Source organism: Nicotiana tabacum, chromosome 22, assembly GCF_000715075.1.
Source record: "Nicotiana tabacum cultivar K326 chromosome 22, ASM71507v2, whole genome shotgun sequence".
Taxonomy (NCBI): Eukaryota; Viridiplantae; Streptophyta; class Magnoliopsida; order Solanales; family Solanaceae; genus Nicotiana; species Nicotiana tabacum.
The window spans coordinates 176,449,794-176,521,882 of NC_134101.1; the positions used below are offsets into that span (position 1 = coordinate 176,449,794).

At 36.9% G+C, this 72,089-nt stretch overlaps 1 protein-coding gene and 1 long non-coding RNA gene across 2 annotated transcripts; one reads left to right on the plus strand and one right to left on the minus strand.

Annotated features, from left to right (window-relative positions):
• Window positions 1–15,235: 15,235 nt before the first annotated feature.
• Window positions 15,236–15,944, plus strand: LOC142176167 (uncharacterized). Its single transcript, XM_075243251.1, has 2 exons — window positions 15,236–15,428; window positions 15,529–15,944. Exons 1-2 carry the CDS (start codon window positions 15,236–15,238, stop codon window positions 15,942–15,944), a joined length of 609 nt encoding a protein of 202 aa, XP_075099352.1.
• Window positions 15,945–36,606: 20,662 nt separating this feature from the next.
• Window positions 36,607–38,005, minus strand: LOC142176532 (uncharacterized). The gene is made up of 2 exons (XR_012705192.1): window positions 37,042–38,005; window positions 36,607–36,817 (listed from the first exon to the last, which is right to left on the minus strand). It is a non-coding gene; the product is annotated as an uncharacterized LOC142176532 (long non-coding RNA).
• Window positions 38,006–72,089: the final 34,084 nt, after the last annotated feature.

Below are 72,089 nucleotides of genomic sequence, written 5' to 3' on the forward strand. Positions count from 1 at the left end.
GGGTAAAGGTATAGGGCATCCCATAAAGAAATTACACATTAGACTACACAACAAACAAACAAACAAATAAAAGAAAACATCAGACTACACTATTTTATCATGCATAAGTTATAATTAAATTTTGTGGAAATACAAATTAGCTAAATGACAAAAGTGTATATAAAAGACACACGTTTGTCATATATTTATTAATTTGATATAAATATATATTCTCTTCGTTCATTTTTAGTTGTCCACTTTTGATTTTGCTCTTTCTTTAAAAAACAATAAATGAAGTATGTATTTTATAATTTTACTCATAATAATGATAGCATTTCCAAAAGAGTTGGAAAATGATTTGGGGAATGCGTAGTTAATGATAAGGATAAAATAGGAAAAAAAAGATTGTCTTTCTCTTAATATAGTATAGCGGATAAGTGAAAATGAATAAATATATTTTTAGTATAGTCAATAAATAAAAGTGAACGAATGAATAAATTTTTCCTTCATCAATATTCTGCGTTTGTAGTCATTATTCAGGTAGATACTAAAAAGACCTTGGAGAAGATTACAAGGGCAATGAATCTACTTGTAACTCTCCCCACTCTCCAAAAGGTTGTATAAATATAACTAAAACCAAATGTAACTAAATAAAGGAATAGAGAAAAGGGTTTTGAATAGGATGGACAAAAGGAAGAAACCTAAATAAAATATGCTTGGGGTAGCGATACATTCTTGATGACAACAACCGATTTCTTGAGGAATATATGCTTTTTTCCCTGTCTTTAGAAAAAGGGATTTAAATTTCTATTTGGAATAAAAGTTAAGAAGATAAAAGTGGCATCATGCATTAAAGAAGGAATTGTTTGACCATTTAAATAGATATTAGAAATTCATGATTCTCTTATTTTACCTTCTCAATATTCTTAGTAAAATGATATTCGGGGTTTGTTGTCACACGTCAAGAAAATCTCGTCGACCATTACTTATGAGCTTTACATCCCGTTATTTCTTGTCTCCACCGCCCCTCCCCTCTAAGAAAATAAAGAAAAAGAAAATTAATGAATGCCGTTGAGGAATATGCATATTTCCTATAGACATGAAAATAAAATTAAAAAAAAAAACCAAGATTTTTTTTGTCAAGTAGCAAGGTAGATACCACCACTAAAATTATTTGTTGAAGTCAAAAACCAGTTAAATCAACTATTCATATATATTGTACATAATAAACTAATTAAACAAATATATATGATAGAACTCCGTTAAAATTGACTTTGAAAAATCATGTAACACACTTCACCGCAATCCATGCATGACCTTGAACCCAACCGCAAGCTTGGCCTTTGAATTCTACTAACGCGGGAAGTAGTGAAATGGTTGGAATTCCTTTGCTGTTAATTAGAAATAATGAAGAATCTTTTGAGAATTTTCTGACAAAGAATATTTAGCAATTGAAATTGAAGAAGATGACAAGCCTGGCTTCGAGCGCAATGTCTTGGAGGACAGAAATGAAAGCAATGTAAAAGAGTTAATGAAATTGCTTAATTGAGCGTGAAAATGAAATATAACATAAGTTTTGCCAAGAATTTCGTGTATTACAATGGTTGTTGAGCCTACTATTTATAACTATACCTAGGGAAACAAGATCTTAGGATCAAGCCTTACTTAAATGACAGTAAAAGGGTCATTGATGAAAATGTAATGGCATGCTATGAATGCAAATATTCTCTGCAACGGTTGCACATTTAATAAGAAAGAATATTCTCTCATTGAATGTTATCCGATGACAAATACTTGATCTACTCCCGTTGAATACACTTTCTTCGGGATTTACCTGATGTCAATTGCAGTTATTGTTCCCGATAATGGCTGTTACTGGACTCGCCCTTCACATATCTTTGATTATATGTGTCATGCCATCATTCGATCATTTATTATAAATCAAATTTACCCATGTAATACTAATCAAATGAAAGACATCGGTGGGGGAAGGGGGGCATGGGGATCATGATATTCAAATAATGCCAGTAAGATACAGGCTCAATTGCTTATCTAAGGTTGTTGACATTTTAGGACACAACAGTTGTGGCCTTTGGGACTTGCTACTGATGCCATATAGTAGCACAGCTTATGTATGTAGAAGGGGAGAATTAGGCACAGATACGGATGAGGGAAGATGGGGCTGTCTTTTCTTGGAAAAGTTGAAAATGATGCATGGCTTTTTTCACAAATAATCATATAATAGTATTTTAAATAATCTTGTCAATGGTTCATTCTATTGACTTTCAGCCCTCTTTGTTATGGTAATTAGGGCAAACCGTCACATGTTGATGGGTTTGGTTGGTTTCTCTCTTGTACTCTGTTTTTGAGACTCATCATTTGTCTAGGTGTTTGCTTTGCTTCTTCAATTCTTTTTTCTTTTGTTTCACATATCCACTTCTTAATTCCCTTCAAATTATTAATGTGTCATGCTGACGAAAGTTCATTTATTTTATTTTCCATCCAAAATGATGGATTAATATTATTCAACCATCAGTTCATGAAAAAATCTTTTTCATTTTCTTTTGAAGTTTTCTTGAAAGTGAGTGAGGCTAATAACTTCTCAAAAAGAGGGAAGGAAAATAAAAAGGAAATATGTGATAAGAATTCAATGACAAAATTAGGATTTAAATTTGACGAGCTTGATATTAAAGGTCTTAAAGAGCATGAGCTAGCTCTCTGCTAGCTTTTCATAGTTTAGGTGGAGGGTTCAAACCCCATCAGTAACATAAGTAAATATTCGTTTTCTCCCTCCTCCGTTGATGTAATAAAAGAACATTAAAAAAATTGAACTTATTTTACTTTTAATTATGAGATCAAATTTAATATTTATTAAAATTTTAGTAGTTTTCATAAGAACCTATTCCCGAAGAGCTACATCCGTCACTCAATATAACCAAAGGTGCGCTAATGATTTGATGGTGCCAAGAGCACATGAACGAATTGCTTAATCAGTGCAACCATCAGACATTAATCTTAAGGGTTTTAGGCACTTATGTTAATTTGAACATACATTCAGAATTTTTATTAAGATTAACAAGGTCCAATTACCCTTCTTCTCTATGTATAGATCCGCCTCTAAATATAATATAAATTCTAAGTGTAGGATTGAGGGTTTCACCAAAAATTTATCAAACTCATGGACCAAAGTGATGCAAGACGGAGGGTTATATAACATACAATAACATACCCAATATTATTTCACACAGTGGAGGATTATAACATAAATTTTATCAAATTCGCGGACAAAATTAAATGATCTCGCGAATGAGTCAATGACAAAAATAACCTTAACGTACTAATTAAAGATCTTGTAGTAGGATGCAAATTGATTATTGAGGCGGGCCAAAGTAAATTATTTGATAATAGATGGGGGACCCATGCATGGGAACATCAGGGAGACAAGACGAAGCGCCTATTCAATCGTTTTGGGCTGCCTTTTCTCAGATAGCACTTAGCAGTGCGTTGGATGGAATACGATGCTTTGCTTTCTTTATGCTCTTTTCTTGTTTATACATTTCATACCCCGAGTTTAAGTTTTATAAACTACTAGGGATTGTTTGGTATGATGTATATGAATAAAATTGAATAAGGTATATTCTTAATATTGGGATTAATAATTAATTATATTGAGATTAGTTATATTAAAATTATTTCTTATCGATTGTTTAGTTTGGTGTATTAAAGTAAAATTAACATACCTTGCATAATTTCTTTAAAAAAATTATCTGTTTACAAAAATATCCTCAACATTCTTTGTAAAGGATTTGAAATAGATTTTTAAAGGATAGTTTTATCTTTATACATATTTATCTATGTATTAAAAATTATGGTATTGCTACTGACATGATTTGCTATGTATATGAATAGTATTGAATAAGATATATAATTAATATAGGTATTAATTATACATAGGTTGAAACATACTACTAAACAAGGAATTATTTTTCCTAATACATTTTACCAAATGACACCTTAGCGTATAAATTTTTACCTCTGAATATCTCTACTACAGACCCGATACAAAGTTGATCACGATAAAGAAATGACAACAAACAGAAAGTAAATTACGAAAAGAAAAGCAAAGAGACTAAATATGTAAACAGACAGTAAACTAGTACTAAATACTAACATTCCTTAGAGTTATTCTCCGAATTAATTACGTATATACAACTAATTTCTATTTAAAACACATTGTAAATATGATATTTTCAAAAACAAAATATATGAATTTTGTAAATCCCAGTAGATTCTTGTGTTTAGAGTTTATATGAACAAAGTTTCACATTAACAACATGGATGCTTTAATAAATACTGAGCCCTAAGGAGAACTAAAACCAATAAATGATAAAATAATTTGTAATTATGGCTGGGCATTTTAAGTTTTTAACTCAACAAGTTCTGCCGAAGAAAAAAACACTCCCTTTTGTTTCGAACAGTTATGAGAATGTCAATACATTTTGATTAGTTGTCGTGTGACCTGGAGGTCACGGGTTCAAGCTGTGGAAACAGCCTCTGCAAAAATACAGGGTAAGGCTGCGTACAACAGACCCTTGTAATCTGGCTCTTTCCTGGATCCCGCGCATAGCGGGAGCCTAGTGCACCGTGCTATTTTTTTATTAAAGGAGACGTCCGTGTTAATATCTGTGTAAACTTTCCTAATTACGCTAAACTAATACAGTATTAGTTAAGATTATGCTTCTACTTTAAAGAAGGTACGTACATTAGATGATTAGAATATTATTAGAAAGACCCCACCATTTTGATAGTATTAGTTAAATAGCACCTTTTACCTGAATTATTGCTACTTTGACAAGGATATAGGCTATAATTTTGGTCAAAGAAGTTTATAAAGGGTGACGGAATTTTATCTTTAACCTAGACTCCTAGAGTTTTAAAATGAAAAGTTTTTGTAAATTGAATTTTAATCTTCTTTACAAAGACAATGTAAATATATTTATATGTTAACCTAAAAGAAATTATAAATAATCATTCATTGAAGGTGAGATTAGCAATATGAAAAATAAGACACATTACTTATAACATGTTAAATCATATTTATAGTGAACATCTTTTTTATTACGATATTAATATATTCACACTCTCTTTTTATGTTTATGTGACTCTGTTTCTTTTTTAGTTTAGTCCCATACGAATGATTTCTTTCTTAATTTGGCAATAATTTAATTTAAGCTTCGCATTCTACTCTCGGTAATAAGTTTTTATTGTCACAGAAATGTTATAATATGTTTAAGACTAAGTTTTAAAAGTTTTGCAATCACACAAATATTATGATATTTTAAAATAACCTCAAATTTCAATATTTTTTTTTGGTTTCTTAAACTTCGTGTCTAATCTAATTAAATGATTATCACTTAAAATAAAACCGAGGGGTCAAGTTAAATCTGAATTGAGTTTAAATAATGCACGTACTTTTGAATTCCCAAGCTTGAGGCAAGGAGTCAAAAGGGAACATAAATTGATAAAGAAAAGTAAAGCAAAGGAGAAGAAACATTAGCTTTTTCCAAACTTGGGGCTAGCCTAAGTCAAACAAAGATTTCTTGAGCAACCTGCCAAAGCCTCAAGGGGAAAAAATAAAAAAGCCATAATTATTTTCTTCTCTATCTTTTTGTTTTTCTTTTCCTTTTTCCTGGTGCAAAATGGGTTCTCTTTCTTTACAAGATTCTTCCTTGGCCCGACAAGGTAACCAAATCAAGTTACTAATTGGGTTTGAGGAAATTACCATAATGCCATCTACAAGAATTGCAAGTGTAGTGGCTCTAATTAGTACTCCCTCCGGTCCGGAATGTGACCAATTTGCTTTGGGCACACCCATTAAAGAAATACTAAATTCTAAATAAAAATAGTTAGTGTGACTAAATTAACCTTAATTAAATATTGCAGTACAGTTATAGTAGCACTTACTTCTCTTCTCAAATATGAGGAGTAAATGATTTTTTAGGTTTACGTATATAAGGGTAATTTTGAAAAACAAATTGAATTTTTTCTTGATTATATAAATAGACATTTATTTTGAACCAAAATAAAAAAGCAAATTGGTCAGTATATACATATAAACAATAATGTTACTGAACAAGAAATTAGATTCTAAATGCAAATAAATTTTTTATGTATGGTTAGTCAGAGTTTAAAATATTGTAATTGATCCTACACTACATGGTTTCTGGTGATTAAGATTAAGTATCTGTGTTGTAGTGCTGAACTTATTGTGGAAATTTAAGCACTAGAAAATTCATGTACAAGAAAACATGTCATGAGTTGGTGAAAGAGGGATTATTGAGACACGACATTTTTGTCCATTTGGATCTTGTCAATATCTGTTTTCCGATTGTAGATATAGCCAACTCATAGAGCCCGTTTGGCTTAACTGATTTAGAGTAGCTGATAAGTATTAGGTGTTGAAAAGTATTTTTAAGTGTTGAAGCTGATTTAAAAATAAGCAGTTATGTGTTTGGATAAAAGTGCTGAAATTAATAATAAGCAGTTAAAGAATTGGGTATATGAAGAGTTTTGTTTTAAAAAGAAGTATTTTAGGGATATCAAAATACTTTCAAACCTAAAGTGCTTATAACCTGAAATTAATAAGTTGGAGAAGACCAACTTATGATTTTTGGCTTATTTTTAGCTTATAAACACTTTTGATTTTACCAAATACGTAGATAAGCCAAAAAGTACTTATAAGCCAGTTTGACCAGCTTATAAGCTTAGCCAAACACCCTCGTAACGTTGAAAATAAATTATGGATTACACCGCAGCTTTACATAGCACAACAGTACTATTTTAGAAGTTTATCTCAGCAGTTTAACATGCTTAATTCCGTCTCTTTTAAGTGATAAAAACCCATAACTTGTACATATATAAAGCCAGTAGCCGGTGACCGAAATTCTTTTACTATTGTTAACCAGTTTTATAGCCCGTTTGGCCAAGCCGCAAAAATCAGCTTATTTTGATAAGTGCTTTTTTTCAAAAGTGTTTTTCTCAAAAGTACTTTTGGTGAGAAGCAGTTTGTGTTTAGCTAATTAGTTTGAAAAGCACTTCTGAGCAACAATTAGTGTTTGGCCAAGCTTTAAAAAACTACTTCTAAGTGTATTTTTCTCAAAAATGCTTCTCAGAAAAGTGCTTTTGGAGAGAAGCTACTTTTTTCTGCTTCTCCAAAACTGCTTCTGCTTCTCCTCAAAATCACTTTTTTTTTCTTCCAAAAGCTTGACCAAACACCTCAATTTTTAGCCAACAGTGCTTTTGGCAAATAAAAAAATATTTTTGGCCAAAAAGAAGCTTGGTCAAACAGGCTACTAATCTCTATCCTCCTAAGAATTAGTGATTTTACTTTTTACTAAGGGTGTTTATCGGGCGGACTGGGACGGGCTGAACGGGAAAAACCCCAGTCCATTCGGTTAGCAGGCGGGCTATTAGAGGGCGGGCTGTTAGCGGGCTGGGGATAACGGGTTGTTATAGGGCTGGGATTTTTTGGGTTTTCGTGGGCCTGTATGGGTTAGGGCTCACACGGGCTCGGGCGGGCCCAATTTTTTTTTTTTTTTTAATTTTATTTTTCTTATTCAATGTTATTGATAGTTAAGTATTTGCAAACTTTTAAGGGTTAGAATTAAACTTTGATGTTTAAAGTTTAAAGTTTTAAATTTGAAATTTGTATTTTATAATTATAAAATTGAAATTAGAAAGTAAGTGGCTACAAAAAATTATTTAATAAAAGTATAAGACCAATAGGCAAATGTAAGGAACAACTCCGAAGGCTTTCATTTATATTTTTAATATTCTAAATTAATTTGCAAGTTCTTTCTTGATTTTTTTATTATTTTTGAACTTGCAAATTAAAATTTAAAAGTTTACAATAATTATAAAAAATAAGAATAGTACATCACATGCTTTGCATCATTTTTGTAAGTTCTTCCATGTCAACATGAGGTTCTTGATTTCCGGGATTTGTTGAATCGGAACCATAAACCATTATATCTCCAATTTCTTGGTCCTCCTCTTCGTCTACCTCGTCACGCCCTTGATTTCGCCGTTCTGATCTTATCCAATCTCTGAAGCACACTAGAATTTCCAAAGCGTTGTTGCCCAATGAATGACGGGTATCTCCTAGCTGCTGCCTTGCTTGGCTAAATGCGCTCTCTGATGCGACTGTTGAAATCGGCACATTTAGCATGTCTCGAGCCATGGCCGAAAGAACATGAGATTGATTTGAGTTGCTCCTCCACCAACTCAGCGGTAGAAAATTCTTTGTGAGGGGCTCTGGTGACTTTTGCAAGTAGAATTGTAGTTCATCAATATTCCTGCTACTGATTTGTTGATGCTCTCCTAGTGTAGACCAAATCTGATAATCTTGAACACAATCATCATCATCCATAGTTGTTCTAGATGTTGAAGGATTAGTTGAAGGAATATTTGCATCTACAACTGAAGAAGCATCAATAATGTTAGCATAATAATTATATAAAGTCTGTAAATGTGGGTGTAGCTCAGAAATACAAGTGTCAATATCAGGAGTTTCAGTTGGGCTAATATCCATATAAGTAGATAAAGCTCTAATTAATTGGAGACACTTTATCATTTTGACAGTAGGGTTTAAAATACCACCAATTAGGTAAATATAGGGAATTAAGTAGAAATATTTTTTAAACTTATCTAGCATAGATTCAACAATAGTAGCATATCCTTCTTTCTACTTCAAATTATGTAGTAAAAGAGAAATTTCAGCAATATGAACTAAACCATTTGAAATGGTAGGATAATAAGCTCCAGAAAACTCAAGTGTAGCCACATAAAATTTTTGTAAAAATTGTATAACATCATGAATGACTTCCCAAGTTCTAGATGTTAACAAACGGTTAGGATCAGTACAATGAGAATTAGCAACTTCAGTTATAGGTATTCTATATTTATAACAACATCTTAAAAACAAATAAGTATAATTCCACCTAGTAACTATTTCTTCAGGCATGAGTCTTGGTTTTAGTCCATAGTGTACACATTTTTCCTTAAATACATTTAATCTAGCACTTTTATTATTTCCTTGAATTACACCAATAGCTCTCCTAATTAAAGTAATTTCACCTCTAAATAATTCAAGGTCACTCTTCACAATCAAGTTATAAATATGACATGCACATCTAACATGAAATATTTCAGGAATTGGTGGGTGTAGATGCAATTTTAATATTGTAATAGCAGCAGTGTTGTTAGAAGCATTATCAAATGACATACACAAAACTTTTTCTGCAAGATTATAAAATATAGCAACTTCATGTATAGTATTACTTATAAATGCACCAGTATGACTTTGATCTTCATCATATTTAAAAGCAATAATACGTTTTTGCATACAAAAATTATCATCTATCCAATGGCATGTAACAGTCAAATAATCATTTCCATTCACAACACGACCAATATCAGAAGTAAGAGAAACTTTACAAGGAAGACTTGCGAACAAATAACGTATATATGTCTGATATTGTCCAAAAAGCCTAAAGATATCAGGTCTACAAGTACTTCTAGGAATACCTTTAAACATATTATATATTCTTTGAATATAAGTAACAAGATACGGTGAAGAAGCAAAACTAAAAGGTAAATAACCTAAAACAATCATTTTAGCTAATTCTTCCCGATCTTTCTTAATATCGTATTTCCCAAATAACCCACCAGTACTCGGGTTAAGTCTTTGTTGCCCAGATAACTCATCTACTCCCCAACCAAGAGGGTGTTTCTCTTCCATATGCCTACGAAGTTAACCCGTTCCCCATCCTTTACCGGGCTCTTGTTTATAATGTTCACTACAAATTTTACATTTTACATAAAAAATTTCAACTTCTAGTCTTTCAAAAAACATCCAACACTTATTTCTTAATCGTCGATTCTTCTTAATAGGGAGAGGAGGCCTACTTGTTGCACCCCTAACATTTTGAGTTTGACTAGCATTACCAGGTATAGGTGGTGGTGTGTCAAGATTATCGGGTGATTGAATATCATCTAACAAAGCATCTAAATCATCATCTACACCATAATTTTCTTGCATTCGCTCATAATCTACATTTAAATTTTCAGGTGAACTTTCAGAAATATGTGTAAAGCTACTAGAAGAACCAACACCACCTCTTGTTTTTTTTGAAGTTTTCTTACTACCACCTCTAGTGCACGCTTTTAAGGCCGCTCTAAGTAAATCCATTATAAAAATTAAAGTAAGAAATTAAATTAAGAAATTCAAGTAAGAAATTAAATTAAGAAACTAAATTAAGAAACTAATTAATAAAATAAGTGTACAACAAATAAGAGAAAGAGATGGAACGAGTGTACTGGGATTCCTTATGCCGTACTAATTTTGAATTTTTGATATCAAAATTCAAACTTCAATTAATAGACCGAAACTTGATAGTTGATAATACTTGAATACTTGATAAATGATACCACACTTCACTTGAATAATTGATATTTGATAATAATAATTTTGTAATGGCGAAACTAAATAATTGATGAAACTTGAAATAATAAATAATTGAGAATTTGAAATTTGAGAATTTAAGAACTATAATCTCAAGAGAGAATTGAGAGTTTGATACTTGAGAGAGAATTAGAGTAGTAAGAGAGTGAATTTGTGAGAAAAAATGAAGAAGAAGGAGGGCTATTTATAGATTTTGGGGTGGGAGGACTATATTATTAATGGGGGGGCCGAAATTGGCCATTTCTGCAATTTCTGGCCGTTCCCCAACGGTCATTTCTGAATTTGACCGTTGGGAACGGTCCAATTTAATTTTGAAAAAAAAAATTCAAATGGAAACCGGGCTGCTAACGGGCTGCAGCCTGTGTTCAGCCCGTTAAAGGAATTCGGGTTTAACGTGTTCGGGGCACCGTTAGTCTAAACGTGAACGTACACAACCCGCCCCCCGTCCCAACGTAAACAGTAGCGGGCTGAACCGGGTTGAAGCGGGCTAAAAACGGGTCAGCCCGGTCCGATTAACACCCATACTTTTTACATCGCCAAACAAAATAAAAATAAATTTAAAAAATCAAGATACTCCCTTTAGCGTGAAGTTGTAAATGTGTTAAAAGAAAGACTAGCTTGCGTCCACATTTAAACCGAAGAAGGGACTAAGTGAGAAAGATCCAAATTGTAACTCATGTACTATAATCTCTTTAGTCCACAATAAGTGACCGTTTATTTTTGGCACGTCTATTAAGAAAATACTAAATTCTATTCAAAAATACCTAGTATGACTAATCTACACTTAATTAAATATTTAATGTGAGGAATAAGAAAACTTTTTAGGAATATGTACATAAGGGTAATTTTGTAAAAACAAATTGAATTCTTTCTTGATTATATAAATGGACACTTATTTTGGACCAAAATAAAAAAATAAATTGCTCACTTATTATGGACAGGAGGGAGCACATTTTTAGTTGGGAAGAAAAGAGTCTAGTGATATAAATGAGGTAATGAAGTTTGCATTTAACATATATGCCAACAATTATAAGTACATCTCTTATGTACATAAATTTTTACTCCGTTAGTACATTAATTTCAAACCTGTTTAAGAGAATATAAGTACATCTCTTATGTTTCAGACTATTAATTCCGTTTTTTGTATAGACAACAATTATCGTTATTTTTTAGGTGAACCGACTATATATGCTAAAAATTAAATTCATAAAGTATTGTCGGTAGATTTGGGTAATCTATTTGGTTAAAAAAGGTATAAATGCGGATTAAAAAGGAAGGACACCAAAGTCAATATAACTTGGGCCATGTTTGGAAGCACCTTTCATATATATTTCCATGATAAGTAGGTTCTTTTGTTCTCTGAACAAAATGTGTATCGAATTTTAATAAAAGTATATATATATACCCTCTTCTTTATTTCCTCCAAGCTGAAACTTTAATTCTCCTCCCTTTTCTCTCTCTTCTTTCTTGTTTTCCTTTTAGCCACATATTTTGGTGGGTGTTTGAGTGGTTCATGGATATTGATCTCTGGTGGACTCTTGGGGGGTGGTTATTTTTTCAATCAGATCATTTTTGCATGGCTACGTCGAAAAATTCAGAATTCTCCACATTTAAATCTCAATCTTTTCTTTACTTCATTACCCTTTTCTTCATTTTTCTCATTCTTGTTCATTCTTCTTCTGATCCCAGCTTCAAGAATTCAGATCATAATCCTTCATCTTCTACAACTATGAAGTTGCACCCAAGAAAAATCCCAAGAAATCATCACAAACCTAGTAGAGAATTTGAAGCTGGTGCTCATGAAGTTCCTAGCGGTCCAAATCCTATATCAAACCGGTAAATAAATATGGATCATTTCTCGATTTGTGCATGTCATGCTCGTGGAGGAGCCATATATAAATATATGGAAAAGAGAATATTAGAAGAAAGGATATAGCTAGCGCCGCTGCAACGGCGAAAACGGGTATTCGCCATTAATACTACTTGTCTTCTTCAGTGAGAAGTTTGTTACAGTATCTTTGTTGTTATCGTCACCATAGTTAGCTATCCTTTGCCCTTGTTTATTTTTTTCTCCACCGGTTTTTCTGTTTTGGACTTGTATAGCAAGAGACAATTTTAATATTTCATATTATATATATAGAATTAATATATGTATATCTGTGTACCAAATCTTTATTGTGTCTTGAACATATATTGGTGCTTTTTATTAATCCATTAGTGAATTGCCCTTTTCCTTGATCATTAATTAAAAGACAAAATATATAGGTGGCGTTTGTTTGAATTTTTTTTTCTTCAAAAAACTGAGTTTGCAAAAAAAAATTGATTTTTTGTTAAAAGTTGGTTTACTTCTATATGTATATATGGATTCATTTTTTTCATCTCTATAAATCATCTTCAAGATCAAGATAATTTTTGTCATATGAAGCTTTTAGCTAGCTAGATCTCTCTTGGTAGTAATATCTTTTTTTCTTTTTCGCTAAAAGTTTTATAAAGAAAATGAATTAGTAAATGGAAATTGTTATTCTTGACTGCATCAAGTTAATGGTATATTATGACTAGGGTTTTTTAATCAGTAGAGAAGGAAAGAAGGCAGATCTTCAAAGGTTAGGTAGGTGAATAGGAGTAGAGGAACCTTTTTTATTTTGCCATTATTTGATTTGAATTGAATTGAATTGCTTTGGACAATTTGCTTTTTGTCTTCTCAGTGCACAAACTTCAAGAAAGCTGATGCCTGAGGAGCATATTATGAGGCCATGATTTGATAATCATCATATTTCATTAATTATTTATTTCCATTTCATCCTCATGATATTGTACAGAAAATCTAGGTGTTAACTAAAAGGAAAATAAAGAATATATTCTTACATATATACATCTCACCTTTTCCTTTGAGGAAATCTCCAGTCTATCGATATTGGTACTGTGGAATTCTCTTTATTCTTTGTCGTCCTTTATATATATTTGTTTATTTTAAAAAAATGCCTTTGCCAGCTGATGGTAAAAAGCACTAAAAATAGAGCATCCAACGTAAATTGCTGCATACATTTTTGGGTATAGTGCAAACATATGTATATTCTTCTGTAAATGTACATTGGCATTCCTCCATCTTCATTAATTTCTACAGTTCCCTTGGAAATTTCCACGACTTTTCCTACTAAACAGAAACAGTACCATCTAAATAGATAAACAGTAAAGTTACACGCGATTTAATTGGTGAACAATTCTCATTCTGGAAGTAAATGAAATTAAATTGCCAAACCGGGACATATCTTTGTTGGTTTATCAACTTGAGAATAAAATTGGTCTGAACAAGCATATATAAGTTGCATTTTGTATGATATCTGTGAGTTTAATTATTTGTACTGATCTTGTTTCCAAGGCGGATTTAGAGTGCCATCTACGGTTCACGCGAATCCAATAGGTTTTATTCAAACTCTCTCTATATATATATATATATATTAAGAAATCAATTAAATGTCTATAAATATTTTATTATAAATTCAATTATTATTATATATTAACTTGAGGTCGTTGTAGAGCCCATAAATTTTAAATCTTGGATCCATGTTCCGTTTGTTTAAAGCAACCAAGCAAAAACTTCTTTTTAACTTTATAAATATGTACTCATCCTTTCGCTTCATAATTAATGTACTGAAAAAGCTCAACAATTAGACTCTTACCTGACAATAGTGCTGTTCAAAACTGAACAGTAACTGTTAATCGAACCGAACCGATCGCTTATTGGCTTATTAGTATCGGGTTATCGGGGTAATGGATGATAAATGAATTGAGATTAATTAACGGCTTAACAGTTTGGAGGCGCATTATTCAATTTTCTTATCAGATAAACCGTTAAGAATTATTATATTTACACTTTTACCTCCTTATGCATGACAATATGTGTATCTTCGTTACATAGTTGATTTCTTCTAGAGAAATTTATGACCTCTATGACAAGTCTTTATTGCGTATTCAAAAAATTTGTTCTAGAGATTGTTTTGTGTACTCCATGACAAGTCTTCATTGAGTAATGTACTGAGAATTATGAATGGTAAGTTGAAATGATTGTAAGATAGTTTGTTATTGGCAAGTTGGAAGTGGGACGTTTCTTTCTCGTACCGTGCCTGTTAGTCTCGGAATTGATCATTATGAAATAGCGCATAACAGGTACGAGATTGACTCAACAGGCACGAGATTGACTCAATAGGCACGAGACTGACTCAACAGGCACGAAATTGACTCAACAGGCACGAGATCCTATAGTTAATTATTTTTTAACAGAAAAATCAAATTTATTTGAATTTTAAATTCAAAATTCGAATAAATAGTCGTGTCTGTTTGTGAAACAAGACATCTTTTCTGAAAGGGTCTGTTGGTTGCCTATAAATACACAAGAATTCCAACGAAATGGTATAGAAAATCACAAGTGTTATTGCAGGCTTTGTTGTATCCTGAAGAGAATCGTTTTGTATTTTCCCTAAATTAGTATACAGGCGATAACTCTTTAAGGACAGTCGATTTTCACGCCTCAAAGCCAATTTTGTTTATTATTTTCTAACAATCTTAAAGAGTTATTCTGCTATGGAGAAATTGATGTTTGTTGTTGAGAATCCGAAGGAGTTCATCAAACTTGATCGCTTTGATGGAACGAACTTTACCCGTTGGAGAGACAAGATGATATTCTTGTTGTCCGCTCTCAATATCTACTATGTTCTTGATTCTGCCTTGCCTCCGATGCCTGAGCCCACAACAGAAGATTCTGACGTAGTCAAGGAAGAAAGGAATAAACGAGAACATGATGAACTGTTGTGTCGCGGCCATATTCTGAATACTTTGACAGATCGACTCTATGATCTTTACTGCAATCTGAATTCGCCAAGAGAGATTTGGACTGCTCTACAAACTGCATACCAGAATGAAAAACGAGGTATTGACAAATTCCTGGCTCTGCAGTACTTTGAATTTAAAATATTTTGATACTAGGCCTATAATGGATCAGATTCAGATTCATGAACTGCAAATCTTAGTATCAAAACTAAGTGATCTTGAAGTTAAAATTCCTGATGCACTTCAAATAGGTGCTATTCTTTCGAAATTGCCTTCCTCTTGGAATGACTATGGAAAGAAAATCCTACATTCTATGGATAAAATGACTGTGGAACAATTTCGTACTCACATTCAAATTGAAAGTGAGACTCATGCTCGTGATGCTATTAGTCAGCCTTCGAGTTCCGCAGTCAATTTTGTCAGTCAGAATGATTCAGGAAGTAGGAACAAACATCTGAAAGTTTCCAAAAAGTCATCTTTTAAAAAGAGAAAGAACTTTAGTTGTCATCATTGTGGAAAGAAAGGCCATATGATTCGGGACTGCAGATATAGAAAGGCAGGAATAAATTTCAATGCAGGCAATACCGAAAAGTCTGGAAAGATTAAAAAATCTTGAAATTCTGAAAGGGCTATAACTGTAACGACATGTTCAAATTGAGTATTAATGAAATAAATTATGTTTCTGCTTACATCGTTGAGTCTGATTCTTGTTTATGGCATGCTAGACTAGGACATTTAAATTTTGGCTCCTTGAATTATATGTCCAAAAATGGTTATATCTCATGTAAAACTCAACATATAAAATGTGAAATTTGCATACAAGCAAAGATGACTAAGAAACCATTTCGTAAAGTTGAAAGATCCACAGAACTATTAGATTTAATACATTCAGACTTGTGTGAATTACATGGAGAATATTTTCCTAACGAATTTAATAAGTTCTGTGAAGAGCATGGCCTAACACATCAAATGAGTGCCCCTTATACTCCTCAACAAAATGGGTTAGCGGAAAGAAAAAATAGAACTTTGGTGGATATGGTAGATCTAGAATCTAATGTCATTATAGAATCTATACATGTTGAATTTATTGAAAATAGATTTATAAATGACAATGTTGATGAAATGACTGAAATAAATGGAAAACGTATTGATGCTAATAAATTGTCGCTTTCTGAAATTATTAAAACTAAGGAAAGAAGTGATGATATGCAGATAGAACCAAGGAAAATCCAAAGAATAAGAAAAGAAAAACATCTTGGTTCTGATTTTATTTCTTCACAATCTATAGTATTTCTTGTTGAAGGAGATAGGACAAACGTTTGTAATCAAATTCCAATTGTATTAAATGTTGAAGAAGACCCAAAGACGTTTCAAGAAGCAATATCTTCTAGAGACGCTGCTTTTTGGAAAGAGGCCATTAATGATGAAATGGACTCAATTATATCCAACAACACTTGGGTTTTGGTTGATCTTCCTCTTGGATCAAAACCTATAGGTTGTAAGTGAGTCTTTAGGAGAAAGTACAATACAGATGGTTCTGTCCAAACCTTCAAAGCAAGATTAGTTGCAAAAGGTTTCACTCAAAAGGAAGGCATAGACTATTTTGATACATATGCTCTTGTTGCAAGAATAACATCCATTAGAGTCCTTTTATCCTTGGCCTCTATCTATGATCTTTACGTACATCAAATGGATGTTAAAACAGCCTTTTTAAATGGGAACCTTAGTGAAGAAATATATATGCAACAACCTGAAGGTTTTGTTCTTCCGGGAAACGAGAAGAAAGTTTGTAAATTGATAAAGTCTCTTTATGGTCTTAAACAAGCGCCTAAACAGTGGCATGAAAGATTTGATAGTGTAATACTATCAACCAGATTCGTACATAATAATGCAGACAAGTGCATTTACTCTATATTTACAAAAGAATATGGAGTAATAATTTGTTTATATGTCGATGACATGCTGATTTTTGGTACGAATCTACAAGGAATTACCGAGACCAAGAAGTATCTAACCTCAGTTTTTAAAATGAAGGATTTAAATGAAGTTGATACTATTTTGGGAATCAAGGTCAAAAGAGATAACAAGCAAGTGACTTTGTCACAAGCACATTATATAGATAAAATCCTTACTAAATTCAGTCATTTAGGAATAAAGGGGTATAATACTCCTTATGATTCTATTGTTAAGCTAACTGCAAATACTGGAAGAGCAGTAGCACAGTTGGAGTATGCAAGTGCGATAGGTAGTATGATGTATGCAATGCATTGCACTAGACCCGACATTGCATTTGTTGTTTGTAAACTTTCAAGGTTTACCAGTAATCCAGGTAATGATCATTGGAAAGCAATAAGTAGAGTACTTGGATATTTAAAATATACAAAGCACTTAGGCATTTGCTATAATGGTTTTCCTAATGTATTAGAGGGATATTCTGATGCAAGTTGGATTACAAGTGTTAATGATAATAAATCCACATCAGGATGGATATTTACTCTAGGCGGTGGAGCCATTAGTTGGGCATCCAAGAAACAAACATGTATTTCCCATTCTACTATGGAATCTATATTTATTGCATTAGCAGCTGCTGGAAAAGAAGCAGAATGGCTGAGGAATATATTACTTGATATAAAGTTGTGGCCACAACCTATGCCAGCCATTTCCATATTCTGTGATAGTGAGACTACAATGTGTGTTGCTCACAATAAAATATACAATGGGAAATCGAGACATATAAGCTTGAGACATGCTTATATAAGAGAATTAATTACAAATGGAGCTATAGCTATAATATATGTGAGATCAAATAAGAATTTGGCTGATCCACTTACGATGCCATTATGTAGAGATGTAGTACAACAAACTTGTGGAGGGATAGGGCTGAGACCCTTAAATTAAATACAAGGAATAGGAACCCCACTTTGAGTTAGTATACACTCTAACAATATAAGTTCAATGGGTAATAACAAGTTATTTGTATTGTTTAAGCACTGATCTCCTCTTTAGGAGCCCTAATTCTATTGTACTACTTACTATTATATGAGGAGTTAAGGAGTTGTTAAATGCTTGTTATAACAGGGGCATAAAGACAAACTCCAAAGTGCATACTGTTACATGAAGAGGTTGATTAATCTTAATGGAATTATTAATGTCTGGAGTAACCGGGACATAGTAACTAATTCCACCTATATGAATATTGAAGTGGTGCCGCTTCTAGCAAGATTTAAAGGGTTGATCTTGTAAATATTCATGAATTCAGGATGAACACATGGCCGTAAACGTGCTAAAGCGAATACTGGATTTTCTAAGCTACCAAATAACACTGTGTGTGTGGTACTTTCGATTTTGGCACAAGGATTTGTGGTTTAAATCTTAAGATACCATTAACTTCGTCAAAACATTAATATACTTACACTAAAGGAAAGTTCAAATCTGTAAAAGATACTTTCAATTATTCACAAGTGTTATGAAGTGAAATAACAAACTAGTGGGGGATTGTAAGATAGTTTGTTATTGGCAAGTTGGAAGTGGGACGTTTCTTTCTCGTACCGTGCCTGTTAGCCTCGGAACTGATCATTATGAAATAGCGCATAACAGGCACGAGATTGACTCAACAGGCACGAGATTGACTCAACAGGAACGAGATTGACTCAATAGGCACGAGACTGACTCAACAGGCATGAAATTGACTCAACAGGTACGAGATCCTAAAGTTAATTATTTTTTAACAGAAAAATCAAATTTATTTGAATTTTAAATTCAAAATTAGAATAAATAGTCGTGTCTGTTTGTGAAACAAGACATCTTTTCTGAAAGGGTCTGTTGGTTGCCTATAAATACACAAGAATTCCAACGAAATGGTATAGAAAATCACAAGTGTTATTGCAGGCTTTGTTGTATCCTGAAGAGAATCGTTTTGTATTTTCCCTAAATTAGTATACAGGCGATAACTCTTTAAGGACAGTCGATTTTCACACCTCAAAGCCAATTTTGTTTATTATTTTCTAACAATGATAAAAGCTAGTGAACTATGCAGTTTGGCCATTTGGTATTCACAAGACTAGGATTGTTCAAATTTTTCTATTTGGTTTAGTTGATAAACCGCCCGATAATCGTTAATCTGATATCAATCTGCCCGTTGTCTTATTTGATGGCTAGCGGAGCCGAACTGTTAAGCGTAATTATCCATCCGATAAGTACCTCTACCTGACAATATACATGTTGTTGCTCAAGGGAAAGGAAAAAAAAGGACGGTGTCATGCCCAACTATGACTCCTAAAAGATTTAGTGGCCGTTGTAAATATAATTTGGCTTACGAGTCTGGAGTCGAATCTCATAAGAAATTAACCTACTAATCACAACTACTCGTCTCACGAGAATTCAAGCAATTAACTTCCAGAATTGTCAAATAATGAGTTTTGAGTATTCACTAACTAAAAGTAAGGTAACTGAAATACTATAATTTTATTACTATAGAGTAAAGGTTGTGAATAAGATTGGAAAATCTAGAGTTATTATCAGAATCCTCCCTGCTACATCTCCTATAATTTTGTCCAAGTATTCTCTATTGATCGTGAGCACTTCATGCATCATCATTCTCTTCCGAGCAACTATAATAATTTACTAGGCATATTCTCCCAAACTACGCTAGCTAGCACTATTAATTTATCGCTCATTATGACCATACCAAGGTTTTGTTATTCCTAAATCCACCTTTAGACCCCCCGTATTGATTACTCACATATGTTAGGAGTGACGTTATTCGACACCCACCTAAATATGTACCTTTTCACATGAAATACATAATAAATAGGCACAATCAATTGAGGGCCCATCAATCAACAAAGATAATCATAGAGTTGATCCAATAAAAAAATCTAACGGCAAACTTATACTAAACACAATGAAAAGTCATCATCCGAGAGGTTGCATCAAACTCTAGATAATAGAATTTGGTTACTCATAATTGTTTGCATGATTATGATACTAGAATTCGTCTCCATTATAATAGAAAAAGAAAGAAGAAAGATAAAAACTCGTTTTTGAATCTTCCGCCTTGCTCCTTGCTTGTTCTTGCCATCAAAGATATTGTGTAACCCTTCACAAACGACTCCAAGTTGTATTTATACGAAATAGGATTGATATGGGGTGTCCTTGTGCTCTTCTATTTCGTAAAGGAGAAGTTGAATCGCGCGACCCGAGATCCCTAGGCGCGCTCCCCCTTTTTTTCTCATTCTTTTCTTTCACGTGCAAGGGGTTGGTGACAAAGTGCCATACTTCACTGATTTTGTTTTACTTTCCATGTCATTTCGTACCTACATTTCATGCAAGGCATCAATTGTGGTACGCCCCCAGTTTTTGCCTCTCATCTTTTTTATGCATCAAATTATCTGATTTTTGTTAACTTCCATCCAAACCGATTCCTACACACAATAAACACATAATGAGATATTTCACATTTACAAGTATGTGATTTCCCACACTTCACATACAAAATGATATGAAACTACACTCAAAATCATGCATTTTTATTTATTATCATCACTCCATACTTAAACCCTTGCTCGTCCTCGAGCAACTTTCAAACTTAAGGGTATCAACAAGAACCACATTTTAAAAATACTTAAGCATGACACCAATAATAATGATTTATATCAATACTTAGAATCCAACATATGTGTTATTCATACTTTTCCTAAAAATTTAAAAATTCTGCCAAGACTATTTAAAATAGTTGTGTGACTTTTTCTAACATCTTAACCTCAAAAATTGGATCCAATACATTCCATACTATGACTCCCTTTTTGTGCCAACTCAAAATCAAGGTTTACTAATCCTTTACAAATCATGTGCTCTCACCAATAACCAAAGAGAGAAAGTAGTTCACACACTCAAAATATAAATTCAAGTTTATTTGAAGGACTCTGAAAGAATTTGCTCACTCTCACAAAGAAATCATATGCCACCCAAAATCGTACCTAGGCTTGCCCGTAGTATAAGACTCGACTAAGTTAACCTGCAAAGTCCAGGATCAAGTAGGACTTCATTGGTTGTACTGTAGGCTAAGGGACAGATAGGATTGGGAGAATATTAACTAACCCTTCTAAGCACTTAACTACACTGTACTTCTTTTTCAAGTACGTTCTTGTCATGATTAATTCAATGTCTTGCCATAAAATCATACATAATTAAGCTTTTCTTCATTAAACACAACAACGACAGCATACCCAGTATATTCTTACAAGTAGAGTCTGGGAGGGTATAGTATATATGAAGTCCTTACCCCTACATTGTAAAGGTAAAAATGTTATTTTTGAAATATCTTTGGGTCAATAAAACAAAATCACAACAGTTATGAAAAAGAACTATAAAAAACAAAATAGTAAGAACCGCTAAAAAAATGAAGCAAAGAAAATATCAGGTAATAGTATCGATCTAAAAATAGGGAATACAAGGATAACACTAGCACTACGTATAAATAAGGAAGGAAGTACAAGTTTGGAAAGGAAATACACTCGAATACTAACTAGTCGATAACCATAATCTTCGACCTTCACACCCTCCTATCAAGAGTCATGTCCTCGGTAAGCTGAAGATGTACCATGTTCTGTCTGATCGCCTCTCTCCAATATTTTTTCGGCCTACCATGCCCTCTCTTTGAACCCGCATAACCAACCTCTCATACCTCCTCACAGGGGCATCTGTGTTTATCCTCTTCACGTCTCAATCTAGCTTCCCATATCTTGTCCACCATACATGACACTCCCACCTCATCTCAAATATCTTTATTCCTAATCATATCCCTCCTAGTATGATCATACATCCATTTCAGCATCCTCATCTTCGCTACTTTTAGCTTCTGAACATGAGAAGTCTTGACTGTACAACACTCTGCCCCATACAACATGGTCGGTCTAACCACTACTCTATAAAACTTACCTTTAAGTCTTGATGACATATTTTTGTCGCATAAGACGCCGGATGCGAGCCTCCACTTCATCCATCCCGCTCCAATACGATGTGTGACATCCTCGTCAATCTCCCTATTTTCTTGAATTATAAGCCCAAGATATTTAAAACTTTCTCTCTTGGATATGGTTTGTGTTCCTGCCTCACTTTAATGACAGCCTCCTGAGTCACATCACTAAACTTGCACTCCAAGTATACTATTTTACCTGCTCAATTTGAAACCTTTAGACTCCAGGGTCTGCCTCCAGACCTCCAACCTAGCGTTAACACCGCTTCGTGTCTCGTCGAATCAATACTATGTCATTTGCAAATAACATGTACCAAGGTACCTCCCCTTAAATATGTTGTGTCAACTCATCCATCTCCAAGGAAAATAGGAACGGGCTAAGAGGGTGTTTGGCTAAGCTTATAAGCTGGTCAAACAGGCTTATAAGTACTTTTTAGCTTATCTACGCATTTGGTAAAACTAAAAGTGCTTATAAGTTAAGTGCTTATAAGCTAAAAATAAACCAAAAGTCATAAGCTGGTCTCCCCCAACTTATCAAGTTTCAGCTTATAAGAACTTTAGGTTTGATCAAAATATTTATTATTCTATCCCTAAAATACTTTTTTTTAAAACAAAAGTCTTCCTATAGTTTTACTCTATCCCAGTTCTTCTAAAACCTAAACAAGCGTAGCCTCTGCAATTCTCCAGTCGTGCCTCAGCAATTCTTCAGATTTCTGTCGGCAATTTGTGGTAACGAAATTCACTTGTCTTCTTAAGGCTGCTTTGTTTCAACAGTATTGATTGTTGTGTTAATTCTACTAGATATTGACAGTAATATTTAAGGCTACTTTTTTTCAAGAGTAATTGCTATATTAAATATGACATACAGTTGTGTTATATTTTTAAGCAACTTTGGAAAATCATATATATAGTCAAAGATGATGATTAAATACAAACAAATCGAATATCATTAATGTTAAGATCAACAATTATCTTGAAAAATATAAAAGGTAATTTGTAAACTTTTATTGCCACCTAAATCACATAGTAGCAAGAATGAAGTAAGGCCTCCTTTTGTATCCTCTAATGGAAAGTGTATCAGTTAAAAAGCCCCAAAGAGGTTTCACAATCTAAGGAAGTTGAATTATTCCTAAATATATTTGATCTTCAGAGGGTTGTAGCTTCTGCTCATCCTTCATATAATACTGAGTACTAATCTTGCTTAGACCTGTACTCAAACCCTGATTAATACCATATATAATAACCACACCTGACATAAAGCTCTAGTGAAATTCATCACACAACATTCTGAACCAGTAATATGGTCTCGGAATTAGTCTCGACATTTTATCTTTTTGGCTCTTCTGTTTTTGAAGTTGTCCCTCTAATGGAAGTTCAGCTTCTTGGCTCATTATTCATCTAATTATTATCATTCAATGAAATATTTATACCGATACTTTGTTTTAGCCTTTAAGAGGAGACCATTAATGCTAAGTTATGCCTGCCAAAGTTTCCTTGTTAGCAGCACTATAATTGTTAATACATTTTGTATGTTGAAAGTGTACTTGTTTGACTAAAAAGTATTAGGCCTTTTTGTTAAACTAATTAGATAAAATAATTTGGGGCAAATCCTAGCCAGAGAGAATTTATTCTAGATCTGGGATAGGAGATAGGAATAAACAAGCATAACTAAACATGAAATTTGATTATAGCTGCGATTGAATCTCACAACGTAAGAAATAGATGATTGTTCCAATAATATCAAATGATAATGAAGAGTACATAAAGGAAAAGAATTACCATTCTTGAACAAGACCGACTTCCGTATATTTGATAAAATTGAATTACAGATAAATACCGAGATTCCAAGCTCTTATATCCTCTTTCGGCGAGGAGCCTGAGGTTAGAGAGCATCTTTATCTTTTTAGAGATGTATATGTTTGTGTGTGTATGTTTTATCAGCCCCCCCTCCATGTCACACTCTCTCATGATATTTGTACCAAATACTTTCCTTACCCAGCGGTCCTTAAACGGAATACCTAAGTTCTTGGAATATCCTGCAGAATATTCCTGTCACGCCCCGAACCTGGGGTGCGAGACCGACATCCGATGCCTCAACTATCCTTGCAAACCAACTTGTGACTAAGGGACTCTGAACATATAATGTCATACTTTGTCATGGGCCACATTGCAAGACAATTTGCAAACGCTGACTAAGCATCAATATAAAACTGTACCGACAAGGCCGTCATAACTGTCACACCTCCTTTTTCCGCACCCGATGGGGCAGGGGGGAGTTTTTTCCAATTAAAGGACAATCGAAACGGGATTGGTTTAATTGTTTCAGAGTCGCCACTTGGGAGGTTTAGGGTGTCTCAAGTCACCAATTTTAATCCCGAATCGAGGAAACGAATGACTCCATATTATAGTCTGCGTACCAGAAATCTGGATAAGGAATTCTGTTAACCCGGGAGAAGGTGTTAGGCATTCCCGAGTTCCGTGGTTCTAGCACGGTCGCTCAACTGTTATATTTGGCTTGATTATCTGATTTTGTACATGTTAAACCTATGTGCAAGTTTTAAACTCTTGACCGCTTTTATTATTATTTTTACGAGAATTGCAACGTCTTGAAAATATATCTCGAACCACGTTACATCAATGCACCCGTGGTTATTGACACATTTTATTTAACGTTGTTGAGATTTGGATTTGAGTCACATGAAATGCACACCCGAATTTAAGAAGATAATTTATTAAAATAACGCACCTAAAACAACTACGCGTTTTCATTTTTAAATCGTAATCCTGGCACGCAACGCATGCACAATTACTTATTTTACATAGGCCATAATAGTCATTCAAGTTTTCTGTATATAAAAATATAGTACCCCACATAGAAAACAAGTAGAAGAAAGGAAATATGGAAAAGGAAAAACAAGGAAACCTTGGGGTTTGGTCGTGGGTTTTTTGGACAGTCGGGTTCCTGTTTCTTCTTCTTCTTTAGGAAGAAGATAGATGTACAGTGTTTTTGCCAAATCCTCTCCGTCCAAATTTTTTTCCAAAAAAAGTCCCCCCTTGTCAAATGTGTTTGTCCGTGTTTTGTAATATTTTGCCAAGAAAAATGAGCCTCACGCGTGGTGCGGTTCGAGACTTATGTCCCCCACGCGTGGTAGGGTTCCCCATGTGTCCTGGACACGGTTTATTATGGGCTAGGTCCGAAAATTAGGCCTAAAATCGGGTAGTTTGAACCCGAATATTATTCTTTTGCCCGGACCCGAGAAATAGGAAAACGTTGCTTAACTAGTCCTATGTAAGCAAAATAACTACCAAAAATAAGACTAGTATTCAAACAAAACTATATATTTTTTTAAATATTTTTTCGAGATTTAAAATAGCTACAAAATATTAATAAAACTATTTTTGTAATTTTCGTTCTTTAATAAAGACAAAAATATGAAGTAATATTTTTTGTATTTTTCAAAATTATAATGACCGCAAACATTAATAGAACTATATATTTTTTTTGTAATTTTCGAATTTATATAAAGTACCAAAATAAAGTACAATTTTTTGTATTTTTCAAGTTTATGAGAGATACATAAACTAAAATTTATATATATATTTTTTGAAATTTTCTTTTTGCACCGAAATAAAGTAAAAATAGTTAAAATGGCTATATTAGTCCTAAATTAAATATTTTAAGCTAAGAACGTAAAAATTTCCGGGGAGGGTAAAAAATCACGTGCTTACAGCTGCCCCTCTTTGACTGGAAACACGAAGAGTTTTCCGACAAAGAACGACTAGACGTGTTTTTGACCCGACCATTACTTGGGGGGACTACACTAAGGAAAGGGAGGGCATGTGACCGAGCTCTGGTATCTGAGCTGCCTACATATCCTTGGTTATACAGGAATCAGGCCACGTGTAGTTCGAGATATGAGAGAGATAGTGAAGTTGTACCGAGGTGGAGAGCCGATCGAGGTGCCGTTCCGTTGAGGCTCCGGTCCGCGGTCCTGTCATTACAACAAAAATGAAAACTGGAAAAGACTAACTAAGCCTATCAGCTACTAGTTACAAGGATTCCTATCTCTTAAGTCTTCTGAAACTTGGTCTTGAGTCTTGAATGGTGCTTCATACAGACTTTGGATTTGAACCTTGATACTTGCTAGTTGTAGGCGCTAGTTCTTGAGCAGATCACATCTGTTCTCCACTTCCGTGCTTTGGATTCATTCATTTTTCTTTTTTTTTTTTTTTTTTGTGACTAGCTTTTGTTGACCCTCTCAGACTGTTGACTCGCATTCTTGGGGCGAGCTTCTTGTTGCTTCTATCTTGGATTGAGTGCTGGGGATTTTTGTTGTAGCCTTCTGCCTTCCAATGGGTTACGGCTTGACTTTGAACGATCCCGCTGTTCTACAGGCGGACCCCTAACTTCTTCAATCTTTGACATATAACAATCTTCTGCTCTACAGGCAGGCCCCTGACAATTAAAACAAACAAAACAAACAAAATTTCCTAACCCAGTTTGCACTGGGAAGGTTTGTGAGTCGTTAGCAAAATCGTAGCCCACTGATACTACTGATGCAGTGCTGAGAGTGAACTAAACACTAGATTAGGATGTATTCCCTTGTTATACAGGTGGGCGCCTAACTTCAATACTTGAAAAGTAAAGACTGAAATGTATGCCTCTGTTATCTGGGCGGGCTCCCAACTTCAACACTTGAAAGTAAAACTGAAATGTATTCCTCTCGTTATACAGGTGGGTGCCTGGTTTTAGGAATGCAAATACTGAAATGTATTCCTCTCGTTATTCAGGTGGGCGCCTGGGTTTAGGAAAATGACTCTTTTTTTTAAACGTTTTTCTTTTCTTTTTTTTTCTTTTTTTTTTTTGGTATCTTAGGAGAAAGATTCATCAGACTAAGATTTTGATCCTAGGAGAAGGTTCGTCAGACTAGGTCTCTATCTTAGGAGAAAATTTCATCGGACTAAGATTTTGATCCTAGGAGAAGGTTCATCAGACTAGGTCATTTTTTTGTTTTTTGGTTATCTTAGGAGAAAGATTCATCAGACTAAGATTTCGATCCCAGGAGAAGGTTCGTCAGACTAGGTCTCTATCTTAGGAGAAAAATTCGTCAGACTAAGATTTTGATCCTAGGAGAAGGTTCATCAGACTAGGTCATTTTTTGTTTTTTGGTTATCTTAGGAGAAAGATTCATCAGACTAAGATTTGGATCCTAGGAGAAGGTTCGTCAGACTAGGTCTCTATCTTAGGAGAAAAATTCGTCAGACTAAGATTTTGATCCTAGGAGAAGGTTCATCAGACTAGGTCATTTCTTTTTGGTATCTTAGGAGAAAGATTCATCAGACTAAGATTTTGATCCTAGGAGAAGGTTCGTCAGACTAGGTCTCTATCTTAGGAGAAAAATTCGTCAGACTAAGATTTTGATCCTAGGAGAAGGTTCATCAGACTAGGTCATTTTTTGTTTTTTGGTTATCTTAAGAGAAAGATTCATCAGACTAAGATTTCGATCCCAGGAGAAGGTTCGTCAGACTAGGTCTCTATCTTAGGAGAAAAATTCGTCAGACTAAGATTTTGATCCTAGGAAAAGGTTCTTCAGACTAGGTCATTTTTTGTTTTTTGGTTATCTTAGGAGAAAGATTCATCAGACTAAGATTTGGATCCTAGGAGAAGGTTCGTCAGACTAGGTCTCTATCTTAGGAGAAAAATTCGTCAGACTAAGATTTTGATCCTAGGAGAAGGTTCATCAGACTAGGTCATTTTTTGTTTTTTATATTTTTTTTTTATCTTTAACAACCACTTAGGAGGAAATGCATCTCCTATGGGTAAAACATAAACTTAGGAGGAAATGCGTCTCCTATGGGTAAAACAAACTTAGGAGGAAATGCATCTCCTATGGGTGAAACTAAAACAAACTTAGGAGGAAATGCATCTCCTATGGGGCGAAACTAAAACAATCTTAGGAGGAAATGCCTCTCCTATGGGGCGAAACTAAAACAATCTTAGGAGGAAATGCATCTCCTATGGGTAAAACTAAAACTTAGGAGGAAATGCATCTCCTATTGGTGCAACTAAAACGAACTTAGGAGGAAATGCATCTCCTATGGGTAGAACTCTAATGATTTCAAACTAGGAAGTGCGTCTCCTATTAATGAAACCTTCGCTTTTTTTTTGAATTATTTACTTACCTGTGTTGTCCTCCCTCGAAACTGTTGGGGATTATTTAGATGGGGATGACTTTTTACCCTTTTTTTTTTGTTTTTTCATTATTATCTTTTTATTCTTCTTTTTTGATTTTATTCTTTCTTTTTTTTTCGCATAGCTTCTTTCTTTGAAGACTACCTCCCTTGAGAGTCGTTTTGCCTTTCCCTGAAAGGAACCGCTGAGGATACCGACTTTCCAACCTTGTGTTGGACCCCTCGCAACTACTAGGGATAACACTTTTGAGGAATTATTTACTTACCTGCTAGGGATAACACTGTTGGGTAAAATGTTATCAGCTGGGGGTACCTGACTTCCAGAAAATTTTCTAAATGGAAGGAAAATTTTCTGCCCCAGTTTGATAATATCCCTTGTGGCATGCAGTTCTGGCATCAATGCCATTTCCTTTACCTGTTTCAAATCAAACAAAATTGTTAGTTTAAAACATGGTGGTTGGTTGTGATACTCCCAACGGGATGATTTTTCCTTTTTTCCTTCCTTGCTTTGCGTTGCACAACTTGTTGGGGACGATTTTATTTGCTGGGTACAATCCCTTTCTGATGGGGATATCCCTCTTCTTTTGTGGCACAGCTCGGAAACTGGCATTTCCCCGACCTTTTAGTCTAGTATGGATTTCGCCAAATCATGCTCACTGCTTTCCTTGCTTTGTTCATGGGCCTTGGCCTTGAGGTTTATAACTTTTGATAAAGGCAACGGTATCTCTCTTGACGCTTGTCAATCCTTCTGTCAATTCCCTTTTGCTGGGGATATCTTTTTGACACTGGCCTCGCGTTTGTTCCCTGCTGACTATACCACTTGGATGTACTAGTCATATCTCATTTTGGAAAGCTGATGGCCTATTTGAAGTCATTTCATACTTGTTCTGACCAGACAGACTCTATTGGGGATTTTTCTATGAAAGGAAAAAGATAAAAGGGAACAGAATAAAAAGACAAAGGAAAAAAAAACATGACTCTTTAACAAAAGAAACTATAAATAAAAACCCTATCAAATGCAGATACCGACTCTAATGGCCATGACATGCGTATGTGGCCTATCCTCTACCGTCAATCATCTTTCAAGATCTTCAATTGGCGATTCCCCATCTGATTCTCAATCTTATTCGACTTGTAGTGCCCGAAGGGTTTTCACTATCAAGTCTCTCTCATTTTTGGGTTTTCTCTCAGCTTTCATCGCCTTATGGTGCCCGTGAAGGTTTTCACCAATAAGACTCTCTCGTTTTATATCTCTCTCCAGCTGGGGATTTGGAGTGTTACTGGTATGACTCTTTCTGTTGGAGATTAGAGTCCTTTCTGCTGTGGAACAGAATGTTATGTTCGCCGGTAAGACTCTTCATTTGTCTGACTTGGCATTTTTGAAAACTGATCAGAATGTCTTTCTTTGGACCGTAATGTGGGTTTTTGGATAGGGCTAGAAAAAAAGGGTATTAAAGGCTCAAAATGCATTAATTTTGGGTTATTAATTACAACCTTCGGAATTAGATTTATTTACATCAAACGCAATTTTTGCCCCAGTTTCTTGCTTGGGGATATCTTAATTGATTTTTTTCATTTTTCAAAACTATGACCGAGCCGTGAAGCGCCTATGTATCCTCTTTGAGGAATCAGGTCAAACGTAGTTCCCAATTCCTCTTTTTCATTTGATTCTCTTTTTTTTTTCTTTGTTATCAATTTTCTTTTCTTTTCTTTTCTTTTTTTTTCTCTTTTTTTTTCGTTGTTGTTTTCTTTCTTTCTCTCTCTTTTTTTCGTTGTTACTGATTCCGAACAAGGGGTATGAAAGAAAAATAAATAAGGGTCAAAGGGGGTAACGAAGGATAAAGTGTTTAGGTAGCAGAACAAAATGCCTTCGTCATTTCAGTCTTCAAAACATGCCAAGTGCAAACAACACACTTTAAATTTGTAGTCTCTTCTGATGGTGCTGGACTTGACAATTGTGTTAAACATTTTATTTTTCCTTTGTCATTTCTAAGCACCGTTGGGCGACACTCTCATTATCATGACCGACCCTCATGCCAAATTGGCGAATCTTGCTTTTAACGGTTTTCTTTGTGCTTAACTTGCCCCAGTTCCACATGACTCGGGCTCTGAATAATCTCAAACCGTCCTTATTTTCTTTAAATGGTCTGATCGCCTTTCCAGGGTTTTATGATTAACTTTAAAGACTAGGCCCAAAGTGTGTGCGCATGTCATGTCCCTAGAATCGGCATTGAATGAAATGATAAAAGGACTAAACAAAAGACGACTGGAACTAACAAAAGACCGACTTTGTATTAGACTACCGGCGAAATGGTTTGAATAATAAAACAAACAAAACAACCAGAATAAAATCCTAACACAAACTGGACAAAATTTAAACAAACTGCTATGACAAAATGGAAAGATAAGAAGGTTTGACACATGACAAAATCCCAATTACAACCTTAATAATCCGAACAACAGAAATGACAACAAAATAAGCCACCACAAGCTTCTCTCTTGCTGACCAAGGAACGAAGCGTCCTCCCCAAAAAATTGGCATCTTAGCCACTGAGCTTTGCATCAATACTGCCAAGACCATTACCCGCTTCAACATCGTCACCCTCTGTCAACAAGTTCTCGATAGGGTTCGAGTGCTCCATGTCACTGTTATTGATCACAATCCGCCCTTCTTGGATCATTCTTTCTATTTCTCTTTTCAAATCCCGACAGCTTTCAACATTTTGCCCCTGGACATTGGAATGGTATTCACACCTTTTAGAAGGGTCAAAGCTTCTTGCACGTGGGTCCACACGATTTGGAGGAATAGGTGCAATCATGTCATGATTCTTTAATTTCTCAAATAAGCTTTCATAGGACTCTCCTATTGGTGTAAAATTATCTTTCAACCTTTGTTCCCCTTTATACCACTGGCTTGGCTGTGGGTTATAGGGCATCTGAAAATTTTGTGGAGACTTCTGGAGATTTTGTGATGCTCGTGCTCGCCTCCTGGGGTGTTTTGGTGGCTGGACAACATACTGAGGTGGAGCGACAGAGTATTGAGCGTCCTGAGGTGGATAATACTGCTCAGGGGAGCCATAAAAAATTTGAGGAGGCTGCTCATACCCTCGAGATGTTCTCCTGGGACCTCTTCTAGACCCTGATGTCATCATGATTTCTTCAATCTCCTCATTTGTGTCGCTAAGATTATCTGACTCAACCCGGACAGCCTGAGTTGCGGCTTTAAGAACAGCTTGACTTATAATTTTGCCTGTCTTAAGACCATTCTCTACCATTTCTCCAATTTTGATCGCTTCCGAGAAGGTTTTGCCAACTGTGGACACCATGTTTTGAAAGTAATCTGGCTCTTGCGCTTGAAGGAAGACAGTAATTAACTCGTGGTCATCCATGGGTGGCTTAACTCGAGCTGCTTGCTCTCTCCATTTTATGGCATATTCCCTGAAACTTTCACTTGGTTTCTTCTTCAGGTTTGAAAGGGAAATGCGGTCTGGGGGAATGTCGATGTTGTATTGGAACTGTCTGACAAAGGCCTGTGCCATGTCATCCCAGACATACCAGCGAGACGTGTCTTGATCCATAAACCATTCGGAGGCTACTCCCGTAAGGCTTTCCACAAAATAAGCCATCAACAATTTTTCATTTCTTCCTGCACCTCTCAGTTGATTGCAATACCTTTTCAGGTGGGCTATGGGATCTCCATGTCCATCGTACTTTTCAAATTTGGGGGTCTTGAAACCAGGCGGCAAGTGGACATCGGGGAACATACATAGATCTTTGAAGGCAACACTCTTTTGGCCTGCTAGCCCTTGCATGTTTTCTAACCATTGTTCTAAGCTTTTCACTCGTTGGGTCATTTCTTCCTGTACCATCTTTCGGGCAGGCTTCTCAGCTTTTGCAGCAAGATCAAACGAGTACGAGTGATACTCAGGAGAGTGGTACTGCTCTTGTTGTGTCGTAAATTGTGACTCATGACGAGGAACCTTCCCACTCTGAGTCTCTGGAGCACTTGTAGCAGCTTCGACGTTAGTTGTCATTTTTCTTTGAGGCACAAACCAACCACCTCAACTTTCTTCACAATTCAAAACCAAATATGTTAGAATGGACTCAGTCGGTCCTTATTATTATCAATATATATATATATATATATATATATATATATATATATATATATATATATATATATATTTATTACCTTTGTTTTTCCTTTTTTCATTTTTTTTCATTTTTTCTCATTTTTTTTCATTTTTTTTTGTGTGTGGTCGAATCTTATGGAGATTGCCTACGTATCATGACCCCGCATGAATCAGACCTTGCGTAGTTCGGCCCAAAGATAAACAATACTCGACATTTTTTCTCAATTTACATACTGAAAAATCAAACAAACCACATATTCTAATTAAAGATTTATAAACTTAAAAACAAAAGGCTAGCTTCCTTTCTCTGTTCGACAAATGCAACCAAATGGTTATTTTTGCAAATGTGGCCCCTTCCAAATTTCACATGAATTTTGAGGCCGGGGAGGATTATTTTGACACTTTACAAACTTGTCCATTCTTTTACGAAAATAACCTTTCGACAACTGAAAGATACTCTAAGGCTATTTCGGCAAGAACGGTTTAAGACGCGGCCGAAGCTAGCTCGGTTTATTATGACAAAATTTGAACGGTATTCACCTGACCGTCGACTCTTTTTTTCAAATTATAATAAAACTTGGTGGTGCAAAACACGGCCCTTCAGCGTCTCGGGGACGAAGATTTTTAAGGCTGTGTGGGTCAACTGGACAAAAATCCTAAACATGACCCAAAAGGTGGCTGTTTATGCAAAGTCAGCCTTCCGGCGTCCCTTTCGGGAAAATTCGGCTATTTATGACAAAACAGCATCACCCGACTTCTTTATGACTCTCATTATTGTTTTTCAAATTAGAAAACTCAATATTACAAACACGGCCTTTCAACGTCTCGGGGACGAAGATTTTTATGCTGTGTGGGTCCATATCTCAAAATGACCCAAAGGTGGCTGTTTATGCGAAGTCAGCCTTCCGGCGTCCCTTTCGGGAACATTCGGCTATGTCTTGATAAAACAGCGTCACCTGACTTCTTTATGACAAAATTAAAATTTGACATATATTTTTTATTTATTTGTTTTTTGGCTATTTTAGCAAAAAGTGGGTTGGACATCACCCGACTTATTTATGACAAGATTAAAATTTTTGATTTTTGGCTATTTTAGCAAAAGGTGGGGTTGGACCCGATGAGGGTTGCCTACGTATCTCACATCCGGTGAGAATCAAACCCGCATAGTTCGGGCAAATAAGCTATTTTTGAGAAGACCCTTTTCCATTTCTATTTTTTTTATTATTATTCTTTTTTCACAACAATCAAATAGACTATTATTTTTCATTCATAACAAACAAACAAATTAACGAAAAACATAAAACATTCCTTCTTTTTGAGAAGGTGGGGTTGGACCCGATGAGGGTTGCCTACGTATCTCACATCCGGTGAGAATCAAACCCGCGTAGTTCGGTCCAATAAGAATAAGTAGGCAAATAATAATAAGCAGATGAACTAACCTTTTTTGAATTTTCGTTTAAAAGAACTACTTTAAAAGAAGCAAGGAAATATTATTTTTTGATTGATTTTCTTTTTAAAAGAAAGACTAATATTTTTTTTGAATTTTCGTTTTTTTTTATTCTAAAGAAAAGAAGAAAATATTTTTCGGAATTTTACCTTTAATATAAGAAATGCTTCTAAAATGTTTTTTTTTTGAATTTTGAATTTTCTTTTCAATTTTTGAAAGAAGAATCAAAATATTTTCGGATTTGTTTTTTTTATTTTTTATATTATATTTTTTTTTTATTTTTTATTTTATTTTATTTTTTAAAGAAACAACTAGAAAGACTTTCTAAAGAAATCAATAATGGAAAATATTTTTGGATTATTTGTTTTGAAAATTTGGGGTTCTAAAAACTTTTGGCAAGACAAATGTTCTTGCGACAGATAAAGACATATATACATTTTTTGGAAATAAAGAAAAAAATTTTGGATTCTTTTTTATTTGATTTTTATTTTTTATATATATATTTGCAATAATAAAGCCACTTTCAACGCCCGACTCCCCTCTTTTTTTTTCAACATAATAAAACTTTTGGACTTTTTGACATTTTTTCGAAACAAGACTTGCTAATAAAACAAACTTAATAAGACATTTTTCATTTTCTCCAAATTTCGGCAGAGCTTCGACTCTACTCGGACTTTTCTCTATGCTGTTATTTTCTCCTTTTTTCACGATTTTCTTATATGTGGAAAATGATGACAACATACACAATCTTTTTTTTCGAATTTTCAATGTTTTTTTTATATATATACATATATATTTTATTTTTTTGTATTTATTATATTTTCAAAAATGTGGCATGGGGGACATAGGGAATTTCAAGACTTCTTGGATTCCGTAAATGTTCCCTAGGTGCTTTTCCCAAAAATGAAGCGTGGGGGACATAGGGAATTCCAAGACTTCTTGGATTCCACAAATGTTCCCTAGGTGCTTTTTCCAAAAATGAAGCGTGGGGGACATAGGGAATTCCAAGGCTCCTTGGATTCCACAAATGTTCCCCATGCTTTGATTAAAATAACACCATGCTGGAAATGACCAAATGACTCATTCGCCCTTGACTAAATACAACATGTAGCACATAGGATGCCAAAAGCTGGTCTATTATTTTCAGGTTGCTTGTCCTAGACGGACCCAACCCCTGTGTTGAGTCCCCTAAGTCAAATGCACATGATGCAAATAAACGTTCCTACTAGGGATCCGGCATGTGGCTTTGTTATACTAGGTTCAGACCTGGGTGTTTGTTCTAGACCTGGCTTACCCGAGCGGACAGCTCGAGCCGAGGGGGGGCAGCGTACCGGGAATACAGAAGCTTCACCGGCTTAGCAACTTGTCCGAACCTCGTTCTAAATTGGGATTTGACACTATACAGAAAAGAAGTCGTACGAAGTACACCCTTCTTCATGATTTAGATGACTCAGAAAGGATATGGGTTTCGGCACAGTTTATATACAGTTCAAATAATATCAAAGCGGTAAAAGCAGCATTTAACACATTAGGCTCAAACATGTAAAAATCAGATAATAGATAAAGCCAAATAATAACAATTATTTTAAGCTTGAATTCTTAACCCTGAACCAGTGGTTCTGGGTCTGATCCCCAGGGGAGTCGCCAGAGCTGTCACACCTCCTTTTTCCGCACCCGATGGGGCAGGGGGGAGTTTTTTCCAATTAAAGGACAATCGAAACGGGATTGGTTTAATTGTTTCAGAGTCGCCACTTGGGAGGTTTAGGGTGTCCCAAGTCACCAATTTTAATCCCGAATCGAGGAAACGAATGACTCCATATTATATTCTACGTACCAGAAATCTGGATAAGGAATTCTGTTAACCCGGGAGAAGGTGTTAGGCATTCCCGAGTTCCGTGGTTCTAGCACGGTCGCTCAACTGTTATATTTGGCTTGATTATCTGATTTTGTACATGTTAAACCTATGTGCAAGTTTTAAACTCTTGACCGCTTTTATTATTATTTTTACGAGAATTGCAACGTCGTGAAAATATATCTCGAACCACGTTACATCAATGCACCCGTGGTTATTGACACATTTTATTTAACGTTGTTGAGATTTGGATTTGAGTCACATGAAATGCACACCCGAATTTAAGAAGATAATTTATTAAAATAACGCACCTAAAACAACTACGCGTTTTCATTTTTAAATCGTAATCCTGGCACGCAACGCATGCACAATTACTTATTTTACATAGGCCATAATAGTCATTCAAGTTTTCTGTATATAAAAATATAGTACCCCACATAGAAAACAAGTAGAAGAAAGGAAATATGGAAAAGGAAAAACAAGGAAACCTTGGGCAACCAGCGATCCTTTTCAATTAAATATATGTTAATATGCCTTTACTGGTTTTAGTGTAGATCTACCATTTTGCATTCCTCCCTCTTGCACACGTTTTGCATATGTAAACATATGGAGATGCAACAAAACGCATAAGGCTTCCAATTTCATATAGGTGAAGAATATAAATGAGAAATCCTAATCTAATTAAAAAAACAGTAACAGCAATTGAAATGTATTTCAGAGTACATATAGAAGAATAGTACATATCTTTGTTGGACAAACAAAACTATGATACAAAGTGCAATTTATAAGAAAAATCCAATGGTAACAAGGAGAGGCATAATGGGTATCAGGCAACACTTAACACAGGTAAAAGCTACAACTTTCTTCTTATCCCTTGGCCCAGCAACTCCTATTGCACGACAACTTTTTAAATCAGTTATTGGTGATATCAAATTTTATTTTATTTTAAAAGAAATATGTCACTCTAAGAGTGCTTCAGAATTCATTGAACACAAACAATTCATCATCTGAAAGTAATCAACCATCATCTAGACCGTAAGAATAAAATCAAGCATTTAACCAAATCAAATCATATTCTCGTCGAAGAACAATTGGAGTGGGAAAGAAATGAACCTCAAAACAGAATTTGACCGTGATTGTTTCACTGCTCCGTACTCGAAAATGTAACGGACTGCGAACGAAAACTCGAATCGACACCGAAAAACTTGAAACCAAAATGACCTCAGTCAAACTCCATCGGATTCCTTGGTTTCAAATCGAAAGTTAGAAGAAGAGGTGGAATTGTTTTTGTGTGAAGGGAGGTGTGGTGACTGATTTTTGTGACGGGAGCAGAAGAAGCAGTGATGGAGGAGTGGTCGTTTGGATGGTGGTTATGGCGTTGGGGCAGGTGGTGTTGAGCGTGACGACGAGGGGTGCGACGGACTTGTTTGGTTACGACAGTGGGTCGACGGAGAAGCTGGAGGGAGTTGGGTTGCGACGGAGTTTGGGAGGAGACGGGCTCGTTTGGTGGTGGTTTTCGCTGGGGGAAGTAGGGTTTGGTCGTGGGTTTTTTGGACAGTCGGGTTCCTGTTTCTTCTTCTTCTTTAGGAAGAAGATAGATGTACAGTGTTTTTGCCAAATCCTCTCCGTCCAAATTTTTTTCCAAAAAAAGTCCCCCCTTGTCAAATGTGTTTGTCCGTGTTTTGTAATGTTTTGCCAAAAAAAATGAGCCCCACGCGTGGTGGGGTTCGAGACTTATGTCCCCCACGTGTGGTGGGGTTCCCCATGTGTCCTGGACACGGTTTATTATGGGCTAGGTCCGAAAATTAGGCCTAAAATCGGGTAGTTTGAACCCGAATATTATTCTTTTGCCCGGACCCGAGAAATAGGAAAACGTTGCTTAACTAGTCCTATGTAAGCAAAATAACTACCAAAAATAAGACTAGTATTCAAACAAAACTATATATTTTTTTAAATATTTTTTCGAGATTTAAAATAGCTACAAAATATTAATAAAACTATTTTTGTAATTTTCGTTCTTTAATAAAGACAAAAATATGAAGTAATATTTTTTGTATTTTTCAAAATTATAATGACCGCAAACATTAATAGAACTATATTTTTTTTTTTGTAATTTTCGAATTTATATAAAGTACCAAAATAAAGTACAATTTTTTGTATTTTTCAAGTTTATAAGAGATACATAAACTAAAATTTATATATATATTTTTTGAAATTTTCTTTTTGCACCGAAATAAAGTAAAAATAGTTAAAATGACTATATTAGTCCTAAATTAAATATTTTAAGCTAAGAACGTAAAAATTTCCGGGGAGGGTCAAAAATCACGTGCTTACAATAACTACTACAGCTAGCAAACCAATCAAAACATACATACAAGGCCTACAAGCCTAACATACTGCACTAATTGATAGGATATGTCTACAAGCCTCTACTGATGGATATACTATGATCGAAATAGGGCCCCGACCTACTATACTGTGATCGGAACAGGGCCTGACCTACTCATATCATATATACATATATACACAAGTGGTACATAAAGCTCTAGACCCGGCAACTCCGAAGGGCATGGAGCTTACCAATCAAGCTGAACTCGAGCAACACCTAATGAGGAAGTCTACCCGTCTGTTTGTCTGAACCTGCACGCATGAAATGCAGCGCCCCCAAGAAAGGGACGTCAATACGAAATAATATACCGAGTATGTAAGGCAATATACTGGAAGTTGAAACTGAATTGATAATATAATAACTGAAAGCAACTGGGAGTCAAAGATAATTTGAAGATATGCTTACCTACTGATACTGACTCAACTCTCTTAATATAGTAAGTAAAATAGTTGTCCGACCTTATATGGCTCGGTATATATACATAACTGATCTGCCGTAGTAGGCTTAATTATAGGCGCTCGGCCATACTAGGCTTTGTATCTCGGCCAACTGAGCTCGCTCATAGGTGCTCGGCCACATTAGGCTCGGTATATAACTTATCATCTGATCAGAGGTTGCCCAATAGGGGCCTGCCCATCGATTATAACTCAATGGCAAAAAAATATTATGATATTGTATATATATATAGACTCTCTGCTTTCTTTATTAGAAGAAAGAAATACTCAAATGAATATGAAGTCTCGATAAAGAAAATATTGTAACTTGCGAGACTAGCAAAATAAACGTAAATTCCGGGATATGAATTTTTCTTTATGCCTCGTTATCAAACTCGTGTAACGACGAGATCATGCAAAATGAAGGAAGAGTTTAGCCTTAACATACCTGAGCCGATTCTCTTGACAATCCCTCTAACACAAATCAATCACGACAACACATAACGGTGGATCGGAGTAGGAAAAAATCCGTATGATATTCTTGGGAAAGATTGCACCGCACTCCCTTAAAATCGCAAAATCTCATTGCTATTACACATAATAATTTCGTATGAAAAACGTTTTCTTGCATAGGATTGTTACCTTAAATGAATTTTGGAATCCATCTCTTAAAGAATTAAAGCCTTATACCTTAGTGGGTGTGGGCCCCACTAAGGTAATGACTAAGCCTCCCAAATGCTCAAAATGTAACATTTAAGAATAGTTAATGACAATCAAATGGGATAAGGGATTGCCACATTGGGGTCTTTTTCATGTTTATCCAAAGAATTCTTTAATTAATTGGGTAATATCCCATTATCCAATAATTAACCAATTACCCACATAATTAAAAATTATCTCAAATTTCTTAAAATACTACTCATTTTAACACACTTTATACATCATACTATCATGGTTATGTGGTACCTTGTATGACACTAGTCCATAAATACCGGGTATTTATATCTCGAGCCGTATTTTATCTCAAAATGTCAAACTTCGACGAAATTTACTTTCTTCGATTTGCTTACCCTCCCACCTTCACGAATTTACTCATCACTTGATTGAAATAACATAATACTTATAATCCCAAAATAAATCTCATTCCTGAACTTACGTCTATTAACTTATGAGGAAGCTTTAACGTACGAAAATGCGGAATATAACATCTCATTTTCGAGCTTTCATCAATTTATCTATGGCATACTTTCATGCAAGTAAATATGGGGTGTAACATCATTCCCCCCTTTGGAACATTCTTCCTCGAATGTTGACTGATGCACTTATCATTCTCATAACTCATAGCTCTTGCGAACACTTTAGTACTCCTCTTGCAATCTAGGCAACTGTTCTGTGAATGAATCTCAAAGGCCAAGACATTCCCCTTTTAGGACTCTTTCTCACCCCTACGATTTGTAGTCGGAATCCTTCCAATCTCGTAACTGTTGCTACTTTCTATCATGCAACTTGTACGACTCTAACCTTGTAAGTACGCCTTTGCGATATTCTCTCCTTTTTCCTCCAGCATTTAGCCAATCCTTAGGCCTCACTTTGTGAACATATACAGAGCTTGATAAGATGTCCCTCTAGGCATTTATAAGTATATTGAAGTTCTTTGCTCGGTACTTTGTCGAACTTATGAATATTACTTTATCTTGTTTCAGAGACCTGGCTATCCATCCGCATAATTTTACTGTATCTAGGTAGGTCATACTATATCATAATTCTTACCCTGGTTTTATTATTATCGATGTCTGCTACCTAATTCTAGGTTACTCTTTCACTTCTTATCATAGATGTATAAATCCATGTCCTTCAATGCTCCCTTATTAATGTTCATCTAAAGGATGAAATCCTTATCTCCTCTCATGCGTTGGAACTTTATCCATCTATTATTAATTCACCTTAACGTTGATCCATAATCTACCACTGATAACTTGACCTCTTATGTAACACTGCCACTAGGGCTCACGTCTCATCGGGGATATCTAGAGTAAATCTAGGGGTGATACTATACTTCCATAACCATATTTCATAGCATCCTAACGTGATTCATCTTATGGGGGTATTTTAGTCCCGTGTCATCCGTGAAATCTTCTTCAAATCATTACTCAATCGAATGCTCAAATGTCATCCTACATTTATCACAATTACACCCTGATTCTGCTATCAGGGCAACATTCTATCTCTTCTAATTGCTATTAGTTTTAGACTCCTTTGAGTTCATTAGGCTATATTGAGATTTCTATAACTTAGAGAAACCATCAACTCTTCTTGTTTTCATGGTCTTAATCCTGAGGACTTATCCATTATCGTCACCTTCTCACTCGCCTCTTCTTATCCTTACTCTTGTCTTCCTAAAACCTTGTTGTTCTACCATACTTCACTGGCGACCTATATATATCTATTTATACGACTAGCAACCTCCCTTCATCTTGCTTTCCCTATAGATTTCTTTATGTTATTTTGGAACATCAATCGAGACATCACATCATCTCTACTCTTCTTTATTCTCTTGACTAGGCCTCTCGATACCTAGAAATCATAGGCTGGAAGATATGCCACTGACGACGTTGCTATCATTCCTGGATATTGAATCCTAGTGCTTCTAGTCTTCTATTGAAGTATGGACTATTTGCAACCTTCTGTATTTGAGTATCTCGTACGTTTTTCACCTTTACCTTACTTACCTTGAAGTTTCGCATCATATCTTCAATCTCGTTCATGACCTCCCTTCCACATAAGTATAATTCACATCCACAACTTGAAGCTCTATTATAATACTTGCACCTCTGGTGCACATACAATCTAATAGGAGCTTCATACTGACTTCTTATGGGGTCGGTACTTTTCTAACTGGCTTTATTGTAGAGCTGTTATAGAATATGGCTATTGTACTATATCTGTTGTTCCTCTTATATTAAGAGTGATTCTGCCATGTTCTCACCCATGATTTCTATAATTTTCTGGTTTCAAATTCCTGATTTACTTCGTTGATGTAACTCTTTAGTTTTCTCCTCCTTCTGATCAGGCTTTTTGTAGGCTTAAGCTGTCTCCCGATCTAAAGCTCATGGTATTAGTTATTACTTTAGCTTTTAATGGGCTCTATGGAATATTCCTGATACCTTCGTCTAATAATTCAATCCTTTGTCTATGACCTGGACTCAATTCTTTCCTTTAACTTATACCAGAGTATTCTACGGCTATATGATTGCCACCATATATGCTACATGGATAATGCTCTGAAATCTTAAGTGCGTTCATAACGTAACTAACTCTGGACCATTAATCAAATAATTCCTTGTGTTCCTTCTCAGCTTTCTTTAAACGTAAGCTATTACTTTTCCTGGTCTCCATGCCCCATTGGTGCATGCATACTTAACTTATCTTAGTTCCCACGCATTCCAAAATTTTTGTGCAACTCATATGATCTCGAATATTACTTTTCATTCATCATTTTTTTTCTTCTTCCCATTCATTAGCCACGATAGGTGCCACTTTCTATAGAGTGCATACAATATTGTTGTAAAACTGTTGTTACAAGACCATCTTCTATTTAGGTCATTGTGCTTAGGTTGAAGCATTCTTCCTTATTTCCTCATCTAGTCTTTTGTTGTAGTACTTAGAGAAGCCTCTTTGACTCTTGTAAAGGTGCAAACTTATTACATCATATACTCAATAAAACTTTTGATGTTCGTACTCACCTATGATTATCCTTAGTTACTTACCTCCACGCCGTTGTGCTCGTAGGGTTGTTTCTAAATTGAAATTTTAACTGTCTTCCTAGTGGCATTCACTTTAATTTCCTTAATACTCATACGGTACCTTTAACTACCCAACTCCTATCGAGATATTTCTCAAGGGTCACGATGTCATATTTGTGAGACTGAATTCCCCATGTTGGGGTTCACTCTGTTTATCTTGCACGATCTATTGATTTGTCCTTATCCTCTTATATAGCCATAACTAGGCCTTTCTTGAATCAACTACTAACTACTCGTTGGCCCATTCTCAAATCAATATTCTGCGTAATATTTCTTGGGTTATTTCCTTTGTCTTAACTTACCTCTCGCACTGGCTCCTTATTAACCAATAACATCTCGGGCAGGAACCCTTACTTCCTCTCCTTGACGTCGTGTTTGCATAATACTCTGGTATCGTAGCATATCTGTAGGCTTTGAATAAGTGCAATCTCATCCCTTTTTTATTTTATCGCATTCTTCCTTTACCATTCCATAATTACTAGAACCACTTAATTACGACTTAATGTCACATCACTCTAAATTCCCCCCTTTAGAGAAGTACTAATATTTAGCGCTACGACGATCTACCTATAGATGTTTTAACTCTTCATCATTGGCGTCTTCTCACATTATCGATGACCCTTACTCACTTTGCAGTAATCCTTCTGTACCAAGGATAAAGAAATTCCTTACTCACGCGGGTGTCATTTAGTGTAACTAGCACACATAGTCCCTTAAGCTTAACTTTGCTCACATTGCTTTCTTTAGGGAAGCGTCTTCCTGAATAACCATTCTCTAAATTTCTCATGAATATTCTTCTGTTTTCTATTCTATTATCGCCGGAACGAAATATGAAACTCTCATGATGCCGACTATTATCCAATCACTCAGTCCCTAATTCACGTTTAGTTTGTCTTATTCACCAACCCCTACTGATTTTTTTTATTCTGGGGTCTAATGTTTCCTTCCGGTAGTTGCGTTGGAGTCACGAACTTGTTTCTTGAAGTGAGGATATGACTTTATGGCCTATACTCTTTTGTTGTTTCAAAGCCTGTCACTTCTCGTCTTTTCCTTCACTTGACTATAGACTCTGTAATATAGTCATATTTTTACCTACCATTGTCATCACTGTATCACATCTTACTCTTAATGCTTCATTAGATCTCTTCTTATTTCTTGCTAACATTTATGTCCCACTTTATTCTGAAAACTTCAACAAGATATTCTTTTGCTTTTAGCTCCCTTTTGCTTCATCCACCAGCTCTTCGGGTTGCCTAGCATTATCTCTCTACTAAGGATGAGAGACATACTTAAGATAATATTTATCCTTTTCAGGCTTCCAATGCCTATCTTTGTAGCGCTCATATCTGGCTGTACTATTTTGGAGTGTGCTATCTAGGTGTCTCACAAGGAGATCCATTACCATGTTTGTACTATCCTTCAGAAATGTCAACTAACTCTACTAACCATCCACTATTTTGCATTACTTTAACCCCAGACAGATCCTGATAATCCATCCTTCTCTTAAACTATATATGTTAGCTCCCATAGGGCATAACTGAGATCGGTGTGGCTGATACATACACATCTGTCACTATTGAAGATAACTGAAAATGCTTATATCTCCCTTTTCTGAATGATAATCTTTATTAATTGGGTACCTCGTATCCTTCTTCACCTTGCTTCTTTGACTTGTTGAAACTTGTGTCTACCTTCTGATTCTGTTATTGCTTTTTACCGTAAGAGTGGATAAGTATTCTTTCCTTAAAACTCCTTATCAAGAACCTTACACCTTTTAGTACACACATGGTCTGCTGAAGACCTCACATTTACTCATCATAAGCATGATGCAAAATCGAGTTCCTCTAACTCAACACTTCCACAACTATATCTCTTACCGACCGTCTTTTTGAATGTACGCATCATTGTATTATGAATAAGATAGAGTCTAGGAAATTGAGTTCTTACAACTGAGCTCTACCACACGATCTTGAGTAAGAAGAAAGAGTGACAACCCTAAATGTCCTATAGCCTCCTGCTTATAAGTGTGGTGCACAACACACCCATAAACAAAACTTTACTAGACACGTCTTGTAGACTCTCTAGGACAGAATTGCTCTAATACCACTTTTGCCACGCCCCGAACCTGGGGGGCGATATTGGCATCCGGTGCCTCAAATATCCTTGCGTACCAACTTGCGACTAAGGGACTCTGAACATATAATGTCATACTTTGGACATGGGCCACATTGCAAGACAATTTGCAAATACTGACTAAGCATCAATATAAAGTTGTGCCGACAAGGCCATTATAACTACTACAACTGGCAAACCAATCAAAATATACATACAAGGCCTACAAGCCCAACACTGCACTAACTGACAAGATATGTCTACAAGCCTCTACTTATGGATATACTATGATCGGAACAGGGCCCCGACCTACTCATAACATATATATATGTGTGTGTGTGTGTGTGTGTGTATGTGTGTATGTACATAAAATATACATAAAGCTCTAGACCTGGCAACTTCGAAGGGAATGGAGCTTATCGATCAAGCTGAACTCGAGCAACACCTAATGAGGAGGTCTACTCGTCTGTCTGGCTGAACCTGCACGCATAAAATGCAGCACCCCCAAGAAAGGGACATCAGTACGAAATAATATACCAAGTATGTAAGGCAATATACTGGAAGTTGAAACTGAACTGATAATATAATAACTGAAAGCCACTGGGAGTCAAAGATAATCTGAAGATATGCTTACATGTTGATACTAACTCAACTCTCTCAATATATTAAGTAAAATAGTTGTCTGGCCTTATAAGGCTCGGTATATATACATAACTGCTCTGCCGTAGTAGGCTCGCTCATAGGCGCTCGGCCATACTAGGCTCTGTATCTCGGCCAACTGGGCTCGCTCATGACCATAGTAGGCTCGGTATATAACTTACCATTTGATCAGAGGTAGCCCAATAGGTGCTTGCCCATCGATTATAGGTCGATGGTAATGAAAATATTGTGATACTGTATATATATAGACTCTCTGCTCTCTTGACTGGAAGAAGGAAATACTCAAATGAATATGAAGTCCCGATAAAGAAAATATTGTAACTTGTGGGACTAGCAAAATATACGTAAATTCGGGGATATGAATTTTTTTTATGCCTCGTTATCAAACTAGTGTAATGATGAGATCATGCAAAATGAAGGAAGAGCTTAGCCTTAACATACCTGAGTCGATTCTCTTAACATACCACGTTGGGGTCTTTTCCATGTTTATCCAAAGAATTCTTTAATTAGCTAGGTAATATCCCACTACCCAATAATTAACCAATTAGCCACATAATTAAAAATTATCTCAAATTACTTAAAATACTACTCATTTTAACATACTTTATACATCATACCATCATGGTCATGTGGTACCTTGTATAGCACTAGTCCATAAATATCAGGTATTTATATCTCGGGTCGTATTTTATCCCAAAATGTCAAACTTCGACGAAATTCACTTTCTTCGACCTTCTTACCCTCCCACCTTCACGAATTTACTCATCACTTGATTGAAATAGCATAATACTTATAATCCTAAAATAAATCTCATTCCCGAACTTCCGTCGATTAACTTATGACGAAGCTTTAACGTACGAAAATGCGGAATGTAACATCTCATTTCCGAGCTTTCATCAATTTATCTATGGCGTACTTTCACACAAGTAAATATGGGGTGTAACATCATTTCCCCCTTTGGAACATTCATCCTCGTATGTTGACGGATGCACTTATCATTCTCATAACCCATAGCTCTTGTGAATACTTTAGTACTCCTCTTGCCATCTAGGCAGCTGTTATGTGAATGAATCTCATAGGCCAAGGCATTTCCCCCTTTAGGCCTATTTCTCACCCCCACGATTTGTAGTCGGAATCCTTTCAATCTCTTAATTGTTGTTACCTTCTATCATGCAGCATGTACGACTTTAACCTTGTAAGTACGCCTATGCGATCTTCTCTCCTTTTTCCTCAAGCTTTTAGCCAATCCTTGGGCCTCACTTTGTGAACATATACAAAGCTTGATAAGATGTCCCTCTAGGCATTTATAAGTATATTGAAGTTCTTTGCTCGGTACTTTTTCGAACTTATGAATATTACTTTATCTTGTTTCAGAGACCTGGCTATCCATCCGCATAATTTTACTGTATCTAGGTAGGTCATACTATATCATAATTCTTACCCTGGTTTTATTATTATCGATGTCTACTACCTAATTCTAGGTTACTCTTTCACTTCTTATCATAGATGTATAAATCCATGTCCTTCAATGCTCCCTTATTAATGTTCATCTAAAGGATGAAATCCTTATCTCCTCTCATGCGTTGGAACTTTATCCATCTATTATCAATTCACCTTAACGTTGATCCATAATCTATCATTGATAACTTGACCTTTTATGTAACACTGCCACTAGGGCTCACGTCTCATCGGGGATATCTGGAGTAAATCTAGGGGCGATACTATACTTCCATAACCATATTTCACAGCATCCCAACGTGATTCATCTTATGGGGGGTATTTTAGTCCCGTTTCGTATGTGAAATCTTCTTCAAATCATTACTCAATCGAATTCTCAAACGTCATCCTACATTTATAATAATTACACCCTCATTTTACTACCAGGGCAGCATTCCATCGCTTCTAAATGCTAGTATTAGTTTTAGACTCTTTTGAGTTCATTAGGCTATATTGAGCTTTCTATAACTTAGAGAAACCATCAGTTCTTCTTGTTTTCATGGGCTTAATCTTGAGGTCTTATCCATTATCGTCACCTTCTCACTCGCCTCTTCTTATCCTTACTCATGTCTTCCTAAAACCTTGTTGTTCTACCATACTTCGCTGGCGACCTATACATATCTATTTATACTACTAGCAACCTCCCTTCATATTGCTTTCCCCATAGATTTCTTTATATTATTTTGGAACATCAATCGAGACATCACATCATCTTTAATTCTTTTTTATTCTCTTGACTAGGCCTCTTGATACCTAGAAACCAAAGGCTGGAAGGTATTCTACTAACGAAGTTGCTATCATTTCTGGATACTGAATCCCCGCACTTCTAGTCTCTTATCCAAAGTATGGACTACTCGCAACCTTCTGTATTTGAGTATCTCGTACGTTTTTCACCTTTACCTTACATACCTTGAAGTTTTGCATCACATATTCAATCTTATTCATGACCTCCCTTCCACATAAGTATAATTCACATCCACAACTTGAAGCTCTATTATAATATTTACACCTCTGGTGCATATACAATCTGATAGGAGCTTCATACTAACTTCTTATGGGGCCAGTACTTTTCTAACTGGCTTTATTGTAGAGTCGTTATAGAATATGGCTATTGTATTATATCTCTTGTACCTCTTATATTAAGAGTGATTCTGCCATGTTCTCACCCATGATTTCTATAATTTTCTGGTTTCAAATTCCTGATTTACTTCATTGAAGTAACTCTTTAGTTTTCTCCTCCTTCTGATCAGGCTTTTTGTAGGATTAAGTTGTCTCCCGATCTGAAGCTCATGGTATTAGTTATTACTTTAGCTTTTAATGGGCGCTATAGAATATTCCTGATACCTTTATCTAATAATTCAATTCTTTTTCTATGAGCTGGACTCAATTCTTTCTTTTAACTTATACCAGAGTATTCTACTGTTATATGATTGCCAACATATATGCTACATGCATAATGCTCTGAAATCTTAAGTGCGTTCATAACGTAACTAACTCTGGACCATTAATCAAATAATTCCTTGTGTTCCTTCTCAGCTTTCTTTAAACGTAAGTTATTACTTTTCCTGGTCTCCATGCCCCATTGGTGCACGCATACTTAGCTTATCTTAGTTCCCACACATGCCAAAATTTTTGTGCAACTCATATGATCTCAATATTACTTTTCATTCATCATTTTTTTCTTCTTCCCGTTCATTAGCCTTGATAAGTGTCACTTTCTATAGAGTGCATACAATATTGTTGCAAGACTGTTGTTATAAGACCATCTCCTATTTAGGTCATTGTGCTTAGGTTGAAATCTTCTTCCTTATTTCCTCATCTAGTCTTTCATTGTAGTACTTAGAGAAGCCCCTTTGACACTTATAAATGTGCAAGCTTATTACATCGTATACTCAATAAAACTTTTGATGTTCGTACTCACATATGATTATCCTTAGTTACTTACCTCTACGCCATTGTGCTTGTAGGGTTGTTTGTAAATTGATATTTTGACTGTCTTCCTGGTGGCATTTACTTTTATTTTTGTAATACTCATACGGTACCTTTAACTACCCAACTCCTATCGGGATATTTCTCAAGGGTCACGATGTCATATTTGCGAGACTGAATTCCCCATGTTGGGATTTACTCTATTTATCTTGCACGATCTATTGATTTGTCTTTATCCTCTTATCTAGACATAACTAGGCCCTTCTTGAATCAACTACTAACTACTTGTTGGCCCATTCCGTAACAATATTTTGCGTAATCTTTCTTAGGTTATTTCCTTTGTCTTAACTTACCTCTCGCACTGGCTCCTTATTAATCAATAACATCTCAGGCAGGAACCCTTACTTTCTCTCCTTGACGTCGTGTTTACATAATACTCTGGAATTGTAGCATATCTGTAGGCTTTGAATAAGTGCAATCTCATCCCTTTTTCATTTTATTGCATTCTTCCTTTACCATTTCATAATTACTAGAACTACTTAGTTCCGACTTAATGCCACATCACTCCATATTCCCCCCTTTAGGGAAGTACTAATATTTAGCACTACGATGATATACCTATAGATGTTTTACGTCTTCACCATTGGTGTCTTCTCACATTATAGATAACCCTTACTCGCCTCGCGGTAATCTTTCTGTACCAAGGATAAAGAAATTCACTACTCGTGCGGGTGGCATTTAGTGTAACTAGTACACATAGTCCTTTAAGCTTAACTTTGCTCACATTGCTTGCTTTAGGGAAGCGTCTTCCTGAATAACCACTCTCTTAATTTCTCATGAATCTTCTTCTATTTTCCATTCTATTTTTGCTGCAACAAAATCTGAAACTCTCTTGATGCCGACTATTATCCAATCACTCACTCCTTAATTCATGTTTAGTTTGTCTTGTTCACCAGCCTTTACTGATTTCTATTATTCTGGGGTCTAACTTTTCCTTCCGGTAGTTGCATTGGAGTCACGAACTTATTTCTTGAAGTGAGAATATGAATTTATGGCCTATACTCTTTTGTTGTCTCAAGGCATGTCACTTCTCGTCTTTTCCTTCACTTGACTATAGACTCTGTAATATTGTCATATTTTTACCTATCGTTGTCATCACTGTATCACATCTTACTCTTAATGCTTCATTAGCTCTCTTCTTATTTCTTGCTAACATTTCTGTCTGTCACTTTATTCTGAAAACTTCAACAAGATATTCTTTTGCTTTTAGCTCCCTTTTTCTCTATCCGCTAGCTCTTCGGGTTGCCTAGCTTCAAGAGCCGTACCTGACCGTTACATCTGTTGGAAATGACATGGTTTCATCATGCGTCATTATGGCGTGCGTTCCCCATAAGTTACATCGTTTCCCTCGCTTCTTCCATTTTGAAATTAATGAGGCGACGTTTGGGCTTTCTCGATTGAGGTGCCTATAATCTTATAAATAGGGATATGCATTCCTCATTTGAATTTTTGTATTTTTAGAGCCTTTAAAGCCCAAGTTCTTTTCTTCCTTGAGTTCCCAGCTTATGTGCTTTATTTCCTCCTTTAACATCTTTTGCTACTGTCATCTCCTTCATCTTTATATTTCTTTTACGTGCATAATCAGAAAAAATGGACAGTTCTTCATATGACCCTATGACATTGACTACGGATGCACCTCCTCATGAGGAAGGGACGGCCATGGTGGAAGATAAAAACTTTCCCACCGTGGACAACATAATCCCACGCTCCGAGAAGGCTAGGTCAGACTTCAAAAACCTACCTGAGGATGAACCCGAACCTATCATTTCTACGATGGATGCAGCGGCAATTACTGCATTTAGGACAAAATGGCGAATCTCGGCCCATGTTGAAATCGTTCCCGCTGGTAGAGATGTAGTACAAGTATATCACCCGGGGTACTGTGCATTTTATGCGTACCCATTTGTCATCGTCTACACGCTTCCTCTTCCTTCCTTGGCGGAGGATTTTTGCCATTTTTACAATGTATGCTCGGCTTATCTCTCTCCTACATATACAAGCTTTTCCTCATGCTTATCAAATACGCAGATTTCTCTATGTCATGTGCTTCACCTCTCGGCCCTAAGTTTTCATAGGGTCACGATGATTCATATGCGCCATCGGGGAACCAAAGGATTGGTGGTGAATATGGACGATAAAACCAATCATCATTTCTAAGAAAATTTCTTCTACGTGAAGACAACGCACGTGGTATTGAACCCTAGAGAATTCCCTGAGGAGTGGAACTTTGCTTGTAAGTGTTTCCCTTCTAAAATGCACGGTTTATTTTGGGGTAATCTGATTGTTCTCTTTATACCTTTGCAGCCGAGCGGGAGCCTCCGTCAACAGTTGTTGACATTTACGACTGGGTGATCGGGTTTTGCCCTACACTGTGGGGATTCGCGAGTGGTCGCACTTCAATGAGAGGTTTGGGCATAGACCTGCGGCTGGTGAGTCATCTTTGGCTTTAATCGCTGACCTTTATACAGTCGTTTCTATCTTCTTATATCTTTGTTTATAGGTCGGAGGGCCTCAAGGAGGGAGAGGGCTCCTATGCCTACTTTTCACTAGTTGGGTATCTCTACCGAGACTGAACTCACTGTAGCTGCAAGTGAGCCTGCTCAGGCCACTGCTATTTTGCAAACTACATCTTTATGCAGACTTGGCCGCTCAAATGCTGCTCCCCTGGCAGGGATTCTGGCCCTCTCAATTTATTTGGTAGACAAATCGTCAGAGGGTGAAGACAAGGAGGCTCCTTTAAATAGGCAGAGGATAGTGGCGGACAGAGTGACTAGGACCAAGGGGCCTTCGAGGGGTGAATCTGTGTTGGTGGTGTCCGAACCGGGTGATGGCACTAGTTTGGGTATGGAAACCGTGCCTCTTTTGGTCCTAGAGATGGTTCCCTTGGAAGAGAGATGGAGTTCGAAGGCTGCTGTGGTCATTTCGAGTGGTCCATCGACTTCACAACAGGCCTGTGCTCCCTCCTTAGCCAGCGAGAGGGCAAAGGGCGTAGTTGTAGATGACAATGAATCTGGTTCATACATTGACCCCAAGGACATAAGCATGTTTGAGACCGGGTTTACTCGGGTGGAGGCAGGAACGAATGATTCCTCCCACGTGATCGAGATTGCTCCAGAATGCAATTTGTTGGAGGACACGATGAGCTTGGTGCCCCAATTCGCCCTTCTTTGTTCTACTACTGAAAGTAGGGCCCTTCAGGTGATCAACAATGCTGGCCTATCACAGGGCGTAGCCGGAATGGCTTTGAGGGTGAGTTTACTGCTTTCTTCGTTTTATGTCTTCTACTATTGTTGATTTTCTCTTTTTGTTTTCTTTTCTTTTCCCAGACTTTTATTTTGGAGACTGAGAGCCACCCCGCGAGGAGAGGCGGGCTGCCGCTTTTCAAAAAATGGTTTCAAAATACCACTAATACCGTGACCAGTGCCGCTAGATGCATGCATAACTCAGGGATAGCGGCAATCCTCAGTCTCTTAGGGAGGAGTTGGAGCGGAAGGACGAGGACCTGATGCGGTCTATGGGTAGGTGCAACAAACTCGAGGGGTGCTTTGGGCTAAAGAAGAAGAGCTCGAGTGGGCAAGGGTTTTGCGGCTGAGTGTGTTGATCTTCATGTGAAGGTGGTGGCCCAGTGGGCGGAGCTTGAGCAGAGTGACTCTAGGGTCGCCGGTCTAAGTGTTGAACTGGCGGAGAAGGTGAACGAATTAAAAGGGAAGGCGACCGAGTTAGAGAGGGCCGAAGGAGCCCGAGTAGTGGCCTTGGCGAGGGCTGTGGCACTGGAAAATTCTATCCGCGTTCTCGGGTATGAGCATGCAACTGAGATGGAAACGGCCGCTCTAAGGGAGGCACGGCTTGATGAGAGAATTGGCGAGCTTGAGAGAGAAGTTTCGACCCTGGGTGATCAAATTGCTGCTCTTGAGGCTGAGAGGGCTCAATTGTTGACTTCGACTCTTCCTGCATCTACCTCTGTTGCTGTTTCTAGCCCTTTGTATGAGATGTGGATTCACATGGATCCTTGTCGAGGCTCGAGTAGAGGTGATCCAAGTGTTGGGTTAGACGGGCTTTATCTTTGAGGCAGCTTTGGAAGAGGCTCGAGTTAAAGCTCGTGAAGCTCGGTTGGTCTATGGTTATGATCCTGACATGCCTCAACCTGATACAGAGGATGATAAGGCCGAGGATGGGCATTGCCTTTGATGAGGAACATTCCGATGGAGAGGGTGATGGTGGAGGTGAAGCTGCTGAACCAAGCGGAGAGAGAGATGACGGCGTAGATGGGGATAATGTTGAATAAAGCTCTTGTACTTAATTACCTCCAGGGCTATAAGGAAGGGATGGGTAATGCACGCATAGAGTTCGTTAATCAAAATCGCTTGCATAACCACTAAGGGGAAGGGTAATTGTGTAGTAAAAGGATATGATGATCTGTGCGCTAATGCCACGCGTAACCCCTCTAGTTGAGGAAGGTTTACCGGGTATTGTACAGATGTGATCATGTAGGCTAAAAAAACCTAGGACCCCTTTTACCCCCTTTATTTTATATGTAATACCAATCTGTCTAATTTCCTTTATCTGTTTATAAGACTAATTCACATAATTGAGTTCAACTGGGACCCACCGTTGTGAAGGCGTGCCTAACACCTTCCCCTCAAAGTTATTTCGAGCCCTTACCCAAGTCTCTAGTAATGCAAACCGGTTTTATGAGTTACTTGCTTCAAATATCATACCCAATTCCCAAAAGGAAATGAGTTGTTCCTAATGAATGTCGAAACCCGGACTCCGCGAGGAAAATGAGGGCGCGACAAGTCTCTAATTATAGGTAGTTCTAAACTCTTCTAAGGTGTTTAAAAAGGAAAAATCTAAGGGATATCAAAGAACAAACAGGACTGTCAAGTAAGAAACAATTAAAGGGACTCATGTTTACCTCCACAAATCAGAGAGGTCCTAGAACAGGATATCTAGGTGAGCATGACAAGCGGAGAATACACAACATTGAGTTAAGGCAAAGCGTTAAAGACCTAATCAGTTTTGCCTACTGATTTTAGAACCTGTTGAATCTGGGCAGTCACAAGTAAGCAAAGCATGGTTCCACATTTTTATTAGACCTTGATTACCTATAGGCTTGCCAAGGCATAGATCTATAATATCCTATAAACATGTTGTCTAAATGCAATCAGAATTTTGGGAATCAGTTTAAAATGGTTTGAGTTTATTAAGTCCGATAGGCATGGCATCTAAATGCAGCAATTAGTTTTAAAACATGTAGAAGACTGATTTAAACCTTGTTAATATGCAGAAGCTGATTCTTTTCAAACTTATAGGCAGGACAGATTAATTTTAAAAATCCCCTATAGACATGGTATCTAAATAAACAACATTGTAACATCCTATAGGCATGTTATCTAAGCAAACATCACAGAAAAATTACAGGCATGTTATCTAGAATGCAGGATCGATTTTTTAAACCCTATAGGCTTGGTATCTAAGAAACAATATTGTAACAACCTATAGGCATGGTATCTACCCATTCCCAACAGGATATGCATAAGAATCCCTCCCTTTTACTAATTTTCCCAATATCTGTTTATAAGAAATTATTATTACAGACCAACATTAAAATGAATTGTAGAAGTGAGATTGCTACAACTATAGGGAGCCTGAATATAGGCCCAAAGGATAAACCTGGCAAACCAGGCCTTCAACCAGTCCAAGAAATGCCATAACCTCATAGTGCACCCAATAGTATCCTGGTGTGTCAAAGTTCCCAAGGGCCTCAGGGACCCCGGGCAATGCTCACACCAGAAAATTTCAAAGTAACCCTTTGTGAGCAAGTTTGGAAAGACAACTCCAGTGTGTCCAAGTTCAGAGGAGTCTCATGGACTCCTAAGCAATTCTCACACTAGAGGGGCAAGATCCTAGATGTTCTAAGAATAGGAGTTGAAAACAGGAGGTAGTTTTAAGAAAAATAGTTTTGGATTCTCAGGAAGTAAGGAGAAAACAGGGTCATTCAATCATTGTAACTCAAACAAAGGTCCCAGCAGTCAAATAATATACAGAAACAGGGTAACTTAGAGTTTCAACTTAGTGCATTAACTGCCACTAGGTGAGCATTCAGTCACATACAGAGGGATAGTAGGGCTGGGGAGTCATATTGTGAGAGGTGAACATTTTATGAGCATGCTAGTAGACATAGATCCAATTTAGACATAAGCAAGTACACAGACTTGCTGAAAGCAGAAGCACATAGTTCTGGCTAAAACAAGGGTAAACAAGTTGAAAACAAGACACATAGGTTCAATCAAATAGAGGTAGGCATGCTATTGCAGTAAACATATGGGTAGACATACTATTGCAGCAGACACATCAGTTTGATTAAGCAGAAAGAAGGCATGTTAATTATAAGGAAACACATTGAATAGCAGGAAACATATAGTCTAATTGAGTAGCAGTACACATGCTGACTAGGAACAATAAACATGAAGCACATAGGTTTAATTAAAGATAGGCAGGCTGATGTAGAGATCCTATTGGTTAAATAATAGGAAAGTAAACATGCTGACAACGGGGCACATAGTTGAATTAAAATAGTAGTAGACATGCTAAGCAGGAAAACATACAGGTTCAGAAGAAGGCATACTGATTGTAAGAAAACACATAGGTTTAATTGAATGGCAATAGAAGAACATACCAGTTAAAGAAGCAGAAACAGAAGGTAAAGTAGGCAGGATTCAACAACCTAGCCTTGGCTTTCAGCCAGCTAGACAAGCAATGAACACGAGTAATAGAGAAAGAGATGAGAGAAAGTTTGTGTGTGTGTGTGTTTGAACTATTGTCCATGTATTTGAGAGGTAAAACAAGAGTGTATATATAACACTTAGGGAGCAGATAAAATAAGGTAAAGAGAATCAGAAGTCAGTCAATTAGGGGCAATCAAATAATAATAGAATCAATTCACGTAAGGGAGTCCGGAATAGACCCCTTAATTAGGGGAAATCACTTAACAATCACAACAACAAAAAAGGGTTGATTAGGGTAAGGAATCCAAATTATACTAAATAGGGAATCAGTAAGAATCCCAAAACCATACGGATAACTTATTAAGGCAAGTGTGATCAATTAAAGTCACAAATAAGGGAACAAATAAGATTTGTGCACACAGATTTTAACAGGGCAAAATAATAGGAAATAATCAGTAAAACCTTCAAAAGAATGTTGATTTTTGGGAAAGAATTGCTCAGATTCCATAAATAGAAATTAAATAAGTAAAGTTTCACAGAAATAAAGAATTTAGCAAGAAAACAGGTTCGAACCATAAATAGAGATTAATTAGGGCAAAATCCCAAAGAAATACTGGATTTTAACAAGAAAAAGATTTAAGCCCAAAAACGGAGTAAGCTAATATGACTGGTATCACAGAAATAACAAAGTATCGAAACAAAATCGAAGAAACCGGTATATCACACAGAATTAACTAGGGTTTGAAAATTCATGCGGAAATCAATTAAGATGATGAAGAAACAATTAACTAAACACTGAGAACTTAGAAAAATCATTGAAGAAAAGTTTGAGATGAACCCTAGTTTAGAAAGAGTGACTAAAAATCAAAATAATCAATTAAAATAAGAGATTTTTGAGGAAAACGCTTAATAATACTCGAATCATCTCAGATGTATAAAGATCTGAGAAGAATCAACAGAAATTACTAGGGGTTTTTCAGAAAATAATAGAGATGAAGAGAATCGGTCAAAAGACCCATGGATTCGTAATAGAAACAAGAGGAAATCCTCACTTGCAAACGAAAATGGCCTGAGACATGCAAGTTTCAAACCAGAACCCATTGGGTTTCCTTGAGATCTTCTCAAGGACCCCTGAAATTGAAGAGCCATGGAGTGTAGGAGACCAAGGGTAGTCGGAGAATGCATAGGAGCACCATAGGAGGGAAATTTATGTAGGTGACGGCGACTAGGGTTAGGGTTAGGTTGATAGAGAGTTGAGAGATGGGGGAACGAAGGGCAGCGGAGTGTAACCAAATAAGCTAGGTTAGAGGGTCGTTTGAGTTAAAAATGGTAAGGTTAATTGTGGACTATTGATCTAAAAGATCAACGGCCACGATTAAACGGTTTATTGGGTCGAGCAGGTATATGTTGGGCCTTGGGGGTGGACTAGGCTGGTTTTAAAGGGTGTGGGCTAATATTTAGGGGTTAGGTCCGAAAAATAAAAAAAATTAAAGAGGCTATTTGTTAAATACCTAATTAATTAATGAAATAATTTTAAAAATAGCTAATTAAATGATTAAAAAAGATTTTCAAGCATAAAAATGATTTAAAATAATTACTCAATATTATAAAAATATAAAAGGTCATTTTCTGTATAGATAATGTAGTTATGCATATATAGGGGCTATTTTTGCAAAATATGCAATTATAGTCTTAAACATGCAAATGTAATAACAAAAATTTAATTAAAATATTGTCTCATGTAATTAAAATTTAATTAATTAAAATTTAATTAAAATGTTTATATGAACATAAATGATGAATTCATATGATTAAATCATCATAAAATAATATGAAAGGATAGTTTTGAACACTTATGTAATTTAAAAAAATGCATAAATAAATGGATTTAGGGCCTTTAAAAAATTGTAGAAAAGTTATAAAACACGAGTGCATGTTTGTAAATACATGTACAATATTTTGAAAGTATTTATGCAAAATTTAAAATATATGAGGGGAAAATTGGGTATCAAGAGTTGCCCCTCTTTACTCGGGAAGGATAAAAGAGATTGCGGGTAAAGAAATGATGATCGATTTTGACCGAATAGGTATTTTGATAAATATAGGCCAAACCCTGGACTTTGAGCTGCCTACATATCCCTAGTTTTACAGGAATCAGGCCATGTGTAATTCTGAACCCACCGGCGAATGAAGTCAATGGAGTTGTTATAGGAATGGTAGCCAGTTTCAGCAAAGGTTCTTTTATGAAGGGTAATGTCACATAGAGTCATGGTTGCAAGTCTGGAGTGTAACAGATGTATTAAAGGGAAGATAGCTGGATATCGCAGAGTAGGATGGGTAATTGATGGGAATCGGTAGCTGAATAGATGATGCGAATTCCCTTTGGACCATGAAAGATTGTCTTTGGACATTGCAGATGACGTCCTTAGACTATGATGTCCTGGGCCATGAATAGTGAGATAGGGGATTCGCAGACCATGAAATGATGTTCTCGGGCTATGAGAATGGTGCCTCTAAACCATGACGCCTTTGAATAATGATGTGCAATATTGAGAGATCCTCACGCCATGACATGGTGTCTTCAGGCTATGAGGATGATGCTTTCGGACTATGACGCCTTTGGACGAATTGGCTATACATCAGCCCGTGAAATGCAGAGGCATGATACCAAGGGTAATAACAAGGCAATGGTTAGACTCGTACAGAGTTTGGGGGTAGAGCTTAGCCCCGAGAGAAGAAGATAATGCAAAGTTTAGAATAGAACACCACTTATGTAAGGGGATACAATGCTTAGTCCCCATGAGAAGGCAGCGCTTAGCCTTATGCAAATATGGAGGCATGGCTTAGTCTCATGCAAGATTTGAGATAGGGCTTAGACTCATGCAAGGAGAAGTCATTGCTTAGCCTTATGCAAATAAGGAGGCAGGGCTTAGCCTCATGCAAGATTAAGACAAGGCTTAGTCTCATGCAAGGAGAAGGCAATGCTTAGCCTTATGCAAATAGGGAGGCAGGGCTTAGTCTTATGCAAGAATTGAGACAAAGCTTAGTCTCATGCAACGAGAAGGCAATGCTTAGACTTATGCAAATGGGGAGGCAGGGCTTAGCCTCATGCAATAATTGAGATAGGGCTTATTCTCATGCAATGAGAATTCAATGCTTAGTCTTATGCAAATAGGGAGGCAGGGCTTAGCCTCATGCAAGATTTGAGACAAGGCTTAGTCTCATGCTAGGAGAAGGCCATGCTTAGCCTTATGCAAATATGGAGGCAGGGCTTAGCCTCATACAAGATTTGAGACAAGGCTTAGTCTCATGCAAGGAGAGGGCAATGCTTAGCCTTATGCAAATAGGGAGGCAAGGCTTAGCCTCATGCAAGATTTGAGACAAGACTTAGTCTCATGCAAAGAAATGCAATGCTTAGCCTTATGCAATGGGGAGGCAGGGCTTAGCCTCATGCAAGATTTGAGACAGGGCTTTGTCTCATGCAAAGAGAAGGCATTACTTAGCCTTATACAGATATGGAGGCAGGGCTTAGCCTCATGCAAGATTGAAACAGAGCTTAGTCTCATGCAGTGAACAAATGTTAAATAATAGCAAAGTATTTCTTAGCTGGAGATATATTTGCGTATGGTGGCCTGATTGATAGTGATTTTGATATGTGCATATTTGTGAATACTCCTGTCATGTTCACTATACCTGCATCCAAAGAAAAATTATGAGTTTTGTAGGGGGGAAGGTTGGTTCGTGCCTTTGTCTGCTTGCTTTGCTTTGCTTTTGCTCTGGAGACCCTGTTTGAGCTACCCTGGGTAACACTTGGCAGCCATAGAAATAAAGTTTTTGAAAATATGCACTTTATTGATGAAATAGAGTTATTTTAGAAGACAGTGGTATATAATGTCAACAGAATTAGATGAACTAATGACTGTGACACTTTTAGAGACATTGTGGCTTTTTTGCATTAGGATTTTGAGGGTCCTTCTCAAAATTCTACCCCAGTTTGGTAGACGACCCTTTGGCTTTTTTACATGCTCCGAAATTTGTAGGATCTGCTCCGAAATTTTGAGAATCCTTCTCAAAATTCTGCCCCAGTTTCTTAATCAATTTCTGACTATCTGGCATATGATGCCATTGGCTGGACTCGTTCCGAAATTTTGAGGGTCCTCCTCAAAATTCTGCCCCAGTTTTTGTTTCTGGGGGAAACAAAAATTTTATTAAGATATGACCAAACCCACAGGGATGCCTACGTATCTCCTTTTAAACAGGAATCAGGTCAAGCGTAGTTCAGTTACATCATATGAAGGAATGTAAACAATCTAAACATAGTATCTCTTGACTGCATGTGAATTGATAGGTTTTGGCCAAACTTCTCCGTCCATTTCTGCAAGTATGAGTGCTCCTCCTATTAGCACCCGGTGAACCATGTAAGGACCTTGCCAGTTAGGAGAGAATTTCCCTTTGGCTTCATCTTGATGCCGGAAGATCTTCTTCAACACCAACTGTCCCGGTGCGAATTGTCTTAGTTTGACCATTTTGTTGAAAGCTCTGGACATTCTGTTCTAATAAAGTTGACTGTGACATACTGCGTTCATTATTTTTCTATCTATAAAGGCCAGTTGCTCATACTGTGACTGTGACATACTGCATCACTGAGTTTGGCTTCTTGTATGATTCTTAAAGAAGGAATCTCTACCTCGACTGGAATGATAGCTTTGATACCATAAACCAGTAAATAAGGAGTTGCCCCAGTTGATATGTGGATCGTAGTGCGGTACCCCAATAGGGCAAAGGTAACTTCTCATGCCATTGTTTGTGATTTTCTACCATCTTTCTTAGTATCTTCTTGATGTTTTTGTTGGCAGTTTTCACAGCTCCATTCATTTGAGGCATGTATGTTGTAGAGTTTTTGTGCTTGATTTTGAAGGTTTCACACATGCATTTCATTAGATCACGGTTGAGATTGGTGGCATTATCAATGATAGTGGACTCAGGAACCTTAAATCGGTAAACAATACGATCCTTGACAAAGTCTGCAACGACTTTCTTGGTTACAACTTTGTAGGATGTAGCCTCTACCCATTTTGTGAAGTAATCGATGGCCACTAAAATGAACCGATGCTCGTTTGAAGCAATGGGCTCGATTGGACCAATGACGTCCATTCCCAGGCAGCAAAAGGCCAAGGTGCACTTGTTGCGTTGAGCTTATTAGGTGGTACCCTTATCATGTCTGCATGTACCTAGCATTGGTGGCATTTCTGGACGTACCGGATGCAATCTGTTTCCATAGTCATCCAAAAATATCTAGCTCTGAGTATCTTCTTGGCTAGAAAAAAACCGTTCATATGTGGTTCACAAGTTCCGGCATGTACCTCCTCAAGCAATCTGGAAGCCTCCTTTGTGTCAACACACCTTAACGACCCTAGATTAGGAGTTCTTCTATACAGGGTCCCTCTGTTTTGAAAGAAGTGATTAGACAGCCTCCACAGTGTGCATTTTTTAGTACAGTTTACCTGCTCTGATATTCTGCTCTTGCCAAATATTCTTTGATGTCGTGGAACCAAGGTTTCCCATTCGTTTCTTCTTCAACATAAGCACAGTAAGCCGGCTGGTTATGGATTTTCACCGTGATGGGATCGATAAAATTTTTGTCTGGATGTTGTATCATTGATGATAAGGTGGCCAGTGCGTCTGCGAACTCATTTTGAATTCTGGGCACATATTTGAATCCTATCTTTGTGAACCTTTTCTTCAATTCCTGCATATGATACAAGTATGGTAGTATCTTGGTGTTTTTCGTAGCCCACTCTCCTTGAACCTGATGTACCAGAAGATCTAAATCACCAATTAACAACAATTCTTGTATATTCATATCGATGGCCAAATTGAGCCCCATGATGCAAGCCTCATATTCTCCCATATTGTTGGTGCACAAAACCTAAGCTTTGCAGATGCTGGGTAATATTGACCTATTTTTGATACCAACACTACTCCAATATCCACTCATTTGAAATTGGCAACTCCATCGAAAAACATTCTCCAACCATTGTAGGCCTCAACAATGTCTTCTCCTACGAATGATACTTTTTCATCGGAAAATATGTTTTTAATGGTTCGTATTCTCCTCCCACAGGATTTTCAGCAATATGGCCTGCCAATATTTGTCCTTTGACCATCTTCTGAGTTACATAGACGATATCAAACTCACTTAATAGTATCTGCCACTTGGCTAACCTCCTTATTAGCATGGGCTTCTGAAAGATGTACTTCTGAGGGTGCACCCTGGATATGAGATATGTGGTATAGGCACAGAAGTAATGCCTTAATTTCTAAGTTGTCCAGGTCAAAGCACAGCAAGTGCGTTCCAGCAGGGAGTATCGTGCTTCATACAGTGCGAACTTCTTACTCAAGTAGTATATGGCTTGCTCCTTTCTTCCTGTCTCGTCCATGTTTTCCCAATGAAAGCTCCATCTAGTACAAATAGATAGAGTAGCAAAGGTCTTCCAGGTTCTGGTGGGACCAGGACTGGCAGTGTAGACAGTTATTCCTTGATTTTGTCAAAAGCCTTCTGACAATCCTCGGTTCAACTGGTTTCAGCATCTTTCCTCAACATTTTGAATATGGGTTCACATATAATTGTGGATTGAGCTATGAAGTGGATGATGTAGTTGAGGCATCCTAAGAAGCTCATCACATCTTTTTTCTCTTTGGTGGTGGTAACTCCTGGATAGCCTTAACTTTGGATGGGTCCAACTCAACTCCTTGGCGGCTGATAATGAATCCCAATAGTTTTCCTGCGGGAACCCCGAATGCACATTTTGCGGGGTTTAGTTTCAAATTGTACCTCCTTAGTCTATCAAATAACTTTCTCAAGTATGTTATGTGATTTGCAGCCTTCTTGGATTTGATGATGACGTCGTCAATATACACCTCTATTTCCTTGTGTATCATATCATAGAAGATGGTTGGCATGGCTCTCATGTAAATAGCTCAAGTATTCTGTATACCAAATGGCATCATCTTGTAGCAGTACACTCCCCACGGTGTAATGAAAGTTGTTTTCTCTATGTCTTCTTCATCCATCCAGATCTGGCGATAACTCGCGAAGCAATCTACAAAGGATTGGAGTTCATGCTTGGCGCAATTGTCGATCAGGATATGTATGTTTGGCAATGGAAAATCGTCCTTAGGACTTGCTTTTTTTAAATGCCGATAGTCAACACACAATCTGACTGTCCCATCTTTCTTCGGAACTGGTACAATATTGGCTAACCAGGTTGGGTACTCAACTACCCTGAGTACTTTGTATTTGATCTACTTAGTGACCTCCTCTTTGATTTTTAGGCTCATGTCTGCTTTGAATTTTCTGAGTTTCTGCTTCATTGGCGGACACATTGGATTGGTAGGCAACTTGTGAGCCACTATGGATGTGTTCAGACCGGTCATGTTATCATATAACCATGAAACTATATCCTCATATTCCTTCAAAAAAAATGTACTCTTCCTTCTCTGACGGTGATAAGTGAATGCTTATGCGAGTCTCCTTGACGGTATCGGCGTCTCCCAAATTGATTGCTTCGGTTTTGTCCAGTTTGGACTTAGGTTTGTTCTTAAAGTTCTCAACCTCTCTGACAACTTCCCCAGCTATTTCATCTTCTTCTTCTGAGTCACTATCCTTATGTTGCATTGTCTCATTACATGTCACAGTAATCGATTCATCAGGAAAAGTAATAATAATGTTGTAGAAAGAAATATGTGAAAGATAATAATGAATAATAAATAGCAATGCATTGATTAAATTTTGAAAATATCCAAAACAAGTATGGCTCGATGACTCAAGCAATTATTTTGAAACAAAATGCGTCTTTAAAACAAAATTACTGAAAACATCTGAAATGCCTAGCATGGCTAAAAAAATAAATCAAGCTAAATGCCAAGCTACCTAGGGACTTGGCGGGCCCGGGATGGTGTGGCGGTCCAATTCCTGAGAACATCTCCCTTCTCCACAGTCTGAACTCTGAATGGTGAGGCCTTCTTCCTCCTCCTCCTTAATTATTACATTGCAATTCATGTTCTCATCTTCTAGGAACAAGTTTCTCAACCCAACCAAAGCTTCTTCCTCTGCAGATCCCCATATCATATCGGTCTGGTGAAAAGTCAGACCCAAATGTGGCACTGGTTGCTCAAGAGGATAATAAGGACCACGCCATGGTGCCGACCAGTCATTATACTCCTGCCAATTGTATAGGGACCCCGGCCCAAAAGTTGTGTCGTGACGTTTCAACTGTACCGACTCGGTCATGCCCTGGAGATCTTTCCCAAGCCCTTTGTCGGGTTCATACCCAGACCATGCCAATATGCTTTCTATTTTGTTACTCCACCACTTGTCCTTCTCAATCGCGTTGACATGTTCAATGTGGTGATAAGTAGCCTTCTTCTATTCTCGATAACTGGGATAGTTTGACTGGTGTAAATGGAGTTACTTCCATTTCTGTGAATGATTACCTCCTGATATTCCATTTGAACTTCACATCCTGGTGTAGCATGGAAGCCACGGCCCCAACAACATGTATCTAAGGTCGACCCAATAGAAAATTGTACGTAGCTGATATGTCTAGCACTTGGAATTCAACATCGAACCAAGTTGGTCCCATCTGTAGACAAAGGTTAATCTCTCCAATTGTGTCCCTTTGAGACCTATCAAAGGCTTTCACGTTCATACTTCCTGCTCGTATCTCATGGAAATATTTGCCCAATCTTTTCAGAGTAGTCAACGGGCAAATGTTGAGGCTTGAACCTCTATCTATTAGGGCCCTGGCAATGAATTTGTCTTCGAACTGTACCGTGATATGCAGTGCCCGGTTGTGACTTAACCTTTCAGGCGGTAATTCATCCTCGTGGAAGGTGATCTTATGACTCTCCAACACTTGCCCTACCATGTTGGCCATTTCTCCGCTGGTGATATTGTTGGGCATATAAGCTTCATTTAACACCTTCATCAGAGCATTCTTATGCGCCTATGAATTTTGCAATAGTGACAGGATGGATATCTGGGCGTGGGTCTTGTTTAAATGGTCGATGACAGAGTATTCCCTCACCTGTACTTTCCTCCAAAGATCGTACGGTCCACTTTCAATGACAGGTTGCTTGGTAGCAACCTCCTTACTTGATCCTCCCAAATTTTTGGGTGTATAGATCCTTCTAGTTCTGGTCATTCCCTATGCGGCACCAAATTCTTCCATCTTTGCTTTTCTCTTTCGCCTAGCTTCGGCAACATAATCCCAAGGTATGGCATTAGACTTGAAAGGAGGCATGGGTGCTACTGTCATTGCGAAAGGTATGGCCATTTCTACCTTAAATGGAACAGGCGTGGTTGTAGGTAGTGTTATTTCTACCTCAAATGGAACCGATGTGGTTACCTCAACCTCAACTAACGGTTGTATGTGGACCACAATAGGATTGAGCATGACTGCGAGCTTCTTAGGATCGTCGCCCTCTTTGATAAATCCAATTGATCCCTCGAGATCCCACTCCTCATTAGTTTCTATCACATTGACCCCTTCACCCCTATGATCTGGAAGAGGATTGTTGCAGACATTGGGTGCAGCTTCTTACGTCTATATGGCCTTGTTATCAATCAATGTCTGAATCTTATCCTTAAAGGTCTGACATTCGTCAATGGTGTGCCCCTTCATATAGGAATGATATGCACAGCTTTTATTCAGGTTGACCCATTGAGATGAATTATCCATTATCATAGCAAGAATAGGGGTGACATAGCCAGCAAACCTCAACCTTTTGTATAGCTGGTCGATGGGTTCAGCAATGGTAGTGTATTATCTGGGTGGTTTGCGATCGAAATTAGGTCGGGGTTTCTAGTAATTTGGATGAGTTGGAGGTGAATAATAGTAGGCTGACTGGGTGCTATAAGTGTGCTAGGCAGTGGCTAGTTGAGAATATCTGGGAGGTGAGGGTTGGTATGTAGGTGGAGGTGTTAGGTATGTGGGTGGAGGTGTTTGGTATGTGAGCAGAGATTTTGGGCCTTGCGCCACCATTACTGCCCCCACTTCTTTCTTCTTTGATATGCCACCTGATTGCAATGCTTTGTTTGTAGCATGCAGTGCCTCAAAATTTGTCACCATTCCACTTTTAATACCTTCTTCAATCTTTTCTTCGAGTTTGATGATATCAGAGAACTTGTGATTCTCAATGACCATTAGTCTTTCATAATACTGTGGGTCATGTGCCCTGACAAAGAACTTGTTCATTTGTTCCTCTTCTGATGCTGGTCTGACCTTGGCTTCTTCTGACCTCCACCGAGTAGCATACTCGCATAAAGTCTCAGTTGGCTTCTTCTTTAAATTCTGGATATAGAAGACATCTGGTGCGTTTTCTGTATTAAACCTAAACCGATCCATAAATTCTGATGCCATGCTCACTGTATTAGCCCACTTCTTAGGATTCTGGCTTATGTACCAGGATAGGGCATCTCCGATAAGACTTCCCATAAAAAGCTTCATTCGAATCCTTTCATCTTTTCCGACCCCTACGAGCTTGTCATAGTAAGTTCTCAAATGAACCTTGGGATCACCTGTTCCGTCAAACATCTTGAACTTGGGAGGTTCTAACCCTTCGACAATTTTTCATTTGGTTGTATGTACAAATCCTTGTAGTTCATACCTTCTATCCCTTTACCTCCTTTAACACCCTAAAATCGACTTGTCAATTTCTTGAATTCCTCGGCCATGTTCTTGATGAGCAGGTCCTTCTTAGCGGATTCTGGTGTATAGGAGATTGGTTGAGTGGAGTGGGGTATTGTTTCCACGTATATGGGGTTGCTTTGGTGGGTGCCAGGGATTTGGGTGTAGTGGTGGTTGTTGGTTGAGTTTTGAGGATCAGGAATTGGTTGTGGTGTGTTCTGAGGAGTATGATAAGTAGTGGTTTATAGGTACTGGGTTGGCTGATAATGTTGTTATGAAGGAGTTGGTATCGGTAGAGGATTAGGGTTTTGAGGTGGTGTGGCGTACTGATGGGGTGCGGGAGAATTTTGTGGACGTTGGTTTGGCGTATTTTGAGGAGATGTTGGGTTTTGAACGTTTTGTTGGTTAACATCTGGGATGTTTAGGGTAAGGGAGAGGTTTGCCCAGTTGGGGACCTGCTCAAGTTCTCCTTGTAACTCCAGTATTTTCTGTTTCAATCGCATGACCAAATCATTCTGGGCCGGAGTGCTCCGACCGTCTGAAGTTTCGATGTTCTCAGCATTTTCTTTTCGAATACCACTCAAGTCGTCCATCTTGGCTTTTCCTCTGCTTTTCGGATTACTTGAATGAGGAGGTGGTGGAGGGCCTCTAGATCTAGTGTGATATGCTGATGATGTCAGTATGTGCGAACCAACCTTAGGGGATGGGAATAACAGAAAAATAAAGATAAACAAAAGATAAACAAGTCAGTAAAGATTCTGAGATGTTTGTAGTGTTTAAACACATATTGCGGGAATGTAAATCCGCTTTCTAATATGGGAGCCTCGTTGTTGTCACACCTCCTTTTTCACTACACCCCCGGAAGGGTGTATAAGGGAGTTTTTTCTTAAAGTGACAATCGACACGGGATCATTTTATTAAAAATTCAGAGTCGCCACTTGGGATAATTTATGGTGTCCCAAGTCACCGGTTCAAATCCCGAATCGAGGAAAAGATTGACTTTGTATTACAGTCCGCGAACACAGAAATCCGAGTAAGGAATTCTGTTAACCCGAGAGAAGGTGTTAGGCATTCCCGAGTTCCGTGGTTCTAGCACGGTCGCTCAACTATTATATTTGGCTTAACTATCTAATTTTAGAAACACGTTTTAACCTATGATGCCATTTTAAAAAAAAACTTCTAACCGCTTTTAATTAATTTTTAAAGAATATTGAACGTCGCTTAAAGGGTGCCTTTGGATCACGCCACATGAAATGCACCCGCAATCCTAAACACATTTTTGGTCAATGTTTTAAAGATTTTGATTTGGGTCACATGAAAAAATGCACATACGAGTTTAGGAAGGTAATGTTATTAAAATAACACGCCTACAGCAACTACGCGTTTTAACTTTGTGAGGGCCATGGAAAATTTGCTAAATGGCACACCTCGATCTCTAAAGAGCAAATACATTAATTAAATGAGGGCCGTGCATTTAAAATTTTGTTTGTCATGGCACACCTCAAATCCAATTTTTAAGAGAAGCCCAATATTAAACTCTAAAGGGCCATAACTATATTTGCTAAGTATGGCACACCTCAACTAATTGTCTAAAATTCCTTGTTTTTGAAACCATGAAGGCCATAGACTATTTCAATTAATATGGCACGCCCCGAAGTTAATTTAAAGTACTTGCTAATTAATTAAAGACATGAGGAATTCCCAATCATTAATGAAAGTTTAAACCCAATGAGAGTAATTTGCACTTACTAAAAAATCCAAACAAGTTATAGATCCATTGTTCCCCCATGACCATTCTGTCAATAATCAAGAGACCATAGATGGGCTCCAACGTGAAGCCCAGAACCGGGAGCACCCAATAAAGAGAATTCGGCACAACTGGGCCAAAATTATAGCCCAAGTCATTATTTTAAACCTCAATCGCCGCATGAAATCCAGTTGTAGTGAGACATTCAGAATTTGGACACTACTTCATCATTTTAAAATCATTCATTTGAATTTCCAACGGAAGAGAACAATCTGAGATTTCAAGTAGACTTAATTCGCATGCTGAATTCTGATTCATATTAGCACACTTAAACAGCCTCATGATTTCAACTTATTAACGGAAATATGTGAAGAACTAGACTGGGCTGAGATACTTCCAGCACATAACCAAATTGACTTCCATTTAAAATCCCTCATGGAAGTACAATCATCACACAAACAAAGGGGAAGGCTTGGACAACAAATTCTTGAATTTACTAAACTATGCTTCAACCATAAGAAAGCAGGGTTTGAAAACTAAATGAGAAGCAAAATATGGGCCGATTGTGTTGGACCCAAAATCTGAATTGATGCATTTGAACCCTGGCCAAGCCAAACAGCTTTAACTATTCAGCTAAGAATCTTATTCCTTAATCAATAACACGTTTAAAAGTCCAAACAGTCCCGAATTATTACATTCAAGCAAGTTCAAATCCAAACCTTAAAATGAAATACAACATTAATGACATAAATGACTACACATGACGACTAAACTAAAGAACACATGAAGAAAATTATAGTGAAATCTTGCAATCATTTGACATAGAAACATGCAACAATTATCATTTTTTCAAGCTTGGTTACATGTTTCTGATTCACACTTCACATGTCACTTAAGAGCCAAAGAAATACCTGGAGATCGAAATAAAAACCAAAAGGGTGAGGAATTAGTCAAACAGCAACAGTATAGTAGAACCAGCACCAGCAAAACCAGTTCAAACCAGAAAAATTGATGCGGAACAGTGAAATAAAATAGTCTCAATCGAAAGTGACCACAACAGCTTCAAACCAAACTTTAGAAGACCCAATTCAATCCATTTCCACACTCAGATGAGTCAAAAATTGTTTCAGAAATTGAACAAAATCACTGAAGAAGTTCAATAAAATAGTAAAAAAATTTAGCCGTTTGTATTTTTCTGGATTTTTATCCAGCTCTTGGGTCTATGAAATATTGAAATTTATGTAGCTTCTGTATTTTCTGGATTTCCAGCTCTCAGACCCTGCCTTGAAAGGCAAGAAAAGCTGCCTTTATAGGCAAGGCAAGTAGGGCAGCCTTAAGGAAATAAATTCTGCACTTAGGCCCTTCTCAAATTTCCATTTTAGCCTAGATACCCCTAGTTGAAAATTCATAAGTTCAAATAAGTTCCCTTCCCCAGCTTCCTAGAAGCTTCCCATTCAGTTATACAAATATTCCCTTCCCCAATTTCCTAAACTACCCCTCAAGCCCTGATTATTTACCCTATAAAAACCTCAAATGGGTCATGGGTTAAATGACCCAATGGTTAAACCAGGCCTGGGCTTAGAAAAATCAATTCGAATTCCTGGAAATGAATTTTGAAATGAATTTAAAGCCCAAACGGCAAAATGAATCAAACCAAGTTTTAGCAAATTATGACAAGCAGTAAGAAAGTGACTAAACAACTTCACAAAACTTAAAATCTAAACTAAAAGACTAAATGGCTAATCAAACAAAGTGAAGTTACTCACTGTTAACAAAAGAATTAAACAGACCAAGCAAGAGAAATCATAGAACAAAACTTGGAAAGGAAGAACTAAAGAGGAACCAAATAGACAGTACTTAATTTAGCTAAACTTGTTCGTGTATCAATTTAATTAACTAGAGAGAAAGAGAAGAAGAGGAAAGAAAACTGAAGGAACACCAGAACGAATAAAAGGAAAAGAATAAACTCACCCAACCAGGCCCGAACTCGCAATTGATACTCTGATTTAGTCCCCAAATAACGTCAATCGCTTTTTCTTTGCCAAGAACAAGCGAACAACGTTACTTTGTGACCAAACTGACCCTGAACACTAAGAAGACTTGGAGGAATATCCTTGCATGAACAAATTTGGCTTTGGCTTCTGGGGCTCGAACCCTAGATTTGAAATTCAAGAAGTTCTAGCCATATTCGAAGGAAACGGAGTGAGGATTTGGAAAGGGGGAGTAAGGGGATTCTAGGGTGTTATTTTAGGGGTAGTTTGGTGGTGGCGCGCCGACGGGTGTGGTGGAAAGGGGGCGGTGGATTAGGGTTTGGGAACGGTCTCTGAGAGGGAGTTGAAAGAGGCGAGATGAGGGGGGTAGGGTAGTGTTTGGACATATATATTAGGACCTCCCCACTTCTAAACTGTCAGATCAACTAACCTCGACGGTCGAGATCAAAGGATAACAAAACGACGTCGTTTCGGATGAAGGGGTGACCGGACTGGGTTGAGACGCGGGTTTGGGCCGAGTTTCGGGCTGCTTTGTGAACGAGTATAGGCGGAAAGAATTTGGGTCTACTGAAAAATCAACTGAACGACCCAACAGCTTTTATTCCCAATTCCTTTCCTCTCATAAATTCCTTTTAATTATTTCGAAACTTTTTTTTTTACTTTCCCCTTTTTTTAAAAATAAAAAAATAAAACCTACACTAATTTCCAAACAAAATTGATCCTAATAAATTGAATTAATTAATAATTACCACAATTAATTAAAAACCCAACTAAAAAACAAACTATCAAAAATCAAATCTAAAATTAAAAAGTGCAAAAATAAGTTATTTTTGTGATTTTTCCACTTTTTATAAAACAACTAAATTGCTAATTAATCTAAAAAATGTAAAATTAAATCCTAAATGCAAATGCAACATATTTTTGTATTTTTCATGAATTAAACAAAATTAACATGCGCAGACAAATGCAAGCAATTAACGAAAGATGCTAAAAAAATATACGAAATTGCAAATAACGGAAAAAATATTTTATTTTGAATTTGTGGGAGTAATTCATATAGGGTAAAAATCACGTGCTCACAGTTGTGCCCGAGGTAAGCCCAGCGACAAATAGATTTGCAGAATTTCAATGCCAATAACTGCCTCATTTCATTAATGTAAAAATAGATGTATCTAAAACGACACTAAATAAGATAAGTCACTAATGGCACTTGGTCTTATTATATTTTGGAAAAGCAAATAAACCTAATCTACTTGGTCCTAGAAGGACCTTCTCCAAGCTGGATGCTCTTGTCGATCAGATCTCCCAGTTTGCAGGTTCACCAGTAAGTATGCCCTTGCTAAATGTCCTCCTTCGCTTCCTTCAGCGTTTCTAATTCCATTAAAATGTACTCCAGATACTCCAACATTTCGCTTGATTTAACAGCCCTCTCTCTCCATTCATTGATTAGTTCCATGTCAGTCTTGTGTCACTCCATGTGCTCGGCCTCAGACTCGTGAACCCTTTTGCGCAGTTTGTTATATTTCACCTGTGCTTCGGCAACTTCGTCTATGACCCTGTTTCCTGGACCAACCCTTGGCTCGAATATTCCCCCTATGTTATCATCCAGCCATGAGGGGTATAAGTACATATGACTGGCATGATATCGATCTGGCTCGATGGTATCCTTTTCCACGATAATCTTCAAGTGCCACATGTTATGTGCTTCACTTTTGTATGGAATGGCGTCACCCTGAAAATCGGCTATGAAATGACTCATTTTAGCAATTCGCAGTATGACCTGCTTCCTGCCTACCTATCTCATAACCCTGAGGGGAGCATAAGGGTATATGCCTCTTAACCCGATCAGTACCAAGTGTGGAACATCCTTGGATCTGATGATGAACTTGTCGGTAGGGAACCACTCGAACATCTATTGAACCTGGTCCACGGTCAAATTGTTGAAAAACTGCACCCATCCTACAACATCCTCTGGTTGAACAAACCTGTCAAAGATATAGGTCATTTTCTTTGGATGATGGAAGGCTATATAATCATTCCATGGCCTTCGCAAAAAATCTTGATGGTATTGACCTTTTTGGAGATGTTCTAACTGCCAAACTTGCAACAACAGATTACAA

Excerpts from the sequence above, each read along its gene's own strand:
- LOC142176167 (XM_075243251.1), top strand. The coding sequence starts at position 15,236 with ATGCCTGAGCCCACAACAGAAGATTCTGACGTAGTCAAGGAAGAAAGG. Across the intron at positions 15,429-15,528 it reads ATACCAGAATGAAAAACGAG|TATCAAAACTAAGTGATCTT; the intron begins GTATTGACAAAT and ends TGCAAATCTTAG.